The 72,089-nt window shown below is 37.5% G+C and overlaps 1 protein-coding gene across 1 annotated transcript; it reads right to left on the reverse strand.

Moving 5' to 3' along the window:
• Positions 1 to 32,161: 32,161 nt before the first annotated feature.
• On the reverse strand, positions 32,162 to 47,618 carry LOC132623579 (protein NRT1/ PTR FAMILY 8.3). The gene is made up of 5 exons (XM_060338357.1): positions 47,426 to 47,618; positions 43,649 to 43,754; positions 43,302 to 43,519; positions 36,890 to 37,446; positions 32,162 to 33,200 (listed from the first exon to the last, which is right to left on the reverse strand). The coding sequence occupies exons 1-5, from the start codon at positions 47,477 to 47,479 to the stop codon at positions 32,378 to 32,380; spliced, it is 1,758 nt and encodes a 585-aa protein (XP_060194340.1). The 5' UTR covers positions 47,480 to 47,618; the 3' UTR covers positions 32,162 to 32,377.
• Positions 47,619 to 72,089: the final 24,471 nt, after the last annotated feature.

A 72,089-nucleotide genomic window follows, 5' to 3' on the forward strand; every position in this document is an offset into this window, starting at 1 on the left:
CATGCACGGCCACACCCCTATATTCATATTCCTCATGAATTTCATCCATTTTTGTACTCTACAACATGCACCAATATCCATAACATATAAAGAAAGGAGAAAAATGAATTCTTACCTTCTTCCTTAACTTCCCACTTAGTTAAGACTTGTAACTTGCAAGAATATGAATTTCTCTTGTTCCAAGAACCACTCCACCTTGCTAGGAACCCTTCAATTGGTAGAAAATGATTTTTGAAGAAAATGTTTTCCAAGGTTATGTTGAATTTTGCTTTGGCCGAATGGCCTTGGAGATTTATCTTCTTCTTCTCTTCTTGAGACTTCTTGAAGTTTCTAGGAAATATTATGAGGATAAAGATGAATTAGTCATCTTTTAAATCTTGTCCATTAAGCTTTTAATTGGGCCTAAGCCCACCCACTTGGACGGCCAACATGGTCCAATGACCCAAGCCCATTTTTTTTGTTCTATTTTGCACTTCAAGAAAAATATTTTTTTTTCCGAATTCCAAATTTACCCTTCGTCTTCCTCCATATTTCCTCGAGTCATATTGCGAACTTCCCTTTACACCCTTGACCTTTCTTAACATTCCCACTTCAAAAATTTTCATAAACAACTTGTATGCCAAACAAAATAAAAATAAGGCCTTGCTTGTTATCTTCCCGCGATTATCTCGAATTATTCGATTGCCCAAAAATGCGGGATATAACAGTCCCAGTGAATGATGTGCAAGTAACAGAGAAATTGACTTATGAAGAGATACCCATTGCCATACTAGATAGGCAAGTACGGAGATTTAGAAACAAAGAAGTGGCCTCAGTTAAGGTCTTATGGAGGAACAACAATCGAGAGGAAATGACGTGGGAAGCAGAAGAGTATGCGATCCAAATACCCACATCTATTTCAGCCCTTGGAAGAAGTACAAAATGAGACGTCGAGATCATAAGGTATACATGTTTTCCTTTTATGCTTTTGGGTCGTGTGTGGCCAATTTTTATGTTATTATGTAGTGGCCCTGTGTGGCATCGATATTATGGGATGTTGTGGCAGGATGGCAGTGCCATAATGTAGGGGAAACTCTGGCGAAAATTTTCTAGAATCCCTGAACACTTTAACATTCGAGGACGAATGTTCTTAGTGGGGAGAATGTTACACCTCGGAAAATTTTCCATTGGTACGCAAGTGGATGAACTAGTGATGAATATGAGTGCATGATGTCTATGAGCAAGAAACGACGTTTGATGACCTTAGGCAAGATTTCGAAGGTATCCGATGTGAGATGAAAGAGTTGGCCAAGTTAAGATGAGATATAAGGTGAGTGATGCATGTGCATGGACGTGGGTGATTCAAATGAGAAGTCTAAGAAATATGGGAAGTTGCAGAATTGCAACTGCCCAGTGGTCGTATTGCAAAATACGGACCGTAAATTGCTATACGGTCCGTAAACTGGCAGTCGTAAACTGCCATGCAAGGCTTCAACTTTCTGCCCAATCAAGAAATGGTAAAATACGACCAGGTGGACGGACCGTAAAGTGATTTACGACCCGTAAACCATGGTCGTAAACCACCATGAAGGCAGCCCAGCTTCTGGTTCTGGAAATGGTTAATTACGCCCATGGAGGACGAGCCGTATAGTGGAATACGGGCCGTAAACCTCCATGGACGACCACTGTTCACCCAACACAGATTTGTCAATTCATTAAATATGAGGATCAAGACTTGTCTTATTTCATTACAACATTACACCACTTCTCTCTAGAATCATCTCTCTACATTTATTTCATAAGTTTTCAAGGACCATAAGCCACCAATAACATTAAGACAAGTGAATCAAGGATAAGGGAATCATCAAGGATCATCCAAGTCAAGAAATGCTAATGGAGAAAAACTAGGGTTTTGCTCAAAGAGGAGTATTATCAACCAAAGCTTGTTCCTACAACTTCTAAGGTAAGATTCATGATTTTTACATGATGTTTAAGGTATTGGAGAATTAAAATACATGGATTGTAGAAAATGTGGTCAACTAGGTCATGAATGGTGAATAGTGACATTTTGAGGAATAGTTTGAATTGAATTATGAATGTTGTTGTGTACGATATGAATGTATTATAAATGGTACTAAGATCATGAACTAGACACTTTAGACGAAGGGACGAAGTTGGAGGTCATGACCATAAATATGGGAGAATTAGAAGCAAATTGAGAAATCTAGATAATGTGGATGATGTGAATGACTAATGGCCATTGTTATGATATTAATGAAGGTATAGACGCTAGCATTGGAAGGAAACGTGCAAGTGTAGAATAGTCCGACGAAAAGGTATGTAAGGCTAACCCTTCTTTCATAAGGCATGGTTCTTGGCCAAATTTCTAATTCCTCTATATGAGTATGTTGTATTCAAGTGATTGACACTCCGAGCTCATAAGCTCACGATCCTTAACATGTACTACGATTGTACTACGCCCCTCATATGACGAGTAAGCCTAAGATATGGATGTAGCAATAATGACGATGATAGTGATGACGATGATAATAATAATGATGCTAAAGGTGCCTACGGGCTATTATATTCACATGTGCCTATGAAGGGCTATAATGGCACCCCGAGCTTATAATGCCGGGTAGAATATATGTATATGGATGTATATATGTATATGATTATGTATAAAGTATGTATATGACTACGTAACGCGCGCACACCTCTGCAGATGGTACGGATAACCCTGAAGCCTTAGTAGGGCCAGGTAGAAATAACATTGAGCCTTTGTTGGCTAAGTACGTATGAAACACCGAACCTTATGGTCGGGCACGCTATGTATGTATATAAGTGTATGGCTATGTATATAATATGAATATGAATGTGAAAAGACTATGTATACGGATACGAATAAGGACATGTATGCGAATATGAGCACAAGTAGGGTACGAGTACTATTATGACATACGCATGAGAAATGGAAAGTTCCTATGAAAGGCAGGTAAGTGCCATGATGATGATATTATTGTCTTCCCTCCTGTGCCACTTCATATATTGTCTATGATGCTTCTATATTGATGTTAATCACGCTTTACATACTCAGTACATTCTTCGTACTGACGTCCTTTTGTTTGTGGACGCTGCGTCATGCCCGCAGGTGCACAGAGAGACAGACTTGATCCATAGCTGCCTATTCGGAGATTACATAGAGAGCTCCAATTCCTTCGGAGCCATATCTTTTGGGTACTCATTCTTTTGTGTATATAATTATGGGCATAGCGGGGTCCTGTCCCGCTCATACGATATGTCATACTCTTAGAGGCTCGTAGTCATGTGTATGTGGGTAGAGATGTTCGGCCATGTCAGCCCATGTTTTGTATATCTTTTGTTGGCCTCGTCGGCCTTGTACTTATGATGTGGCATAGATTCCTATGATATGTTAAATGATGATGGTCGTCTAATGGGATCAATATGATTAACGATAAGAAGAGCACAAATTGACTTATGGTTCACCTAGATGTTATGTTATGTACGATAAGGGGGTGCCCGGGTGGGGTAGCACCGGGTGCTCGTCGTGGCCCCCTAGCCGGGTCGTGACAGTTAACCTCATGTTTTCGGGTCTTACTTTAATTATTTTGGAAGTCCTTGGTAAAAATATCTAACTGTAGTTCTTAGGCACTGATAACAGAACATTCCAATCCGAAATATCCAATTACACTTATGTTGGTTGCTTAAGATATTGTTAAATGTGATTTCTTATGGATTAATTGACGTTGTGATTAAGAATTTATACGCCTGATCTGCAATCATATCTGGAACGGAATAGAGTGATTGAAATTTGAAAATGATTTTTTTTTTGGGCAAAACCACCATAATTGGTGAAAACTTATTAAACAAAAAATAATTAGGTACAGATCAAAGTGAGGGGGTTGATTAAAGCAACAAAAGAAAACAAGAAAAGAAAACATAAAGTGGAAATGAAAGCTAGTAATCTACAGAATCCTAACAACTCAGCAAGATTGTATCAACTAAAGTCCAAGGGCCTTGACTTGAATTTATCTTTCACACCTACAAGTCTCACAGATGGAATGGATCAAGATCTCATGAAGTTTTCTTCAGTCAGGCTTGGATGTAATTGAATTTTCCTGTTGTCTGTGCTAGAATTTGTACTAACCAGCTTGAATAGCTTTGGACCATTGACATATAGAGCTAGTTTATAAAAATGCAGTTTTCATGTTCAGGAAGGAGCATGCAAATCACACTAATACCGCCCTTTCACAGATTTTGCATTGTACTGAATAGCTCAAAGCTTGAAACCATGGTCTTGAAGTACTTCTGCAACAACTATTGAGACAGTTGATGCATAATTGTGTACATTTGATCAGCATTTGCAGGAACAATACCTGAATACCTGAATTCCCAACCAAGAATAGTATTTCCTTCACCAGATTGAACTATCAGGTTAATACCACACACTGAAGAGTGAAGACAATACTATTCTCAGTTCAGTCCCTTCCCATAAGTCTTGCCATGAACTGCAACTTACTGATCTGTGTTGAACTGTCTAGCTGTAGATCTGATTCTAGTGTTTCGTGTTTGAGCTTTTTCCAAGTTGATTATCCTTTTTCCAGAAGATGGAATTTCCTGAAAGTGATTATGTTGTATTGTACGTGCAAAATCAAAAACCAAGTTAGTGAAAAAATCTGCCAAACAGTTCCCTTCCCTCATTACATGCTCCACCTGAAGCTTTCCATTTATCTAGTTCTTAATCCTCTTTACCATCAGTGAAATACTCCAAGGTACCTACCATATTCCATTTAAGATCTTCTTCATTGTTAATGAGTTTGTTTTGAATATTAATGATAATAAATGATGATCAATGCAGTATTTTACACCTTCTTCTATGGCCACAACTTCTGCGAAAAGATTTAAAGTATATGGTAACCTTCTTGCCCTTGCATAAATAAAATCACCAGTGTAATTTCTTACACAAAATGCTGCAGAACTTGGCCCTGATTGCCTCTTGATGCACCATCTGTATTACACTTATAACCTCCTTCATTGGGAGGCTTCCATACTACTTGTTTGCATGACAGTGACACTATAATTTTCCAAAGATTGAACCATAAAAGGCCAGAGTTTTGGAAAATTCTGCATCCAAGGATATTTCTGCTGTGCAAACAAGTAAATATTTCTATTGATCTCATGAATCACCTTGTTTAAAGAAACTGTCCCTCTATGCCTAATAGTGTTCCTACTTTTCTAGATTTGCTACATTGTCAATGCCGGAGCAGCTTGGTACAAAGATTTTAATCTTGCAACACATTTTGCACTCCACCACACCAAGACTGTTTGTTTAACCTGAATAAATGGTCCTGAAATTCCTGCTGCTGCAGAAAATACATCTATACTTTGTTGGAAAATGGACTAGTTATAAAGATATGGTTTATTGTTTCTTGCTGAGATAGGCAACACCAACATCTTAAGACAATGGAAATCTTCATTTTCATCAGCACTTTATTGATTGGTATCTTAAAAAACCATACTCTCCATAGATAAAATGACACTTTGAATGACAGTCCTTTCATCCAAAATTTAGCACAATATTGTGATACCTGAGATTTTTTCCTAAGGCATTTCCATGCACTACTTACTGTAAATCTTCCTGAACTTGTAAGCGGATATCAAGGCTTATCTCTTTCCTGTATTCTCACTAGCTGACCCAAGTTACTTCTGATATGATCCACGATGTCATCAGGCAATAAGTTTTGAATTCTTGATATATTCCATTGTTCTCCATCCATTAACTCCTCAAGATCTTCCACAGACTCATCTATCTGAAATTGTGATGGAAGGAAATCATACAATGCTCCAAGTTTTGTCCAGTTATCGAACCATACTGAAGACGAACCATTATTAGGTTCCCACAAGATATTTTGTTCCATTTCATCCCTTGCATCTAACATCATCTTCCAAGTTTGGGAGCCTCTTTTCCACTGTACTAGTATGGGCCTAAATTTCTTACAATATTTATTCCACATGAAATTTGACCATATGGTATTGCTATTTCTAAATATCCACCAGAGTTCGGCAAAAAGAGAGTTGGAAACATCAAATAAAGATCTGAAACTGTCACGACCCGAATTCCAAAGCCGTGAAGGCACCTACCCCCACTCGGTAAGAGAACCATCCAAAACAGATGAAGCCAAATTTAAAAAAGTATATTATGTGGAAAGAAATAAATAATGTCATTCAAGGGTCATAAACTAAACCTGATAATCATAAATATGCAGAATAAATACTACCACCCAAAACTTGGTGTCACTAGTACAAGAACCACAAAGAAACTGATACTGTAGCGGTTCTATTTTTTCCGATTCGCATTTGCACTTGCCTCATTTAAAAAGGAAAGTGTCCCAGGGAAGTACGGTTGTCAATCGTACCGGAAAAAAGGAAAAAATATACTTCTACGTGGATGGTGCTCTAAATTGACTTAATTTAGAGTTGCCACCTAATTTTTAGGAAATTAGGAAAACCAGTTCGAAAAGGGTTCATTCAAAACGGTTAAATTTTAAAAGAATCCTAATCTAACCAAAGTATGGGTAAGGGTTTTGGTGATCCCCGGGGAAGGTGTTAGGCACCCCGGTATAAGGATCCGTAAAATGCGGTTGACCTATGAGTTCTAATAGTATGTCTATGTAGATATAAATTGGTTGTGATAAAAATAGTTTTGCTTTATATTCCTGCCAATAGAAATTAATCATTCATGCAAAAATGCCACTTTTCAAGAATCAAAAGTGGTGAAATTTTGCCCAAAATTGGGCGTTTAGGGTATCGGACTAGAACACTTAGGCTAATACCCGAAGACTCTTAGCCTAAGTAGTACTCTACGTAAGTCCACCCAAAAATAGTTTTTAAGAAAACAATTTATTTACACTATTACAGTCCATATAATATACGCATATGTGGTCCCTTTCCATGCTTTTCTAAGTTTTAGTCACTTTTTATTTTTTTAGCCTAAGACTAAATAATCATATTAGTCCCACAAGTTTTGAATATTGGTCCAAATCAGTTCATATGTCATAAGTCCACAGGTTTCATAAATGTTCAAATCAGTCCCAAATTTCATAAAAATCGGTAGTTTTGGTCCTTTTATTCGAATCAGTCCCAATTTGCATTAATGCCCCAAAATTAGTGTCGACTTTTATAATAAATTCCTTTTGGCGACTTTAAAATACGATAATCTCATTGACATAATAATTGCACAAATAATAATTTAAAGTACATAATTAAAGGAGATAGAGAATTTGGGCCGACTAAGCCCAAAAGGAAAATGTTTATGCAATCGGATTTGTCTTAATTCCAACGTATGCTCCATTTCGCTCCAATTTGGGTTGACTCGATCTAGATTCGTTAGTGAGCCCCATTGGGCCCACCAACAGATTTTAGGTGGACAAAGACATAGAAGGGTATACTCAACATTAGAATACATTAATGGATTAAACTAGGTACAAGAATTAAAAGGCTACAATAACTATTACAATGGCAAAAAATTAATTACAATTTATTGGGCCTAGCCCACTTAATACTTTGTGACGGCAAATAACGAAAATGGCCCAGTTATGAAATAGGCCCAGAGATAATAGTAATAATAAGCCATACAGGCGACAGGCCAAATGACAAGCCCAGGCTGAAGAAAATTTCCTAAGTATTAAGGGGTGATATACCACAGGTATACTACTCCATTTTTTCAATTTTTTCTAAGTGTCAAGTTGTAATATACACTTGATATACACACAGTATACGTCTAATGGAGAGCAAAACCATAATGGCATACCCTCCATGTATACTCAGTATATGCCTTACTTAAACACTTCAGTTTCAGAATCAAAACTAGAATGGATCCTCTAAGAACTTCGTTTTCTAGCCAAGAACTTTAGACTACTAATTGGTTCTAAAGCATAGTAAATTTCTGCTAATCAGTGATCTACAACACCCAAAAGGACTGATATATTCACTTATATTCAACTTAAGGGCTAAGGACTTAACACTGATGCACATATAGGTCTAGAGGGGTGTTAAGTTACCAAGTTAAGCAAAGCAGTGTATTTGAAAATTGCAAATAACACCGCAGCCACAACAGCAAGAACATAGTCACAAATAGAGGGCAAAGTCATGTCAAACCAGAGCCAAAGAAATAAACAAGGCAAGGCCTGAATCCTATGCTAGTTCCCAGTTCTTCTTATTTTAATTTTGAAACAAAAGCCAAGTTCTTTACAACTTTTTTATCCTCTATCTTTTCCTCACAGTTTTCAGAAAGAAAATCAACAAATGCACATAAGATTCAAGGCATTTAAACTCTTCAAAGATTAATCAGGTAAGCTACAAATCTTTCAGGTTCTCATTTTAAACAAATTCTCAACCTAGACAGTCTCATAACTTACCAACAGGTTCAAGAGGCTCATTTTTATCTTCATGTACTTAGCAGGATTCAGAAATCTTGGGTCACAAGGGTCTTAACTAATCACAAGGATCATTTTAGTAAATAGCCAATCTCATAAAGCATTAACAGGATTCTCAAATGATGGTTTATGCTCAGTCTTATTCAGAATATAAACACAGAATTCCAACACAAAAGGTAGAAATCAAGTAGGGGTCACACTAGGGTACAAAAAGTAGTCAAGATAGGATCAACAAGTTCACAGAGATCAGGAGGGAGCATGAATATATCCTAGGTGTAGATATGAGTCAATTAAAGTCACAGCAAGTCACAGATAATGGGAGGCTTGCATAGAACAAATACAAGTTCAAAGAAGCTTTAAACTGTGACCATAAAGGGTCATAATAATACCCCAAGCACAAAACATCACACTTAGTTTGAACAAAGCAAGAAGGAGCAGGAATCACATACATCTATGTCTGTGGAATTCCCAAACAAGTAACAAAGCAGGTATAAGCAAACAAGTATTCTATTTGTTTTTAGAGCAATTTTTAGTCTCAGTTTTAGCATGATACTAAGCTCAACAAAGTTCAAATCTCAATCAGACTCATGGCACAGTTTCAGAAGGGAAGTTTTAATCAGAGATCAAGTTCCAAGACTCAAACACATAGAGGGAAGGAATAGGGAAATGAGCTACTACTAAGCTCTGTTTTTTTTTTTTTTTACTTTCCAGGTTTAGTTTAACCCCTTTTATACTCCTACTTATTCAACAATGAGAATATGTAAAGTCTGCCCATTTAGCACTTCAAAATCCAAACTAGAATCATAACAACTTCCATGATAGTCTAGGTAACTGGCTTAACAAAAGAAAAAGAGGCTTATTGTCACAAAATGAGATCCACACACAATAGTTTAAGAAAAACACCTCCTTTTTTCCCTTTTTGCTATTTTAAGACATCACATTTTCAAAGAATATCATCCAACTAGTACTAACTAGGTTTCTTATTTTTAAAGAGTAGACTTAAACAAACTTCAAATTCTATAGAACAGTAAACTTAGGCCAAATGTGCACTTATCTCATTTTTTAAACCATTTAGAACTCAGACTACTAAAATAGCATTATAACACAACCAACATAGAATTTTAGGACTTAAAGGAAACCAAACACAACTTTTAAAACCCAGACAACATTCAATGGAATAGTGAACCATAATTAAAAAGACAAGTATCATCCTTCATTTTTAAACATCACATCTAGATTAGATTATCAAATAACTATAGAAATGACATCATAACAGCACAAAACAAGCTATTTGGTCAATAATCAACAACAGGAAAGCATTTTAGCAATATCTAACATACAAAGTATAGAAATGGCGTATTTAAGAAATTAAATGGAATAAGTAAGGTTGGAATAGGTTGTTACCTTTCTTGGGGGCAACCAAAAGATCAAATTGGAGAGTAATAAGTCAACTTCCAAACACCAACACTTGAAAACCCTTAGAATAACCCTTTCTTTTTAGGACTTTTGTATAATAGAGGTATATTCGAGTAGTATAGATAGGATGTTCTTCTAAAATTTTAAAAGTAGTAGTATATTTGTGGTATATAATTAGTATGTATATGTATTTACATATATTCTGATTTTTTTTTTTATATAGATAGTATTAAGAGTATATATTGCTAGCTACTAAGGATTTTTTTGGCTCCAAAGTTGGATCCTTAAGAATGGCATAGGTGCCTTCTATTTATAGTAGATCATTAGGGTTCTAGGGACAAAATAGGGAATAGATTCTCATCCAAAACCGAAATTCCCCCCAAAATACCCTAAATTCAATCTTGAATTTCAAAATCAAGTAAGGACAAAAACAAAATTCTAACTGAATTGTATTATCAGTACTAATATTATCCATTCTCAGCAATTTTAAACAAATTCAGATAATATTCCCAACGTATAGTACTCATTTCACATAAAAATCCCCACAGTCTAGGAATAGTACAATGACTCACACAAACAGCCAAAATTAGTACAATACAACTTTCACATAGTACATTAAAAGATAAAATCCCCAAAATTCTCTAACCGATTCGAATTTTTGGGATTTCCCCCTTTAATTTTCTCCATTTGTGTGTCATGGTGCCAAGATAACAGCAGGCTCAAAGGCCCCTGTCCATGGCCCCCATGACACGGAGAAAATAACAGTAAATTCCCAAATTAGGGTTTCGAATTGAACATGAAAACGTGATTAAAACTTAAAATAAAACCTGCTATTAGTATTAGGAGGACAAAGGGAGCAAAACCCCTCAAGAATTTGCTTGAAAGCAGCCATGAAATGGCCACGACAAAGATCGCAAAACCTCAAACCCTAAATCGCCATTGTTAGCTCAGAGAGAAAGAGAAAGACGACTCAGTTTGTAACAAATCAAATGAGAGGGCCAAAGTTATCTCTTGATAACTTTGGTCCCCTTTTAAAGTACCTCCCCCCCGCCCCCCCCCCCCCCCCCCCCCCCCACCCCACCCAAAATGTTTAAAAAAAATATAAAGAGGCCCCTCATGTTTAGAAAGTATTTTTTAAAGGACCCCTGTACACAATTTTAAAAATAAATACTCAATTTCGTTAAACTACATATTCATCTAAAACTCTTTCGTAGACCCGTTTTTTATAAAATCCAAATTTGGAATATGTCGTTTTAAAATACAAGCTTTAATATAAACCCAATATTGACATAGTTCTAGATAATTTTTAAGGATGTGAAAAATGCAGTAAAAAATGAACCGTAATTCGTACGTTGTTTTAATTGCTGAATTTCCCGAATTTAGATGGAGCGGGATACGCATCTCGCTTTAATTTTCACTTATAAAGTAAATAACTCGTAATTTTCTTAAAATTTGTCAAATTTCGCAATTTTCTCGGGATTTCAAAATTTCAAAATTTCAAAAGCGTATCCTTATTCCGTCTTGGCTCGAGAATCTTAAAAATTAAAACACACATATTACAGGGTGAAAATTAGGTGTCAACAGATACAATTCTGAGATAATAGTTAATCCACTGTCTGAAACAAGGAGACATGAATATGTAAATGAAGAAGAAGAATACGGTGCCACGGATCAGCTAGCAGCTCACCCCGAATCCTCCAAGACAGGCTCCTCAATGATCGACGAAGCCTCAAGCCACATTAGTGCTAGGGACAGAATCTGCACACAAAAAGGTGCAACCAGTGTAGCGTAAGCACAGGAAACAACGTGTACTCAACAATATCGTCGACCGACCCTAATGAAAACGGAGACGAGGGTTGGCCTACGATTGCTATTCCCACACTTAACCACTATTAATCCACAATAATTCTAATCACAATAATCTCAACAATATCAGGTTATAAGCCCAGGTGGAAGCTTCTAATCCATAAGTCCGTTAAGTTTCCAAGTAGGCATTTAAGGTAAATCAGGCAACAACTCAAGAATCACAACCAAAGTAATAAATGAAGTCATATGATATGTAATGATATGAAATGAAATGCAATGCAAGGCCTTTCCATCACCCGGTATACACACGTTCGGACATTAGCGAACAGTGACCCATGGGGGACTTGCAAGGTCCATATACCACCTGAAATCATTTCCTATTGGGTTCCTTAGCCATATTTAGGCTTCCAATCACAATACTTAGCCCCGTAGGCTCCAAATTACAATACTCGGCCCTTAGGCGCACATTACCTGTCATTTAGCCAATCTGGCTCAAAATACCATCATCACTCCGTCCGGAATCAGTTCCCCTCGGACCTTTCACAAGTATCCTCAAATGCACATGAGATACTATAATAAGCATAAATATGACATGAAACACAATAATCAATCAAGCTAAGCAATAAAGACTCAATCGTTAGCTTTTATCCACTTTTAACGAGTCTTTCAGGAGTGATGAGAATATATAATCACAAACAAGACAAGTATATGCATACAAGCAATAAATAAGGGACCTCATATCCCAATCAGAGACACAAATCAATCTATGCTATCGGTTAATACCCAAAGCATGGCATTCAGACCGGACTATATAATGGAAATTACGCAAATACCCTTATCATGGCACCTGTAGGATACAAGTGCTCGTTGTTGACACCTAAGTTTGTCCCTCCTTTATTTAATTTTATTTACTCAAGCTTCTAAATTTATTAACGAGCTAAACACTTTATTTTCACTATTATTTTTATTGCTACTATTCTTAATATCGACATTACTAGCATTACTTTATTACAAATTTCAAAATGGTCCGCCATCATTATTTTCGGATTTTTATACTCGTTAAATTAATTATAAGCCAACACTTTATTAAACCGTTATTTTTTCTACATACTAATCACTAATTGTCATCGCATAATATATAATTTAATCACGTAGAAGTTATAGAAGTTAACTGCTGAGAAGCCCAAAAAGGAATTAAATTGAGGGAGGAAAAGGGCAGGCAATTCGGAACAAATTGAGCCAATTAGTGGCCCAAACGTCCAGCCCATACTCTAATCAAATCATCAGCCCACACCCACTCTTTATAGTAAACCAGCCCAACCCCAAACAACCCATTACCCAACTACCGGTCCAGCCCAACATCTCTACCCGACCCGACCCAATCTTCTATTTTCCTCCCCTAAACCTAAGTTGAACAGATCAGTCCCTCTCTTCCCTTCAAACTTCAACCAGCCGCACACCCTATCCTCTTCACTTTCTCTTTCATCCGCTCCCTCTCACGCTCCTCTCCACTTCCCCTTGTCCCCCGCTCCTCATCTCTCTCAAACACTCCTCTTCATCCTCACTCTATAAATGAAGAAGATTTATTCAGTTGAAAGGAAAAAAGGATTCAGTTTTGGAGAGACCCAACTATCTTCACACTTGATTTTTCCTTTTCCGGTGAACTTTATCCGCGACCAACAATTACTCTATTTTTCATTTTTTCGTTTTGAAACTTTAGTTACTTTAATCGGGTTCGGGTTCGTTCGAGTTCGAGCATAAATCCGAGACCTCGATGCCCAGTTCACTGCGCCAACAAAAGGTCAGTGAATTCTCTTTATTTCGGATCTAAGTTTCCGATGTGTTCGCGTCCTATTATGTGTTTGAGGCTGTTGGATTCTCTTCAGATTTTTATGTGTTAAGTACCATGAATTTGGAATGTTTGTTGTGTGTTGTTGATGACGTTTAGATATAAAATATGAGTTGTATCTAGTAGCTTGATTTATACGATCGATCGACGTTATTCGGTTTATGATACCAATCCAGTGTTTTTGACTAAAATACGATTAGGCTAAAATTGCTAGAGAAGAAATCGATAAAAACATTTTTTGATTATGATCAAACAGTACCTTGTTTGTTAGTATAAGTGGTGTCGGAACGGGCTCATATTGTCAAATTGTCGAGATAAAAAATGTGTGTTCCATGAGTTGCTGTCGCCACAAAAAATGTATAGTTTATATGTTTAGGTAATTTGAGTCCTGTCCCTTTGTTCAAACATGAACGACCATATGCCTAACTTAAAAAGGGAAGATCTGTTTGATTCATTCTGTTAAAGTATATATTTGTCCAGAACTGTGTATGCCCACCGAATTGAATCAGAATGTTGTTTTACTCTCTTAATTGAAGTCATAAGTTTGTGTTTGTGGAATGTACATTTGTGTCAAAGATTTACTGTTCTGTTTATGCTGGATAGAGGAAGAGGTGGCTTTAAATCATTGTGTCGTTTCTCTTGTTTTCATACTCTGCCTGTTTGACCAAAAGCGTGAATCAACATTTAGTCCCTTATGCTGTAATGGGTATGTGATAGCAGCAAGAATCTTTATGCAGATTAAGTTGTTTGGCTGGCTATTGTTGTTTTTTTTTTAGTTGGTTTAGTTTACCTCTTGTGCCAAAACTGTTCAGTTCATTGTAGAAGCCATGCCCCTTTAGGTGTTCGATAAGTTTTTGGTGGAAACACAATGCCCACAGCATGCCATATTTTGAAGTGTCCATATCAGTCTATCTGATTCCTTTCTAGTTCGAACTATTTATGTGTCGGTTTCGTAAGCATGTTCATGTTCAACCAGTCAAACACATTCATGCATTATTTAGTTTGTTAATGCTTTGACTAAGGTTTAAGCAGTTGAGTCAAAATGATAGCATGGTCTTTGCTGTCACACATGTGCAATCTGTTAGAATGTCTCATAGTATATTAGGTGTTGTATTCTAAGTGGCGCCTCATGTCGATTAGAACTGAATTACTATCCCTGGGTTGAAAAATCTGTTTTTCTTGAAAATGGAAGGGACAATCATTTTCTTTCATTTTTCTGTCTTGTCTCACGCGTGAAATTTATTATATGACAAGCAATGGAAGTGGGAATTATCATTGGAGTCCATGATTCCTCACTTACACTAAAATACAATTTATAAAGTCTGCCTAACATTCTCCCAGTATTTATAGCTATATAGCTTTACTTTGGGAATAGAAAAATAAAATTAAAATAAAACCAACATTCTTTCTTGCCTACCTAATCCCAAATTTTGGGGTTTTGTCTTTAAGTAATTGGATGATAGTGGCATGCAGAGATGAAAGCTGCAGATGCTAATGTTGATGATATGATGCTTTTGATTAGTTATATATATAATATATATACTCTTAGAATGTTTTGCTTTGGAGAAAGGGTAAAAAGTATGTTTTTTGAGAGTAGACAACGCATGCACTTTCATCTATGTTCTTACATATGTAAACATACAAAAACAATTCAAAGTTACATGCATTCATAATACAAAAAAATAATTACATTGTGGCTGTAACTTTAAGCCAATTTGTGCAACATCGGGAAAACGGGGCAAAGGCTTTCCAATATTAACCTTTTATACATCCTTATGAATGCATATACGTGAGATATATCTTAATATACACAGTATATACATAATCTACCGATTTGTTTTGAGTGTATATTTTACATGTTTAGTCTTATTTATTAATCACATACTAATCTTTTTCTTTCATTTTTGTGCATAACTATCGTATACGAGTCCCTCGGACTTGTCGTCTCCCTCTGCATTTGGCGTTGGGTCAAAGCCCAACAAAAATCTTCTTCTCGAGTCAGCCCTGTCCGCAGCCAAAAAATAGAAAACAAATTTCTGGGCCAAAGCTCAATAGACAGGAACAACATTCAACAGCAGTATACAAAATTGATTCCGGGCCGAGGCCCAATAGCAACAGTAACGCGGCGGCAGCAGCAGTCCTTAAAATGGGCTGAGCTCATTTAACTTATTTGCTCCTCTAGTTTATTTTATTTTCTTTTCGTGCATTTAATTTGTGTTGTGTGACTAACACTTTTGTGTGGTTTAATTTAGATGAACTTTAATAAATTAGTGGGTTTTAGTTTTAGTAATGGGTAATTAATTCAAAGAGAAACTAACAATTAGCTCCATGGGTTTCATTTCCCTTTTATGTTAAAATTATTTACGGTATCTATAATTTTTTTTTTAGAATAATTGATTTTCAAAATAGCATGACTACATCTCTTGGCAAAAGGAATCATAATTTATGCTTACTATCTTAGAAGTTTAAAACGTCACAAATTTTACACTTATGTTTAGCTTATTCTAAGAAATAAAAGGCAAACTAGTTTCAACGGATAATTTTTCCACTTTAGTTCCCTTCCAACGCTTGAAATACATATTTGTTTAAAACAACTTTCGCACAATATACGTTGAACTAATAGTCTTTCTATAAAACTTTTAAATTTTACTAAATAACTCTTTTAAATTTGTTAGTCATTTTCTCCAAATACATATAAACGTTACACATTCAGTTTCTTTTAGTTTATTATTCTACAAGTTTTATTTTAAATAACATTCTATTACTATCTATAACTTTAGCAATACTTACAAGATATTTTCCTAAATATTTAAATATTACATCTATATATTTAGCCTTAATTAATTAACCTAAGTCCGGTCGGTTAACCATTGTTAATGGGTCTTCAAGGATGCCTAATACCTTCCCTTTAGACTAATTAAACCCTTACCTAGAATCTTAAGTTTCGCAGACCTTAAACAGAATTAACTTTAAACATAACTTTAATAAACTTTAGGTGTCCTAATTCACCATAAATAATTAGGTGGCGACTCCTTAACATAAACAAAAAATAGGAATCACCAATATGTTGTACTCTACTTTAACCCGGTTAAAATGGGGTATGACACTCGTCACCACACAAGTATCGAGACCCCCTTAGTTACCCCGTTAACCCCTATCCATTAGACCAATTAAACCAACCGTGACGCTTAAGTTAAGGTTCATAGTCTCAACATGCCTGATTCGAAGTTCGAAGCTCAAGCGATCACCACACGGCCTTGTCTTTCTTCAAAGCCTCCGAATGATCCCAAACTGTTCAAATACAAAATCTACGTAAGTATAAGAGTCCGTAGACACCCATATTGCTAGGATAATAATTCAGGTCCGAAAAAAGTCACCCAAAAAGCCTATTCTGAGCCCCAAAGGGTAAAATTGTAATTTCATTGAAACATCGGGTCCACGATAGTCAACATAGTACTCTACGAGTTTATATGAGTCCAATGATACCCATATTGATATACTTTGATTAGGAACCCAAAAATGAACCCAAAAAGGTAACCCGAGCCTGAATGGGCAAAACTGAAATTTTATTTCAAAATTCGTTTACTCATAGTTTAATTAGTCTAAACCGGGAAAACCCAATAAAAAAGCCTTCATCTTGATCCTCAAATTCATGATTTACCACTTTTCAACTTTTGGGTTAAAAACCCCAATTTTAACAAAACACTGGTAAAACAATAGCCAACGAAAATAATTATGGGAAAACACCAAAATAAAGGTTAGATACTTACCCCCTCATTTAGATAAGAACAACGCCGGAGCTCTAGAACTCAAAATATGGTAAACAATTTATACACTATCCAAACATTTTCTTTCTTCGCGATTGCGATGCCATGTGTCGCGATAGCGAAGGCCAATATTTTTTATTATTTATTTATTTTATATTTTCTTTTACAAAATACACTAGAAAACCAGAACTAGCAAAATTTAGAAAAATGGTCATATTTCCCTCATACGATGGCGAAACGCGACGATTTTTGTTGCTATATTTTTGAAATTACGATACAGATCTAATGGTTCACCGAAACACAAATCAAAGGTCGTTTGCTCAATATGGCACCTTTTTTGCTCAAAACGACGTCGAAACCGAAAACAAACATCATAGAACCCAAACCCATCCAAAACTCATCGGAATCTAACAAAATTTGTGGACAAGTCCAAAATCATCATACGAAGCTGGTCGAACTCTCAAAACATCCAAACGGGACCGTTTTGACCCGATCTTGACCGAGGTCAACTCCAAATTATCTCAAAAGCTAGTTTCTCAACCAACCACCTAAATCACACCTGGACCTCTCGTGAACCGAACCAACGGCTCGACTCAGTCATAAATCACATTCCGAACCTAATGGAATCGACGGAACTTTGAAAAAGACTCATTTACCTGGGGTGTTGACTTTGGTCAAACTTTTTCATTTCTTAACTTAAGGATTTCCAAAATGTCCTTTTCTTTACCCAAAACTCACCCGAAAGCTTCGGGAATCGAGTCATGAACATCAATACGAAGCTAACGGAACCAACAATTTTTGAATCTGGGTCTTATTTCTTCCCTTGACTATCTTTTCACCATAAATAAGCATATTTAATGCTAAAACCTATTTAATTGTCAAAAACCAACCAAATGAACTCTAAAATTAGCTCTGTCAATTTCTACAGGTCATAAATAATATTTCAAATCTAACTGAATCTTCAAATTGACAATCAGAGCACTTTTTCTCTAAACAAATACTTTATCGAAATAATTGAGTATCAGAATTTCCAAAGTAGAACCTTCTCCCAAAGTGAATCAAATGATATCCGTTCGAATTCAAATTTTGCAAGCAAGTCAAAATAATTATTACCGAGCTTCAGAAATTGACGACATGAAAAATAGAGCATCGGTCCTCAAAATGACCGATCGGGTCGTTACAGAAACCCAAGCCTCCCTCATGTTTTGGAAAGCACATCTTTAACCATTCAGACCAATGTTTGATTCTCCCTTCCTCCATGTTCTGTAAGAAAAATTTGTTGAACAACTTATGCAGCTCCTTAATAACACACTTTGGTGGAGCCATTACAGATAGAAGATATATAGGTATGCTTTGTAGTACACTAGATATTAATACAACTTTTCCTCCAAATGAAAGTAATTTGCCTTTCCAAACCTGTACTTTATCTCTTGCTTTCGTCATCATACCTTTGTATAACAAATTTTGTTTTATTGCATGAAATATAGGACATCCCAAGTAAGTAAATGGGAATTCTCCCCTAGAAAGACCTGTAACCTGCTACACCTCCTGACTTAATTCATTTCCCACCTTTTTATGCATACAAAATGAGCTCTTATCTGCATTGGTTTTCTGGCCTAAAACACTTTCATATTCATAAAGCGCATCCATAATCCTTTGCAGTGATTCCTTCTCATCAGAAGCAAAAACTATAGTATCACCAGTATAAGAAAGCTGATTCAAATTTGAACTCCACTTTGGCATCCCATATCCTCTAAACATACCCTCCTCAGATAAGGAATTAAGAGCTCTGGAAAGTACCTCAACAACCAATATGAAAAATGTAGGTGATAGGGGATCACCTTATTTTACTCCTCTTGTGGAATATAAAATACCATGAGATTGTCCATTAATTAGTATAAAATACCAATTATTGGCTAAATCTCTCCAAATCATATCAACAAACACTCCTGCAAATCCCATTTTTCTCATTACTTGTGCAAGATACCTCCAAGATACTCTATCATATGCCTTTGCCATGTCTAGTTTTATAACCACATTAGCTGGTTTTCCTCTCTTTCTAATGTCAGTCACCAGTTCTTGTGTAAGTAAAATATTTTCAATGATGGTTCTGCCTTTTACAAAACCAGACTGGTTGGAAGATATCAATGAAGGAAGAATGGATTCCAACTAAAAAGGAACAACTGCTGAAATTTCTGGAGAGAACCCTAGGTATGGATTCCCAAAATATGGGATGGGAAGTGATTAGAAAAAATGCTCTCAGGCACACTTCCCAAGAACCTTCTTTCTCCTACTTCTTAGGGGAGTAGATCACCTTTTTCGGTGACTTTTCAGCCGGAAATCTTTCTCTTTTGTTCTTCTCAGCCTCAACTATCACTTTCTATGATAGTTCTCTCCTTTCTTTTCAGCACCCTCTCTTCTTCAGTTTTCACAGTTTTTCATCACGGGGGATGATAGGATTTATTACCATGTAGGTTTTAAGTCTTATGACATTTCTAAGTCCAGTTCCAGATCAGAAACTTGGTTCAAATGGACTGAGAGCAGCAATAATTTAATGCGGAAAGTAACTTTAAGTCTTAAAGTTATGAAATGGTTGGTTCAGGTATTTATTGCAGCATCGTAGGAGCAAGGAATGTCAGTCAGAAGGTGGAAAACTAGGGACCATTTCGCTGAATTCTTTTGCAATCTTAAATACAATGAACATGGTAGGTACATCAGTTTTATTTTATTGCAATACAAGGGGGGATTAGATCAGTGATTATAACTCCGGAGATCACATTAAATGCTGGATGGAGTGCAATAGCTTAGAAAATCTCAACATTTATTGTGGTCCCCGAAAGGGGTGAGAGAACAACAACTAGTAGACAACATCCACTCAAGTCCTCTTTTGCTGAAGCCATTAGAAGTAACAAATAGACAACAAAAGTAACAAAAGAAGCGACACCACAAACCATTTATTCCAAAATCATCATCCCTGGTGGCTCTAGGGTTTCAGAAGACGATGTACTTGGCAGATGCATTGTGGGAAAATTCTTGCCTTCAAACCAAGAAACTCCAACTTTGAATGACATCCGGAGATGGGAGTGCAGTGTTTGGAACTCCTCTCATGGAATCAATGCATATGTAATGAATGATTCACAATTTCTCTTCAAACTTCCGTCTAGAAAAAAGGCAGAACATGTTATGAAAAGGGAATGGAGATGGAAGAAGTCCAAGTTGAATCTGGAATGATGGTCACCTACTGCTGGTTGTTGGCCAGAAAAAGAGGCAAAAAGTTGGGTATGGATTCGTGTCTATGGATTACCTTTGAATTTGCGGTCGCAAACATTCAAGCATATAGAAGCTACCTATGGCGGATGGATATAGGAGCTACCTCTCTCTAAAATCATCTTAGCTGGGCACGGATTAAAGTTAAAGGAGATGGAGCAGAATTTCCAAGAGATGTGGAGATGGAAAGCTATGGCTTAATCTTCGTAAACCCATTTGGTGCGAATTTCCAACTACCGTGAGAAGGAAAATGATGATCGGAGAAGAAGAAGCCTTAAATCCGCTTGCTAATAGAAGTTGTGTGCTTTTTGAGGGGCACAGTGCTGTATCGATAGATTTATTGGTTGTGCGAGTTTTTGGGCACGTGGGCACCTCGAAAGCTGGTGCAATATTTAAAAATAATGCACATGACAGGCACGTGGGAATCCCCGTGGTCTTTAAGTTAAAACACCTTATTCAGAAGAAAGAATTGGGCCTCAAGAATTTGGGCCCTGACCTAACTCATTTTTTGAGAAACAATGCTGTATACTTTAAACCCACAAATGCAGACCCAATGCTAATTGAAGCCCGGACAATTACGATTAGAGAAAGCCATTCTCAGTCAATAATCGCAGTCTCCACCAGAGAAACAGTCAGTCATCAGCCAGAAGCTGTTCACAATATCAGTGGGATGGGGCCGGAAAGTTTGAAATTGGAAGAACTCGCTCTAACAATCGAAGAAACAGACCAATAGTTTAATTCTTCTTCAATTTCTACCATGAATCCGATAGAAGTTTCTGAAGAAGTCCTTTTATTGTAGAAGATGTTAAACCAGTTGATACCAATTCTCCAGATTATGGTATGGATATATCCTTAAGGATGTTAAAAAACATCAGCAAAATTTGCAAACGATTGGGGGTCAAGTATAGAGATTGTGAGCAGGATACTCAAGCTTTATTTTCAAAGATTGATAGCTTGAGAATGATCAAGATACCACCTTCAATTCTAGAAAGCTGTGGAACACGAAGGTGGAAAGGTATTCAGGAACTCAAAGGCATAATTTTTGACATGAATTTTAAATCCAATGGTAGCAAAACTAGAGGGAGATTGGCGATTGAAGGTGGATCATGAAGATAAATATCATCTCATGGAATGTGAGGGGTATTAATGAAGGGGGGAAGATAAATACCATAAAAATCTTGATTCACCAGTGGGGAGCAGACATCTATTGTTTGCAACAGATAAATTCTGAAGGGGATTTAACTATTTTTATGAAAGAAATTTGGGGTAATAGATGAGTCAACTTCGAATGTTTACAAGCAAGTGGCACTAGAGGGGGAATTCTAATGATGTGGCATAGTAGAGTTTGGAAGGGAGAATCATTTGCACTGGATTTCATTCTTTGACGTGTAGGTTCAAGGCAGTAAATCAAAATCGAGTGGTGCTTGACTGGATACAACCCAAATTCCCGGAAAGAAAGGTTAGATTTATGGGAAGAGATTGTTGGAGCCTGGGGTTTATGTGAAGATCTTTGGGGAGCTTGTGGAGATTTCAACACAACTAGGTTCATCTTTGAAAAGAAGAATGCAACCTCTTTGTGTAGAAATATGAAAGATTTTTCCAATTTCATTGAAGACACAGAATTGGTAGATCCACCTCTCAGTGGTGGGCAATACACTTGGGCTAGGGGCGGAACCCAGGACTCCACCTCCAGGATAGACATATTTCTCTACACTTCGAAATGGGATGAGGAATTTAGAAACATCAAACAAACAATCTTGCCTAAGGTCATCTCAGACCACTGGCCTTTATCTTTGAGATGTGGGAATTGGGATAACTCAAAGTCTTACTTCAAGTTTGAGAGATGATGGTTTCAAAGACCATGTCAAGATTTGGTGGGACTCTTTTAAAGTTGTAGGCAGGACAGACTTCATACTACCAAGTAAATTGAAAGCACTAAAGTTCAAGCTTAAGTAATGGAATTTGACCACTCATGGTAATATAGGAAGGAAGAAAATCAACATTCTTAACCAAATTGCGGACCTGGATAAGGTGCAGTAGCAGAGAGGCCTGGACAGTGATGAAATGGCATTAAAAGACAATTTATCTATTGAATTTGAAGAGTTAGCAGTGAATGAAGAAATTCATCAGAGACAAAGATCTAGAGTACAATGGCTAAAACATGGGGACAGGAACATAATATTTGTTTCATAGATATAACAACATTGATCTTTTAGTGGTTGGAGGAGTGGAAACAAAAGAACCCAGAGCTATGAAGGAGGAAATGATCGAATTCTATGAGCATTTTTTCTCAGAAACAGAAAGTTGGAGGCCAGAATTTAATCGAATAGATGGTCCTGAGATAACTAGACAAGAAAGGGAATGGCTTTAGAGGCCTTTTGAGGAATATGAGTTCTTGACGGTATCAAGCTTTGTGCTTTTGATAAAGCACCAGGGCCAGACGGTTTCAACATGGGATTCTACATCCACTATTAGGAGGTGATCAAAGCAGACATTATGTTGGCACCTGGAACGTGAAACATCAAATGCAGCGTCCGCAGTCAGTGGACATCAGTACAAAAAGATTACACCGAGTACGTAAGGTAGACATGAAACATATATAATAAATTGAAGCTCATAAAGGAGACAACTGAAATGTAATCAAGTAGATATAAATGAAAGTTCTTAAACATCTATAGGAACACTTACTGAACCTTACTGTACTTCTATCTTTCTGAATCTTCTGTAGAGTCTTTCTGATGATGTCTTTGGGTCGCTATGTGGAGGACGTTTTGGGATCGTTCACTGGAAACTTGGGATCATATACTTTGATTACTGTTTCTTGACTTCTTTTCTTTCATCTTTTCTTTAGAATACATAAATCATATGAAGACATAACTAATAATCTGGGAGTATACTTAACTGTCTCTGACTCATCTCTAATATATATATATATATATATATATCTGTCCGGCGACATATAGGGCTTGGTATATCTCTGTGTGGCCATATAAGGTCAATATATCTTTGTGGCGCCATATAAGACTCAATATATCTCCGTGGAGCCATATAAGGCTCAATATATCTCTGTATAATAGTAGTACTTTATATCTTTCGATATATATATATATATATATATATATATATATATATATATATATATAGGTTTTGCTAACCTACAACATGAAGTTTGTAAGTTAGCACCCTATCCATCTTTTGATTCATTTAAATATCCTTACTATCTTCTACCACAACATCAAAAAATTAGGGATATTTTTTTCATTTCTCAAAACTCCCAATTCTCTCTCTTGTATCAGGTTTTCCAGAACTCCAGACACTGTAAAATTTATAGCAGAAATTTCTACTTTCCACGTTTCCGGCGAACTCCCCTCTCAATTTCATTTTCCAACATCATCTCTTCAATCCTTTCTTTGAAGAACTTTCCTTTGCAATGGGAGCTGACACATTTTCCTTCACCCAATTCCCATAAAAAAAGGACCAACAATGGAGGAATAAAAAATCTTTCTAAAAATTTGCAATAATTGCAATAGGATAAGTATTATTTGATTCATAATAATGTGAATTAAAGATCTTGGTTTTATTATGTTAAAATAAGCAACTGGATTTTGGTTCCTCTCTCAAATTGACTGATAGAGAGTAGCAATCGAAGTCTAACACCCCCACCGGAGATACCCATGGTGATTATTTTTACTGTCCCCATGCTTTTCTGAAGCCCCTTTCTTTCTACACCACTTTTAAAGTATAGGTTGTTATTGACTTTGAATGGAGGAGGAAGAGAAGTACTACAGCAACAAAAAAAAAAAAAATCACAACAGAAAAGTTCAGTGATCAAATGGAAGGATAAAAGAAGAGAACGGAAAAATTAAGTAGATGGGCTTGGCAAAGAATTGTGAACAGATCAAAGTTGTAAGGAATGAAGGAGAAGATCTGCAAGGAACAGAGAATACTAAAATTACTTAAAAGCCCTTCCTTAAATGTGTCTTTAAAGAATTGACATGGTCATTTTCGTGAATCAAAAGATGGGTAGGGTGCTAACCTACAACCTTCATGTTGTAGGTTAGCAAAACCATATGTGTGTGTGTGTGTGTGTGTCACAGGGCAAGCAAGAATACAATATGAAGTCCCGACAAAAGGGGTGGTGGCAGGGGGGGGGGACTATAGTACAACTGAAACATGATAACAGAATTGCAAATTCTATGAATAACTCTTTCTTGAACATCTCTTTCGAAGGTCACCCCGATTATGGATTCATGCCAAACAAAGAATAGGGTATAGTCATTACATACTTAGTCCACATAGCTAACTCTTTTCATGTCACTATAATGATCTGGGGGAAGTCTTACAAATGATTCAATTACTTAGACGATACTGTAACTTTGCAAATAATACAATGAAGGCATCTTGTTACTCTCAAGGATCACTCAAGTATTATTCGATCAAATACCGACTTTATAGATCATGACTTACCGAATGCATAAACTAGCCAATTATCAAGTAGACCAATGGAGCTCTGGAGACAACTTATATTTAACCAACCGTGGTTCATGAGGGAGGACAAGTAGTATAGATCTATGCCCAGAAGGACAGACAAGTAGTCGTTATTTACGACTTTACCGAGGTTGCTTGTATGCAACTGATTCAAATAGTACTCAACTTTCACATCGTCTTCCTCAATAACCTCTATCCCATTATCCATCACTTCTTGTAGACTCCCTTTTGATATCATGGTTTATCACTGGTCACTTTTATCACCACTGGTTCTATTCTTTCTTCTTGTGCTCCCATTTGCATGTTGTTACCTTCTAAGTAGTGGCAGACTCAGGATTCAATGGTCCTGGGCGCTCACCTTAAAATTAACAAAAACTATATTGCTTTGAGTAGGTTTCGAGCTTCGCTCCTTCATGGCATAGCCTAAAGCCTACCACCTTTTAACCAAAACACCAAGATCATTCATCGCTTCCTAGGTGCTATTTAATATTTTGTATCAAAATTTTAATATTTTTTATATGTCTACATAGGGTATCTGCCACGGTTAATGGGTGCTCGAGCACCAAAGAATAATACATGGGTCCTCCCCTGCTTCTAAGCCCATATTTGTTGAAGCATCTTGTTGTAATGACTTTTCCGCACTGTTCTCCATTTGAATGTTCTGGATCAACAATGATCTCATCAGCTTTATCCCTTGCATTTATGATCTCGCCTTCTTCACCATTGATCAAATCACTATCCTTTTCATTGATACTGGGAATTTCAGGCTGAGCTTGTGAACACCCTACTTGCAAATTGTCATCTTCTTTTTCCCTATCCTTTGAATCATCTTGTTGTATTGACTCCTCTTCATTGATTTACTTTGAATGTCCTGTAGAAACAATTACTATTTCTTCTTTTTCTCCCACTTGCATATTGTTGCCTTCTTTGGCCATGTCTTTTGAAGCATCGTGTTGCATTGAAACTTCTTCACTGTTCTCCACTGAAAGTCCAGGGGAAAAAATGATCTCTCCAGCTTTTTCCTCTGCATTCATGTTCTTGCCCTCTTCAACATTGATCAAATAAGTATTCATGTCTTTACTACTGGAACCTTCATGCTGTATTTGACAACGCCCTTCTGGATTCACACTTATATTCCCCTTTTGTGCTATTGTGTTATCCTTTGCACATTCTGGTGTCACCAGGATTTCTTTAGAATTTCCATCTGCATTTAATTTCACCCCTTCACTAAAACTGATATTATCTTTGTCCTCAAGATTACTGTTAGAATATTCACTCTGCATATGACACCTCCTTGCTGAAGTTGTAGAGCTTTGTTCTTCATTTCGTTTATCCCCTTCACCATCAATGCTCTTCTCTATCTCCACTGCTTTTAAACTTCTCTTAAAAACATCCCTTTCCTCATGTACACTGTCAGTTCTACTATCTACATATTCTGAAGATTCATTTTGCAAGGAATCCTCCGCACTGTTATCCTTTACGTTACCTGAAACAGCTACAAAATTGTCATCTGTATTTTTGTTCTCGTCTTCCATATCAATAATCACTTCTTTGTCCTTGTCACTACATATATCAGGTTTTTTAACAACTTCCACTACTTCACCACCTTCCACCTTGTTAGCAGTACTTTCCTCCACCATTGTATCATGTGATGGAGAGGGTTGTGGCCTCCCATTATGAGTCTCCTTCTGTCCTGAATCAAATATCTCCTTCACCCAGGCCTTTGTGTTTTAGACCGAATCTTCAGCATTATGTGCCATAACCTTACTAGCAATGAGTTTTTCAACTGGTTGAGGGAGAACCCCCAATGATTAATCTTTGTTATCAATCTTTACTGCCTCAGTCACCTTGTTCACCTTATTCTCTTCTGATTTTGCATTATCCTGACATATCTCATTTTCCTCAATAATATTAGATATAACACATCAAACTTGTTCTGATTAATCACTCTCTAGTCTTGCCCTTTGTTAGCATTATTATTGACAAAACTACTATGATCCTTGTTTTCTTTGACTCCTGGGCATGACACCACCTTTCCACTAGACAACACTTTTAGTACAAAAATTCTGTACTGGAAATTGTCTTCCCTGAAATCTCCTGAATGTGCTTGTCCTTCTTCTCTACAAGTATGTCAGCAACCTCTTCGACAAGAGGAATCTTCTCTGGAGGAAGTACTCTACATTTATCATTAGAATTGCCTTGTAACATACACTCAGTACAATACTTAGGCAGATAATCATATTGTATTTTCACTTTGACATCTCTTATCTCATTTGTAGTTTCATCTTCTATCTCCATCATAATATACTTTGGAAATTCAGAGAGCAAATCAACTTGAACTTTTACTCTAGCACAATTTGGCCTTGTCTTGCTAATGGTGGCTAGATCAAATTGTAAAGGCTTCCCAACTGCATAAGCTAGAGTAAAAAGCGATTCCTTCACAAAGAAAGTCGGGAGAAGGTTTAGAAAAGAAATCCAAGCCATTGCTATAGACGTTTCCTCATCAATCTTAAAGTTGGAATCATAAATAAGAGGTCTCATTTGGTAGGTATATCCATCCTTAGACTTCAACCAATAATCACTTCTAGATGAAATATTAATGAAATCCTCCATTAATGTACACCGTATTAAAACGTGTTTATTTTTGAATAATACGACATGACATTCCCCCTCCGCACCACACTATTGATGAATAGTTTTCATCATTTCAGGCCAACCATATGAAAACTTACCTACAATAGCATATTGTAAGTTTTCAATCATCTCCATTCTAGACACTTCTGTCGACATCCACTTCACATATGGGATCCCATCAACGTATGTCACATTGTAAAAGGGAGGGTGCCAAAGGCTGCGACGGCTGGCCACTAGCCGGAGTGGCCATTAACAGCTAAGTTAGGTTTAGGTTTGCATGGGAAGGGAGGAGAGAGAAGAGAGCGTATGTTCGGTAATAGTCATTTTTGGGGGAAAAAAATGAATTATCTTCTTGTTTTATTTAGTTTATTTTATTTTGAAAAAAATGGTCACTAGTTCGATGTTGATATTTTGGGTACGCTTGGACATGATTTTAAATCATAATTTGAAATCAGGTTGATTTAAAGTTGAAATTTTATTTGGAATACAATTTGGATTTCTTATGTCATATTTTTTTCTCATAAACATGAAAACCCCACTATTTGTGGAAACTATTAAAACTTCCTCAATTCTTATACAATCTTACCAAAAGAGCAAACCATTTTTTATAAATAAGGTATCAGAATGTCATAAGGAGCTACATTAATAAATCACAAAACTTCTGTCACACCCCTAACCATGGCCTGAGCGTAACACGACACTCGGTGCTTGACTGTGTGACCGAGCGAACCTAATGGCTTGCTGAATCAACATGGGATATGTATTGATGCGGAATATGATTTCAAAACATGAAAGTAAAAGTAAAACATGTGATATCATAATAATACTGAAAAATACTGTTTTAATCATGAGTGCGGAAAACAGTCTGTAAGCATGATAATACAACCCACAAGGCTGAACAAAACTGAATACTCAACATGACATACTGACTAGTCTATGAAACCTCTAACATGAGTTTGAAATACTGAACTGGTGCTGGGACAAGGCCCCAGAATACATGAATGTCTAACATGACATAACTGCTGAAAGTAAAGACAACGCCCCGATGTAAACGGGGCTCACCAACAACTGATACGATGAAGTCTTAACGAGCAAATCCGTCATCATGAAAATATGTACCGGCATTGTGAAATGCAGGCCCCGGGCAAAAGGGACGTAAGTACACTGGAATTGTACTTGTATGTAAAACAACTGAATGAAAGAACTGTAAGTGGGGTGCTCGGGGAATGGGCAGCCCAAGTCAATAACATGGATACATGAAGTAATCTAAAACTAAAACTGTAACTGTATACTGAATCTGTAACTGAAGCTGTAAACAGTAAGTTGTGACTGAAGCTTGGACATGACCATGATCTGCAAGATCAAGCTGTAAACTAAGTAAAATATTTTAGGTATATTTATCTGTGGGAGAGCCTTAGTAAAATCGACATGTAACCACCACGTAAGAATGTGGCGTCTGATCTCTGCCCGATTAGCTAAGCTATCTCATACCTTGCCGGGGTATGAGACATGAACATGACATGAATGGATTCATAAAATATCCCGCAATGGGAAACATGAAGGAATCATCCTAACTGGGCGAAGCGATCCTTATCCTACGTTGGTATACATAGTTTCAGGTATTGAACCTTCTCGGTAGTCTATGCAACTCTTAAAAACATGAACATGAATATAAACGGCATCTGAGCTCATGATTTTCCATAACATGATTCATAACATGTGTACATAATATAGTTTTCATGAGACATGATATTCATGAAGGATTCGTAGAATATAACAATAATAATTCATATACTTATTCATAGTACATGCTTGAAACTCATGGAAATCAAGGTATGAGTATTCATGGATTACATGATGAGTTCTTGATGCTCCAAATGATGTGCATGAACGAAATACTAAGTTTCGTTATTTAGACTATAAGAAATTTTAAGCTTTTCATGAAACTAGGGTTTAATACTCATAAAGATGAGAAATTCGTGGAAGACATGAACAAACATGTCGTGAGGAGAATCATTAACATTCCCACACATGGAGAGTTAGCCTTACATACCTCAATTCCGGCCTTTAAGCGTACTACAATGTTCGTCACCCCTTTTGACTTTAATCTATAGCAACACATGTCAAATGAATCGATATTAGTGATAATACTCATGTTTTTATCATCTAAGCATTTTATCAAACACTTGGTGGGAATGAAACTCCACAAACCCTTATCAATGGTGTTTCTACACCCAACAACCCATCATTTCGCTTCTAGATGATTCTACAATCTCATAATGATTTAATTATCATCATTTCTCATCACTCATAAGATAAACAACACCCTTAATGAACAATCAACAATCAACGACCCAAATATATAATATTTTCTATTAAACCCATCAACTCATATCTCATGAACTTATGGTCTATAATCAACAATACAAAGCTATAATCGATTGGAATAGGAAAGTCTTACATACCTTATTAGCTTCAAAACCCAAAGGAAAATCCAAACTTTTGATGAAGAACTCCAATTCCTTCACTTGAACTCTTGAGAAGTATTTTCTTGAAAACCCTACGTTTTTAGCATAAGATTTCGCTTAGAATTCATGTGTAATAGTTAGAATTACAACCTTACCTTGATGTGGGAGGATGAGGAGAGAAAAAATTCGTGCTAGGGTTTGAAGAAGTGAAGAATGGAGTGAAACATCAGGAAAAACACAGTTAAAAAGGTTGCAAGGGTCGCACGTCAAGGAGGACGCTTTGCGTGCCTAGCAACATGCGTTGCCTGTGCACGCACGCGCTCGTGCATGCAATAGGCCTCGCTTCGCTGCTCGGCTGCGCACGACATGGCCTTGGATGCCTGTCTGATGGCGTTGCTTGCCCGTGGACGAACACCACTGATAGCTCTTTAGTAAAATGTGCATAACTTTTTGTACATAACTCTGAATGACCTGATCCTTATATGGATGGAAAGGTATTTCAAAACACTTCCTACTCCTCCCATCTTGGTTCCGTTATATCCCCATATTACGGGTCAAATCTTAGCCGAAAGTAAGGGGTATTACAACTTCATGTTTCTTTTGTAAATAAATGATTGCAATTACATGCTATTACAAACTTTCAAATGCACATAATTTTACAAAGACCCACTGGTTCAAAGTCAACAATGATAGTACTAGCTATTCTTTGATATAATCTTTCCACATGGTATGGACAATTTCTTCACGTTGAGCATGGTTCGTTTTTGCAAAATTAAATTGATGGATCTTTTCTTTATAAAATATAAACTTATCGGTCAAGTGTTACATTAAAAAAAAAAATTGAAATCACAACTTGAAATTTGAAATCCTACTACTTGGAGAATTTGAGATTTGAAATCATGATTTGAAATTGAAGTTGAAGTTTGTATAGATTTCATAAACAAATACTGATTTCAAATCAAAACTTGAAATTGGGATCCACAATCCTATGGCCAAACGCATGCTTTAAATCATGTACTTTTGTTTGCAGTCTGGCAAAAAATGTACTTTCAACAACACTATTAAATTTAGAAGAGGTGTGTTGCTGCAAAATATGCAGAGAGAGTGAAGTTGATTATAGAAGAATGTGAATGCAATTCAATTGTTAATCATGTTGTGAATAACTTTTATCATGACTAAAATGGTCATTTGGTAGCTCATAACCAGATATCAAATAGGATATTACTTATGTACGATTTAATATATAAATAACTTAGCTCGTAATCAGGTACCAAGCGTCTCTAAGTGCCTCAATCAGCCTATGTATGTCTTGATGCATAGAGGGAGCAAAGTGTTAGGGCATGTCCTGAATTTTCTACCTTATTTGGATTCTACCAGAATTGTGTTTTACTTCGAAAAGATTTTCTTGGTGGAAAAGGACTCTTCCATAGCTATCATTTTCTTGTAGGAGAATTTTTGGACTTCTATATATAGAAGATCTTTCCTTCCCACACATTAACATGACTGCATCAACAATGTAGTCCTTCAGGGTTATAGAGTCTTGTTCAGGGAGAGACTATTCCCTCAATAGTTTGATACTTCTTTTATATTAATTTTCTCATATGTAGGGCTTTGACCAAATTATATTAAATATTATGCCTCTTTTAATATAATTTTCTTTGTCTTCTGATTTATTATTGTTTAAAGTTTGCAATTATTAGCTTTCACATGACTACTTATTATTTCGATCCCACCACCTAATGGCATGCTGAGCATCTATGGTAGACAAACTCCGTGCACTAAAAAGCGGTGTAACATTTTAAATGTTAAAATACTTCACAACAAATTCAAATATTCTGAGTCGAGCTGTCCCGAAAACGAGCTAAGAGCACTAGAAAACCACACCAACACAAAGGGGCCTAGCCCGTCCATTTGCTCTAGCGTGAATGCGATTTGATGAATAAATGGTAAATAGGAATCACCTCGTTCAAGTGAGAATCTAACTCAGAGAATGCAGATTGCCATAATTTGAATAGTGGAAGCGTCAAGAGATAGATGAAGCAAGCAACTTTCAAAGAACAATAAGACGTTACACCAATAATTGAACTCCGAACATAACACCGTTGGATATTTACATTAAAGACGAGAGGGTTTCTTTTGAAAGTTTGGTACCTCACAACGTACAGAAGTTCTAAGCTTGTGACTTGCACAGAGATTTCGCAACGTCACGTTTTCTTTCATTTTGAAGCATAGACGATCAACTTCGAGTTAGGATGCCTTCTTGGATTTATACATTTTGGCACAGAACACATAGATTATTAAGTTGGAGAAGCTAAGTGCAGCCAGGAGCCAGAAGAAATAATCAAGATGCCCACCGTTCAAGTTGTTTGGAATCCATCCAGGTTTGCCACCTCGAGTAGTAATGGACGTTACTACAGTCAGTATGAAAGAGCTCAAGTAATTACCCAAAGCGGTCGTCATCAGTGACAACGCGCTGCATAAGCTACGCATTGCATCGGGTGATTGATCATAAAAGAACTCAAGCTGCCCAATGAAAGTAAATATCTCGGCTGCTCCCAGTATAAAATATTGCGGAATCTGCCAAAATATACTGAGAGGTACTGCAACGGCTTCATCCACCAAACCAAGCTCTCTTGCGAGTTGTAGACGCTTGATCTCAACGATAGCAGCAGCAGACATGCACAACACTGAAAGGAAAAGTCCAATTCCCATTCGCTGTAACTCGGAAAATCCCCTCTCCTTTCCGGTAAACCTCCTTGCAATTGGAACAAGGATCCTATCATACACTGGGACCCACACAATAACACTAACGGTATCGAAAGTTGAAAGAGATGCTGCAGGAATTTTGAAGGAACCAATGGCAGTGTCCATCACCGTCCCTTGCTCCACAAACATTGTAGACATTTGTGCATAAACAGCAGAAAACACAATTCCAGTTGCCCATATCGGGAACATGCGGATCAAAATTTTCAGTTCCTCAACCTGCGTAACAGTACACAGCCTCCAAACATTGGAATAGTCCCCAGTTTTCAATTCGGTGTCTGAAACTACAGCAGCTTTGTCAAAGCACCTGGGGAAGATGGTAAATGTTATGCAGAAGACCCTAAAGCACACTAATTGAGGGTTGATAATTTGAAAAGCTAACATAAACAGTGGTACTTCTTGAGATAGCAAGAGAAGTATAATTCTGACAAGTTGCAGCCAAGTTCAAAATAAGTTGTATCAGATGCATTGAGGATTGTGGAAAAAATTAAGTGGTGCTTTACTCACGCATTTTTCAGAGAACTAGATTTTTTTTTTTCCACGTATTATCCTGTGTAAATCATTAAAACAATCGTATGTGAAGATGATGAACTCACCACCAACAAAAATAAGCTATAATTCCTTAGAAATCATATTAATGACTAACAATTGTTCAAATTAAGTATTATCCAAAGCATCGAAATAAAAAATTAGACAGTAACACTACTTTGAAAAAAATAGTAACACTACTTGTATAGAAAAAGGATAATCTTAGAACAAGATGATTTCCCTAAAAGATAAGTACCAGTTATTAAAGGCGTTAAAGCATAAATATAACAACACCAAGTACCTAAATGCCATGTTTTCATAATTGTTATGTTTCTGTTTTACTTGAGCCGAGGGTCTACCGGAAACAGTCTCTCTTCCTGCCAAGGTTAGGGTAAGGTCTGCATACACTCAACCCTCCCTAGACCCCACTTGTGGGAGTACACTGGGTTTGTTGTTGTTTTACTGACAGAATAAAGAGGACAGAATTGTCTCAAAGTGAAAATAAACCAAGTAAACAATAACAGGAAATTTCGGTCCTTAGAATCATTGCAAACTTAGTTTCCGAGAAATATAACTATAAAGAAGGGAAAAGGGCCATATTACCCATCTATTAGTGAAAAAGCTTTAATATTGCCCTCTATTATACTCGGTCCATACATACCCTTAACGTTATAAAAATAGCTCAAACTTTCCCTTCTTCCGTTAATACCATCCATCAGCCAAAATGGCATGACAACTCACCGCACCAACCCTTCTTCTTCCACCACTACCCAAAGTCACCAACACTTTCACCATATGTACCATCACCACCAACATAAAACATCTACGCATCTTCCATTCAAAGGGTCACAAAATATAGGAAATGTCATGAAATCTAGGAGAGTAAAAGCAGAAAATGTATCAAAGTTCTATTTTTTTTTTTGAAATGGTAATTCAAAGTTCTAATATTGCCTCTTTACCTCCCAAGGTAGGGTAATCTATGCACACTCTACCCTCTCCAGACCCCACTTTGTGGGATTATACTTAGTATGTTGTTGATTCAAAGTTCTAATATTAGTTGAATCAAAATTTAAGTTTTTTGTTTAATATCCAAAATTCAAAAATAATTGTATCCGGAACTCTATCCAACATGAGATGTATTTTGTAAGGATAATTTTTTTTTAAAACTTTCGAAGCTCTATGCTTTTATAAAAATATAGATTTTTTCCTTTTCATGATAGCGGTGTCTGGGCTAGCTTGCCCGCACTTCGACTAATTCTAATGGGTACTTCCTACCTCTTATCAGCACATGCATCATGCAACCTTGCCCAATAAAACTTAAGCAGATGAGAAGACATTACCTACTGTTCTTGCCTCCGTTGAGATTTGAACCTGGGATCTCATAGTTCTCCTACCACTCCATATATCACTAGGCTACTATAAATCCCCGTAGATTTTAAACTCTGATACGTCAACTACATGTCAAATTACGTGATTATAGTACCCCAAATACATTAACAAGGCCACAAGACACAAGTGAGGTGCTTGGAAATGAATAGGTGTTTGTGGAAGTTAGAATAACAAAAGAACTAAAAAGTACCAAATTGGGAGTTGGAAAATGAGGACAGCCTACAAGAAGTTCTCGGGATGCTCTCGCACTGCAAGGATGGTTGATATGATCAAGTGCAATAGCCTAACGGTTCGTTGGTTGCTGGTTGGAGTTATGCATGTATCAGTAATACATCTATTAGTTATGCAGGGTTTAGCTAATATATAAATTGACTCATAACTTATTCATGTTTTAGTTATGTGGGATTGTAAAATGATAACCAAACACCGTATTCAGTGTGCTGGATTTTATACAGAGCAACTAAAAACTACCAAACATGGTACTAACTATGGTAGTTAATACATGAATAATTCCACTCCTAACCAGCAACCAGACGACCGCTAAGTGCACTATGAGCCAAGACAACAACAAAGCTAGACCTGAAGCATCTAGGGATTGCGCATTACTATGCTGCTCGGACTCTTAAAAAATGTAGTGGGGTGCGTGTCGGATCGTCCAAAAGTAGTGTATTTTTAGAGGATCCCACACGGGTGCGGCAACATTTCTAGAGAGTCCGAGCGAGAAAAGGTGTCATAGTTAAGGTTGGACAAAGGACATTAACTAGTGCATTCAAGCCCCATCGCCGTGAGCGTACCGGACAGCTACCTGCGGTTCTGTTTATTATAAGATTACGGTGGGAGAAAAAAATTGTGAATTGGAGAAGAGTTTTAGAGCATTGGAAGGGACACCTACAAAGGCATTTAATATACTAAAAAAAAAAAAAAAAAAAAAAAAAAAAAAAAAAAGGTGAGTCATTCATCATGTTTTTGGATTGATTAAATGCTAGCACTAACAACACAGTCACATTGGATACGTTAGAATTCTTCAAATAGGCCAGAATCACCAAAAATTGGATTTTTCAGGGTGGTTTGACTTCAAAGACCCAATTCCACTAGCCATACTTTGTTTCTGATGCTTAAATAAGTATACAACAACAACAACAACAACAACATACCCAGTAAATTCCCACAATGTGGGGTCTGGGGAGGGTAGAGTGTACGCAGACCTTACCCTCACCTTTCAAAGTGAGGAGGCTGTTTCCGAAAGACCCTTGCCTCAAGAGAGAACGAGACAACAGGTCAGATAAGGACAAGCATAACAAAACAATATGAAAACGAGAAGCAACAAAAGCGAGAGAGTCATGATAAACAGTAGCTACCATAAATAAATAAGATACTCGAAGTACAAGACCCAACAATATATGCTTAAATAAGTATGTAGAAGCTAATTTTGGGTAGCAACCGTGGTTGAATTGAAGTGTCGGATGAACCTTAGGAATGGGTATCAATGAAGGTTGTCGTGTTGGCTGGGGAAGAAGGTGAATAGTAATATGCGAATATGAATTGGTTATTGTAGAGATCCAAACAGCTTCAATAGTCTATTTAATCAAGGGGATTGATTGGTGAATCAAGATTTCACCATTAAAGAACAATTAGGAACTTGGATGACTTGAAGCCTAAATCCAAAGCCCAGATTGGCTTATGTTGAGTTGTAATGGGTATGAATTGAGATTTGAACTATATTCATGTAGATACTGTTGAGCTTTTGAAGCGTCAATTTTTTGAATAGCTAAAATTACGTCCATGATAAGTTGAGATATACCTTCCTTGAGTCCTTTGCCAAAAAGCATGATTCTAAAGATGTATGTTTCAAGGGGGCAAGCGAGCGCGAATTTTCCATATTTCATGCAAGTTATGCTTTAAAGTGCAATTTTTAGTATACAATGATATGATATGAAAGATATTGTGATTTTGACTTTGAAGTATGAATGCTTTGGCATCATTATAACGTCATGACTTTCATACAAGCCTTACGAGAACATAGAGGAGAAGAGAGTGTAAAATAAAAATGTAATACTTGGAAAGAAAAAATATTATCACCTGAGTTCATCAGTGTGCAACAGCTTTCGGCTTCCTTCAATTGCAGAGCTTTTGTCAGGGGTTTCATAAAGTAGTGTACTATCATCGGGGAGAGACAAGTTCCATTTGTGGAATGCTGCAACCAAAACCTGGCACATTCTTGTGAGAGGACTTCCCCCAGGCTTCTGAAATCTGTAGAGTGGTGTCCCGAAAAAGAAGCTTCCAATGGCAATGCCCATGAAAACTGCAGGGATGCCAAACCCAAGGCCCCATCCAGCATTCTCTTGAATCCACACAATCAAACTGCTTGATATCAAAGCTCCAATGTTGATAGAAAAATAGAACCAATTGAAGAAGGATCCCTTTTTTACCCTCTCTTTTGGATCTGTGTCATCAAATTGATCAGCACCAAATGACGAAACACATGGCTTAATCCCACCAGTTCCAAGAGCAATCAGATAAAGACCAACAAAGAATATGGCATACTGGGCAGGAGTTGCTGAAGGGCACACGGAACCCACACATTCAGGGGGGATAAAAGCAGGAATTGAAGCTGATAGCGTCAATGTGCACATGCCCTATACAACCAAAAAACATGAAATAAGAAGTGCCAGCAAGCAGATGTAAGAAAAAGAAATGCTGCAAGAACAGGATCTGCTTCGTAATTAATTGCTGCACTAGAGGCTCAAGCAAAGTTAAAATCCTAGTTGCAAAAGGGAGATAAGGCACTAGAAAGTTAGGGTTCCGGTTCACACGACATGTATTTACTGTCTCACTTTAACTCGCTGTATCAGTTGCAAAGATGAGACCTTTAATCATAAAGAGTTCTAAAGAGGAAAGGCACTGAGCAGATAGTGACTATCTTTCTTCCTTATAACATTCTTATGTTGAAATTGGCACTTAAGCAGTTTGCTGGGAAATAGGCTCTACCTTCCTCAAAGTTGCAACAACAATACATAAACCTAGAACCAAGGTCCCATCATTTGGTACCACAGTTGCACCCACCAATTATAAAAGAAATGAAAAAGGTTAAATATTTATCACTTATTTTTAGAGAGGCGCCGATGCTCCCATGAGGAGGTATGAGAGGTTGGCCATGGTGGGTCGGAGGAGGGGGAGAGGTAGGCCTAAGAAATCTTGGGGAGAGGCGATTAGGCAGGACATGGCACATTTTCAGCTTACCGAGAACATGACCCTTGATAGGAGGGTGTGGAGGTCGAGGGATAGGATAGTAGGTTTTTTCTGCAACAGGAGTATTAATATCGTTCTATGTTTGCCTATTCGTATAGCTCTAGTAATACCTGATTGTTTCCTTCACTTCGTTTATCTTATTATCTTGCTACTTTTACTGCTTGTTATTACTACCTCCTTTTTATATCTCCTTGAGCCGAGGGTCTATCGGAAACAACCTCCCTACCCTCCAAGGCCGGGGGGTGGGAGGGTGGGTGGGTAAGGTCTGAGTACACTCTACCCTTCCCAGACCCCACCTTGTGGGATTATATTGGGTATGTTGTTGTTATTTTTACAGTTAATATGTCACTAGGCAGTGTGCCGGAAGACGAAGCGACTAATTTATTCCAAACCAATAGAATAGGGAGGACTTCTACCTTTTACATCATATCTAAATATCGAACTGGCAAAATTAAGCAGAGCAAAACAACAATAACAAACAACTGTAATACCACAAGTGGGATCTAGGGAGGGTGGTGTATACGCAGCTCTTACCCCTACCTGGAAGGTAGAAAGTAGAGCAAAAGCATCTTAAAATTTATACAGGATACTAAGATGCAAATACACCATGAAAGAATAGCAGAAATGCTCATGTAGAATAATAAAAAAACTGATAGAGAGCAGCATTGCACATCCCTTAACCATGAAATTGCTCATTTCTATCATCTTCATGAAGCCATATGTTTTGCAGGTACGTAAATTCACTTAAATTGGCCCACAACTTCAACAAATAGTCAGCACCTCGGCAGTCACTCATCACTGCCTGATAGTTCTTATACGTAGGAATGGGCGTTGAACATTGTCCACATTAAAGAATCCTACTATCTTTGGGAACAACCTCTTCAAATGAGGTGAAACTGAAACATACCTCACCGTCGTCATCAAATGCAAGATTTTCCAAATATATCAACAAACTTAGGGAGCTGAATTTCATGAATAATCTGGGAAGCAATATCCTCTGATAACCAATGGGGGTGTTTTGCAGCATCACATAAAACATCGTCCAGGACCTCCAGCACATTCATGATATCTTCATCAATAGGAAAATCATCTAGCACTATAAAGTAAACTGCACAAATCTAGTCCAATTATCAACCAAAAGTTAGAGGATCCTATTTTAATTTGCCACCAAATTTAATGCACAGTCAACTCTCTTGCGTCTAACATTTTAGGCCACACATAAAACAAGCATGTAAACCCATCAGGACAACGGGCACTTTAACCATTTAAACCAAAAGCCGTTTGCTTAACTTTTTTTTTTTTTTTTTGATTGGTAAACACTTGCTGAACTTCTTTGTAGATGGCAAAGCTAGGGAGTTATTTTGTATAAGAAATCAAATTAGGTACACACCTCAAGATGACAGGCACTCTTTATTCCTTGATTTGTTCTTGAAAGAATCTGATAGCTTCACTGAGAACTGAGAAGCTCTTCAATAGTGTCCCTTCATATACCATCAGCATCTTAAAGTCCTCTCACATGAAGCTTTTTCCTTCTTCCTTTCACATGAAGCTTTTTCCTTCTTCCTTTCGTATTACAATCTCCTTCCTCAAACCATGTGGTATCTGTTTTTTGCTTCCAAAATTCCTCCTCCAAGTGTAGATATTTATTTAACTCTGCTTGTGCATTATGCAATTTTTCTGATTGAGCTAAGAAGGATGCAATTCAAATTGAATCTCATGTACCTTAATGCCATCAGAGTAACTACAAGCTGGAATACATCACCATAAGTGGTTTTGCTCCACTGCACAAAGGCCTTTTTTACGTTCTTCAACTTGTATTGGAGAATAAAGAATGAATCTCAGAAAAATATCTGCAGTGCAATTACTCCTAACCACCTCCAGGAATTCCCCATGATTAATCCAAAAATTCAAGAACTTGTATGGCTTTTTAATAGGAGAATACCTCCACAGTACCACTAAATAATAAAGGAGCATGATCTAAGTCACTTCGGACAGGATGTTCAACCTCAAGGTTGGGAAAATAAGTCTTGCAATCCTTGATTGCCAATACATCTATCTAACTTTTTAAAAATACAAGCTTTATCTTCTCCCATTTCACCAAGTATAGACGCTCCCCTTGAGACCCTAATTAGTTAAACCACAGTTTGACATACAATGTGTAAATCCTCAACTTCGGTAGCTAATACAGGCAGCCCTCCAAATTTTTCATGCTCTGATAGAACCACATTGAAGTGACCCATTACCAATTAAGGGGTATTTATGTCCACTTTTTTTTGATGAAGTAAGATGATAAGGGGTATTAATGTCCCTAGTAAGATGACATAATGAATCCCATAGTTCAATTTTTTCACGCATATCACATTTAGCATACACACACACACACACACACACACACACATATATATATATGAGAGTCAGTGAACTTTGTATTTAGACCTTGATGATACGATTTGAGACTTGAGTTGTTGCTCCATATCCCCAAGAACCATAACTTTGAAATTTTCGTCAATAAAAGCAGAAATCTTCTGTGAAGAATTTACCAAAGCAGCATAAAGTCCCAATTTCCTCATGTACCTTTTTTGCTTGAATTTTGAAAACGTTCCATAAGACCAATAAGCATAAATTGGTGCATTCCATGCATGGTAAGCAATCGTCAAAATGTTATTTTTGGTATTAACAGACTTGATATTCAAATTAGAACCTTATTCATCATTAATTGTTTTTCTTGGAAACTGTCCTCTTTGGTTGCATCCTAGAAGGAAAATTATCATGTTTTAAATTTCTTTCTGCCAGGCTCCTTTTTGTAACTTCAGCAATTTGTCTTGGAGATAGATCACCAGCTGTAGCAACATTTGAAAATTCTTTGCCATCGATTCATCATCCTCTTCATAAAATCTTAACAGACTTCTCAAAGTTTTCATATTCCAGTGGATCATCATTGCTATCAACAAACCTCGGCCATTAACATTTTTAGTGACAAGTTGAGCTGCTACTTTTTCTTGCATCATGTGACCTACATTCTAGTTACTAACTCCAATAGGTGCATCAGCATCTGCCTTGTCCAATTCTACTTGATCACCCCACTTTAAATTGGCTTCAGTCTTATTCCTGAAAGGAGGAGACAAGTGAAGACTCATCAAAGGTTTGTGAAGGAATGTGTTGACACGACTGGTTCGTGGTAACTATAGGCAATTCTTTGATTTGAGGGAAATAATTTTCAACCCACTCCTGTGTTGATTGCACAAGCCTTTCCCATGTTCCTCGGTCAACAAAACTTCGCCTCCACCCAATTCCTTATTCTTTGACTTAATTAAAGCTATTAATGCCTCCTCTCCAATATCCTCCATCCTAGATTGATCAGGAATATCTAAATTGGCATGGAAGTTTAGGAGTATTAGCTTCCTTTGTTCCTTCTTTTGGGGATTCATCAGGTACAATCGCCACATTATTATTAGCATCACCTTAGTTTTCTTTCTCCTCTGTATCAGCTGTGGAGCAAAAATATTATTTGTTAGTAAAATAGAAAGCTTTTGAACCATCAGATATATGAGCAACGATCCGTTGATCAGTTACACCATCAACCTTCTTATTACTCTCAGCCTTTCCTAAACCTGTTTCCTTTTAGGATCGCCCACAACTTTACCACTCTTCAACACTTCAATTGGTTCAGAAGTATCATTAGAAGGTACCTCATCTAACCTACCAGTTTGGTCTTCATTCTTCTCCACATTCAATTTTGGATGTAACACATGGCATTCCTCACCATTATGACCTTGACGACGGTAGTGTTTGCAGCATTTGGGAAAATAATCATAATGTACTTCTGTCCATTTTGAACTGACTTCACCTTTAACAATGTCACACCAGTCAGTCTGCACATTTTTGGAAAATCTCCAAGAAAATCGACCTCAACCTTCACCCTAGCACAGCTAGGTCGAGTTGATTATTTGTACCCCTGTCCACTGTCAAAGTTTCCCAACAGCTGATTCAAGAGAAAATACTGACTCTTTAGCAAATAAATCAGGAGGTAGGCCTGAAAACGAAATATATGCAACTGCAATCGACATTTCTTCATCTGGATCAAACCAAGGATCCCACTTTAACATTGGTAAAAATATCCTTAAACTTGAGATAGAATGCTGGCTTGGTTAGCACATTAACATAGTCCTCAGAAGTGTTGGCCGATTAACACAAAACGATTTCTTAAGAACCCTATTTTGCAGTTAACCTTGATCTCACATTAAGTTGGAATGTTCTTAAATCTTTGAGTTCCAGCCGTTCATATGAAATTTACCAATAACAGCATATTGTAAATTCTCCTTGATGATAAGTCAATCAAACTCTGTCTGAATCCCAAGTCACAGTAGGTCCCCTGTTGTGATACACAACAGGTTTGAGTAGAATAGGTTGCATGGGGCTGTAGCAGTGGAGGATTTAAGAGAAGCATTGGAAGTAGGGTTAGGAGGCTGTCCAGCGGCAACAGCCTCCAAGGCTACTAGTCGCCTCAAGATCCCCCGAAATTCGTCAGGGAAGGGCTGCCAGCCCTAGCATTTATTCTTTTTCCTTTTTCGAAATGGAAAACATGTTGTCAAAGCCCTAGAGTTTTCTAAAATATGAATCACTTGATTCTGTAATTTCAACTGTTTTCTTTCCTTTTCTTCTTCTCTCTCTTCCGTTTTTATTTTGGAGATGAAATACTCTCTGCTGTTACAGATAGGAATGACAAAAAACATCTCCAGATATGCAAAGTTCCCTTCGAATATCTTTCTATTGTCTCTTCTAATGTTCCAGATATGAATGATAAACTAGCTGAAGCACAATAAATTTCAAAAGTGTAAATTCTTTTTGTTGTCATCTGAATGTCTATATAAGATTCAGTTAAAGGTTGATGACGGACAAGCACCACTACTTCTGTTACACCAAATTATACAAGAATAAGATTCACCAAGATCAAGCACTATGGGAAAGGTGCAGGCCCACAACGCCATTAGCCATACCTGCTTACTGAGCTTCCTATTTCATCTAAAGATGACCAATACGATTTCAGTTATTTATGGGAAAACATCACAGTTATGTTTTGGCATTCTCCATGGTGGAAACAAAACAAGTATCAGTAGGTTGAAGTTAGTTATGTTAAGTGCAGCTCCCCAGTAGGAAAGGAAAATGGACAAAGAAGAAATTTTACAATCATCTCACACACCATAAGCTAGTATTTTGTGTAAAATGAAGGTGAGATATTTACGATGAAGTAGATAGTGGAGAAGGTAGCAATCGTCCAATATCTTCCCCAGTATGCGTCTGCCAGCACAGCCCCAATAAGGGGCGTTAGGTAACAAGTGCCTTGCCAAGTTGTGACATTTCTAGCAGCTGAGACATTTCCCTCATGTAATTTCGTGGTAAGATAGGTAACAAGATTAGCCGCAATGCCATAGTATGCCAAGCGTTCACAACATTCATTACCTGAGTCCAATGTCAGCAACCAAATCAATTATTACCATAAAACAGGGTGAACAAATAAATATGCCAAAACAGGGAAAAAAGAGAAAAAAGAAGAGAAGAACAGAAAAGGGAAATCTGAGTCTGACATACCAAGAATAAATGGGCAAGCTCTCCAGTTCCCTGTCTCACTCTTTAAAACAGGATTACCCTTGATATCAACGGAACCATCTCCAGTGTAGAGTCCACTATTCTCATTCTGTAAAGAGGAACTTTTTTAAGAATGCCTCAACAAAAGTACCTTGCAGGGAATCACATTTTTTTAATGGTAAAATAACTTGCAAGGAATTATCATCTTCTACAATAAATAAGAATGACAGTCTCTATGCTTTAAGATGTGGAATAGCCAGAGTAGTTACACATACCCAACTTAATTTTGTAAAGCAAAGATCCTTATAAAAAAGAGTAAAGGATAAAAATTGTCCCTCGACTATGCAAATAGAATAATTTTGCCCTCTGTTAAAAAAGTGTTTTAACTCCTACCCCAGTCGTCACCAAAGTCTAAGGGCATTTTTTACCCTTTTTTCTTTTATCAGCCAACCTCTTTTACCCCCTTCTCTTTTACTACTCCACCCTCTCCAAGGAAAAAGTATTGAAAATCCTCCATCACCGATCCTTCTTCCAGTAGTAGGTCAGGGGTTTTATGGTACAGTTCAGTCTATAAATCAGGTATCTACTTCTTTTATTAGTATTTGAACAACTCTCAAATATAGTTGTAGTGCAAATAATTTGCTATATGTGAGAGGAATTGAACTCAACTATATAGGTCATTGCATTATTATATTTACCAAAAAAAAAAAAAAAAAATGGAAATGATCATAGCAATCTCGGATTTAGCAAATGGAGGTCAATTTAGAAATTCATATAGTTCCAACTAACTAATCTTGAATGAGAAGGTGCTTTTTACTTTTTCATAAACATTAAATTTGGATACAACAAGGTTGTTGTTCTGTTTTCATGTTATCAAATGACACTTGTTATGAAAGTTAACGTGTTGTAGTCGATCCATTTAACATGCTGGTATAAAAATTCAATGCATTATCAGTGCATAGAGTTTAAGCTAATTTTAAAAGTTATCATTGTTTAGATCAAGGTTCAAAACTTTTCACCAAACCATTTTACTTCTCTCCTTTACCTGAAAGCAAATAATGTTCGGTTGTTCCAACTTAAAGATTTCCTACAATTTGAGATAGCAACTATTCCAAAATTTGGTATGGATAAATCAAGTAAAGAACGTCATACGAGAATAAAAATCATGATTAAGTTAGGATTAAAGTTTTATCCACTAGTGGCATACGATGGAGCCAAGACCTGGGTGAGGACCGCGTGAGGGGATTCAGAGCACTTTCCAGTTGTGATGGAGTTGCATTAGGGATCAGCTCTCAGCCCGTTTTTATTTGCCTTAGTATGGATGAACTGACGCAGAATATTCAAGGTGAGGTGCAATGGTGTATGTTATTTGCGGACGACATAGTTTTGATTGGACAGACTTGCGACGGAGTTGATACTAAGCAGGAAGTATGGAGACAGACCCTGGAGTCCAAAGGGTTCAAGTTGAGCAGAACCAAGACGGAATATTTGGAGTGCAAGTTCAGTGATGTAGCACATGACGAGGGCGTGGAAGTGAGATTTGAGACATAGGCCATCCAAAAGCGAGGAAGTTTTAAGTATTTTGGGTCCACTTTCCAAGAAAATGAGGAGATTGATGATGATGTCACACATCGTATTGGGGCAAGATGGATGAAATGGAGGCTCGCCTCCGGAGTCTTGTGTGATAAGAAGGTGCCACCAAAGCTTAAAGGCAAATTCTACAGAGCAGTTGTTAGACCTACTTTGTTGTATGGGGCGGAGTGTTGGCCAGTCGAGAAATCTCACATCCAGAAGATGAAAGTGGCGGAAATGAGGAAGTTGGGGAGAAGTGATTAGGCAAAACATGACGCAGTTACAGCTTACCGAGGGCGTGACCTTAGATAGGAGGTTGTGGAGGACACGGATTAGGGTAGAAGGTTAGTAGGTAGTAGAGCGTGTCTTGTGTGTCCTTCCATACAAGTGGGTGTAGTATTACCTTTGTAGTTTCTTGTCCTTCGGTTTCCAGTTACTATCTGCTATCTCTTGTACTTAGATTATCGTATTAGTTTGCTACATTTGCTGTTACTTTTCTTTATAGTGCTTATCTATACTCCCTCCGACCCATATTACTTGGCCACATTACTAAAAATATATGTCTCAAATTACTTGTTCATTTACAAAATCAAAATGAAATTAATTAAATCTTTCCCATCTTACCCTTAGTATTAAATGTTCTTGAAAATAGCCAATATTGATTAGAATGTATTTATTGGATAGAGATAGGGGTAAGATAGTAAAATACATCTTTTATTTTTGATTTCTTAAGGAGCGTGCAAAAGGGAAAGTGGCCAAGTAATATGGGACGGAGGGAGTACTATTCTTGTCATGGCTTCTTTACTTTCTTCAATCCTTGTCTAACTTTTTTGTCATGCTTTCTCTTGAGCCGAGCATCTTTCAGAAACAACCTCCCTATCTCTCAAGGTAAGGGTAAGGTCTGCATACACTCTACCCTCCCCAGACCCCACTTGTGGGATTACACTGGTGTTGTTGTTGGCATACAGCGGAAAAAAAGGAATTCACACGTTCAATGTACTTTGACATGTATTCATCCTCTTTTATAAGTTATTCATACTTAGTGACGCTTAATTACCTTCAGTCAAATTTAGATGACCTGTTTGTAAAGGAAAAAGGGGTCGGATTTATAACTACGGTCTAAATTTTTCTTTTAGAAACTGTAGGTAACCCATAAGGGTAAAATCGAGCCACTCTAGTAGCCACTGGGTTAGGAACGAGACACTGGTTTAACGGAGGGCAAAATAGTTAAATTTTGGGCATTTTTGACCCTTTACCCAAAAATTGAAGATCAATGAATCAATGAAACTAACGGGACCTTTCTCAACAGTTTTCACTTCTTTTTTTTAAAACAACCCTCCCTTCTCCCGCCCATTCCTCATTTCATATTTTGTACATTTTGCAAACCTTCATAGACAAACCACTAACCAAATTTGGAGAAAAGACACGATAGATTATTTTTCATGATAAAGGATCACAGAGACTCGGGTTTGAATATTGTAGATTCCAGCTATATTTAAGAACATTTAGTGCTTTTCCTTGGAAATGGTTAGATGAAGCTGGTGTGAACATATCAATGTCATATACAAATATTTTTCTTTCAGTATCGACTTTTATCAACTATGGGTCCTATTTTACATTTTCTTTCCTGGGGAGTAGTGCTTTTCACTGTTTGAGTGAAGACACTTACTTGTTAATGATTAATTACAAGTATAAAATCATCTCTGTTGGTTCAACTGCACTTCAATTCAGCTGAATAGATCAAGACTTTCACTTGTTTCCAATTTAAGCATTAGAAAGTAATGAGCTTTCGTTCTAGTTAATTATCTACTCAATTCCACCTTTTCACTTTTCCACTTTCCCTAATAGTAGGATCATCCTTCTCAAAGCCTTTGCACATTTTGGCCTCCTTTCATAACAAGCTACAATAATCCTTAAAAGTCTAACTAGCAAAATTATTATATTAACAAATACCCAGCAGAGTTAGCTTAATACAACGTGATATTTCTTAGCTTAAGTTTGACCAAAGAGGGAAACAAGATGTGGGGGAAAAAGATCAATCAAACACAAATCTTGCGTTCAAATTAGCCCCAAATGGATTGATTATAGCAACAGAGAAAAAGCACTTAACCCCAAAAATGGATTTCCAAGAATCCAATATTTATTTCAAATAATATAAAGTGTGAATAAAAATTCGATAGAGAAGTAAGACAAAGAGCAAATGAGAACCTCAAGAAGGGCACCATCTTCAAGAAGAGGTATTGCATCAGTTTGAGTACCCATAGGCACAGCTTCAAGTTGATGGATCTCACACTTACCTTATCTCCAACTATAAATTTAGATTTTTCTTCTTCAGATACAAAGGGAAATGGCACATGACCAAAAACGGGTAAACCGGTAGAGACGTGGAATATTTATTGGTAAACTTGTGGAGACGTGGAATGTTGGGCAAAAGATACTCCTCCCTTCATACTTGTTTTTTTTTTTTTTTTTTTTTTGACATAATTGTCAAAAAGGACATCTGAATTTTTCTTTTTTCCACGATTTATCAGTTGTTTTCTTTTTTTATTTAAACTATCATAATTTATTATTAAAAAACACACTTAGTCGTGCAAATAATGATAGTTAATATAGGAAAGGAAATAACTTATAATTGGCCTAATCAGCATGATTTAACTTATAATTAACGTAATCAGTTCCGTTTAGAGAGTGCGAAACTTGCAAAAAAGTCATAGTTCACTGTGTGTTTGACCATTTACTCTTTCTTTTTATATGTAATAATAGGGAAAATTTCAAAGACCTTCCCTCACGTTTTGATTCGTTTCACTGATCTTCCCTCACGTTTCCAATATTACGGCTACCTTCCTTATTTTAAATTTTTTTGTAACAACTATTTTATTCTATTTATTACTAATTAAAAAAATAGTATATCTGAACTGATTTGCCCTCCCTAAGATCATACTCTTTTAATTAATTCTTATTTTGTCAATATCTCCTTTCTGCTAAATTAAAAATAAAATAAGTCAAACTGCTCTTTAGTCTTCTCAGCAACCAGGGTTCTCTTTTCGTATACCTCTTCTATGTACAAAATAAGAATTAATTAAAAGAGCATGATCTTAGGAGGAAAAATCAGTCTAGATATATTATTTTTTTATTAATAATAAATAGAATAAAATAGTTATTACAAAAACGTTAAAATAGGAGAGGTAGCCGTAATATTAGAAACATGAGGGGAGATCTGTGAGGGAGGTCTCTGAAATTTTCCCTCAATAATAAAAAGTTAATTTTAAAAAGAATAATTTATAACTTCAGAAGAGTTTCAAAATTATTTAATAATAACAAGTTAATTTTAAAAAGAATAATTTATAACTTCAGAGAAGTTTCAAAGTTATTTTTAATTATAAACTTTTTAACAAAATTCACTTAACAAATTACCAAATTAAATACATTGGGATAGAGGAATTATTTAAAGGAAAAATTAGGTAAGGCTGTAGTGGGCAATTATCGGGAGACGTGCCCTCTAAACTAAAATTTTGGTCCGTAGTGGCAGGCGAGACTTGCAGTTTACAATCCCCCTCCAACTTGTCTTATTTAAAAAGCAAGCCCTCTCCTTTGTATTTGCCTCTTCTTTTCTTTGGACTGAAGCTTCCTTTTTCTTTTGTTGTCTATTCAGTTCTTATTCCCGGTCATCAATTTCCCGAGGTAAGGCGACATTATTCAGATATGATGATTTATCGAGTTTTTAGTTAAAATTATGGTAAAAGACACTCTTAAATTATATCCGAAATTTCAATATTACACTCAAATTATTAATTCAACCTATTACACCCGTGACAATTTTAAAAGTAAATTTAATATCACCCTATAAGCTAATGAGGCACAAAAAATTATTAATTAAATAATATGAGAGTGAAGTCAAAATTAAAGTAAAAATAACTTTTAATTTTAATAAAAAACTGATTTCACCATCCCATTTTCTCCTCCACCTTCACGCCACCCCATCCCCCAAACCCTTTTGTTGTGGGAAAACATGCATCTCAGCCACACATTAACACTGGGCAAAATGCAAGAAAATCTGAGCTCATTGAGATGGCGTGAAATCAGTGGTGGCGGATATGGTGGTGAAAATCAACTAGAACAACTTGCATCATGGATCTAAGCTCATCGAGCTTTGAGTTGAACCTTCAATGGCGGGTTAGAGCCAGGACTTCCGGTGAAATGATGTTGGTGAAATTGGCTGCGGATATGGTGGTTCCGATGAGATGGGGTGGTGGTGATGAAGAATATATAATTATTGGAGGATTTTAATGGTTAATTAGAGATTAATTAGTGTAAATATTCTTAATAAAAGAAAATCAAATGAATAAAGAAAAGGAAAAGAACATAAAATTAAAATTTAGGGAATTTCCAACGTGACACTGATGTAGCGCGAGAGTGTGTCCCCCCCCCCCCCCCCCCCCCAACTCTTGTCAACTGATTATATGTGTATCAGGGTGGTATTAAATTCACTTTTAAGATTGTCAAAGATGTAATAGGTCGTCTTAATAGTTTGAGTGTGATATCGAGATTTCGGGTATAGTTTAGGGGTCAATCTATGTCTTTTGCCTAAAATTATTTCTTATTTATAAAAGTAAGTCTATTTTTGTCCCTTAAATATAGAGATAATTTCATAGACCTCTCCTCACGTTTGTCCTAATCACAGTAACTTTCCTTGTGATCTAAGATATTACGCTTACCTTTCTTATTTTGATTTTTTTTGTAACAATTCTTTTAACCTATTTATTTTTAAATAACATTATTATAATATAACTAACTTGCCCTTTCTAACATACTCTTTATTATATTAATTTTTTAATAAAACTTTTAAAAATTATGATAAAATATCCGTCCATCTTCGATTAAAATTTACAAATTCTTTGATCCATTTTGTTTTTTCCCGAAAAGATCCATTCGGTTAGAAGGTACATTTCCCTTTCTTACCTTTGATTTGGTGCCTAACTGCTAACAATAGACTAACGCAAGTTAAGGTGTACATGATGTCCCCACAAGTAAGAAGGGATACTTAATGATTCTAATTAAGATTCCAAAGACATTTGAGGCAAGAGAAGAAAGTTCGTCGAAGGAAGTAAAGTATAAGTCGTGTTTGGGGAGGCTTTTGCAAGTATTGAGTTAACAATTATTTAGTAATACCTTGGGAGGAAGTTATAGGGCTCCTTAGATGGTTAATAAAGTATTGAACAGGTGTTAAGAAGGTTCCATAAAGATTGGAGATCAAACGAATCGACGAGAATAATTTCGGAAAAGTGGAGTTATATGACCACTTATACGGTCCATATAACTTTATACGGTCTGCATAAGGGTCCGTATAACCTTAACAGAGAAGGCAGATTCCTGATGGTATTATACGGTCACTTATACGGACCGTATAAAGTTATACGGACCGTATAACTCTATCGGGTCACTTTTTCCAGATTTTTCTATTTATATATATATATATATATGACCCATGACCATTTAATTCATTTCTCACACTCTCCATAACTCTTGAAATCTCTAGAATATTCCATGCACCTTATTAACATATATCCAAGAGAAATCAAAGATTAAACACCACTAATCAAGTGAACCAAGTGTATGGGTGCTCACTAGGGTTTGTAGAAGTCAAGGATCTCTTTTGTGTTGATGTTGGGGTTTTCTCGAGTGGAGTATCTTCATCCAAAGATCATTCCTACATAATCAAAGGTGATTTTTACATTCATTTCATGCTATTAAGAGTATTGAGGGGTTGAAAGACTTGAGTTAGAGAAGAATAAAGAACATGGGCTCAAATATGGAGAAAATGGTATTTGGAGTAGTAAATTAATTTGAGTCATTATTCTTGATATGAGATGAGTATAATATCGTTATGAATGATACAAATGACATTAAAGAAGTATCATACGAGAATGAATATGGTGTTGTGTTGTAGCTATGGTTGTGGATGATTTGAAAGGGAATTGTGAGGATTGAATAATGTTTAATTTGAAGAAGTTTATTGATTATGATATTATGGGTGTTTTTATTGATGCTTGGGAGTTGTTTATTATTATGGAGGAAGTTGTTGAAACAAAGGAAATGCTGCCCAATTCTGATTATCTCTTAGTCGCCTTAGCTTAGCCTTAAGCATGTTTCTAATGATCTAATGTAATATGAATTCTCTTGAATGTAGAGTTGTGAGCTTGGAAGGAGAACTCTTAGTCGTAAGGAGATGTAAAGGTATGTAAGGCTAGTCCCTTCTTTCAAAGGTATGACTTCTATATTATGTTTCCTTTTTATATTCCCATGATCTTCTTACATCCCAAAAGCTGAAAGTTAAATATTCTTAAGAGCTTCTTATGTGAAAGAGATGAGATATGTTCTATGGTAATGATGATGATAATGATGCTATCATGAGCTTTATAATCCTCTCTTTATGATTTCATTGATGTTATTTCTTGTTGTTGTCTCACCTCATGATATTAGTTCCTTTAAGGTGAGGCATAGCTATGATGATTAGTCCATAATGTAATCGGAGGTTCCCAACCTTACGTCACTCCGATAGGGTTACAGCTTTTACTTGAGATCTCATGCATGCTTCATCTTATGTATATGTAAGATTACACCGCGCCTATTTGGCTTGGCAGTCACCACTACGATAGGTGTAGTGGGCAGCTATGATGATGATTACACCATGCCTAATTGGCCCGGCAGACACCACTAGTGGGCGGCTTGAGATGTTTACCCGGAGGGAGGCCCGGACGTGGGCTAATGATGATCACACCGCACCTATATGGTCGGGCAGCATATATATATATATATATATATATATATATATATATATATATATATATATATACATGATATGATGTTTTCTTTGTTTAGCATGCATGACTCCTCCTTAAGAGGCAATCAATCACAGGTTATCCCTTCACTTTATGTTCTCTCATTTCTTTATTATGTTTGATATGCATGCCTTACATACTCAGTACATTGTTCGTACTGATGTCCTTTCTTTTATAGATGCTGTGTTCATGCCCACAGGTAGATAGGGAGATGGACCGGATACCTAGGAGCCTTATCAGCAGCTGTACAGGAGCACCCCACTACTCCGGAGGTGCAGCCTATTGGTATATTCTTTTGTGTACACATTTGGGGCATGGCGGGGTCCTGTCCCGTCCTTATGATCTCAGTACTCCAGTTAGAGGCTAGTAGATACATATGTGTGGGTAGTAGATGTCTCATGCTCTTCTTAGTGTATATATTGTACATCATTTTGTAGCCTTAAGGGCCTATGTATATATGCATGTTTTGGGAGATATTTGGAGATTGTTTCATGATAAGCCTTGTGTTGAGAATGATGTATGTCCAGGTTGAGTATGATAGATAACATAATGAGTGGTGCTCGGTAGTCAATTTCGGGTACCCGTCATGGCCCGCTAGTTGGGTTGTGACAGTACATCTATCTACGAGCCTCTATATAAAGTATGTAATATCATAAAGACGGGATAGGACCCCATCATGCCCAAGTATGTACACAAAAGAATAATACCAACTAAATTGCAGCTCGGGATCAAATGGAACACTTCTATACAATCACTGAGGAAGCAATCTAGGGGTGTGGTCCGTCTCCTTGTCTACCTGCGGGCATGAAGCAGCGTCCACAAACAAAAGGATGTCAGTACGAACAACGTACTGAGTATGTAAGGCATGAATAGCAACATGATGAAAGCATAAAGATAACATAAGATAAAGAGATCAATTTATACCTCATAATACCTCTTAAGACGACTGACATGCATACTTAACCTTTCTCTAGAGGAGATATTTCATACGTATACATATAATGATATCGTACCCGACCATATAGGCTCGGTGTGATGCGTACCCGACCATAACAAGGCTCGGTGTAATGCGTACCCAGCCATAACAAGGCTCGGTGTTATTCGTACCCAACTGCAGTGGTATGCACAATAGGTGTTGTACCCGACCGACTATAGTGCGACTCGGTGTGAGAAAATAGCTACATATATATATAAAGCATGCATGAGAGCCCAAAGAAAAGCTATAACTCTATCGGAGTGACGTAAGGTTGGTAAACCTCCAATTATCATTATGGAACTATTCATCATCATCATATCTGACCTTGAAGGAACAATAACCATAAGATCAGACCAACATCAATGAATAAGATCAATAACCATATGATAACAATCAATAATCATGAGACAATTGTCATTCAATATCCTAAGAACATCATGAACCATAAGCATCTAGTATTTCTAGGAATGGAGTCATTATGAATGTTATTTGTGTGGGTTTGTATCAATATGATCATGCCATAAGAAAAGAAAGGGATAGCCTATGTAAAACTAAGACATGCCAAAAAGAAGGGAGGTTGCTTTACATACCTCGTACGCACTCCAAGATGGCCAATCTAAAGTAAATTCCAATCTACGCCTCGGGCTCCCCAAGGTCTACAAATATGCCAACGAATATCCAATATTAAACATAGGCACTTAAGCCATTTATTCCAACTAACATTAAATTCTACAGAAAATTCGGCAGCATTTCCCCTGTAAATAGGCCATCCCGAGAATTTAACTCGCTCAAAATCAACAACAACAACCACAATAACCAACCTAGCAACATCGATAATCAATTCGAAAGGCAAAATAATAATAGTAGCTCTCTTTTACACCATTCGACAACTTTCCAATTATTCAATTCAATGGCTTACTTTCAAGCCACAATATCGTTCGTACATTCGATTATTAACCCAAACTCATACTAACAACATTCGAGAACATTCTAAACAATTCACATAATTTTTCCAACAATCCACAATTTCTCCAAATTTTTGGCCGAAAACAGCCCCTACCCGTGAGCAGCCCACTGGGCACACTTCCGACTTTCAATTCATGTTTTGTATCACAATTCACAATATAACGATACCATTTTCATAAAATATACAAATTACATCAACGCACAATAACCCTCAAATCAGCCCGTACAATCTCAACATCAATCTTAAGTCATTAAATGCTCAATTCCAAACTAGAATTCGTAACGACGACACGAAAGCGCTTAAGCGATAATAATGCGATATTCGGCATAATCTATGACTCACATTCGTTCACACTACACATATTCATATGTTAATGGTTCTCATATATAAGGATTGCATTAAATGCACAAAGTTCTCCAAATCAGTCCGCAACGCTTACTATATCAATTCGGGACATTTAACTCTCATTTCCAACATACAAATCATCACAACAACCATTACGACGCTAAGCGATATTAATTCATTCTTTGCTACCATTTGGAGGCTATATACACGGCTACACTACACATATACATGTATCGATGATTTTTATTCTCTTCTCCACTCTACGACAATCAATATGCTACAAGCAATTAATTCATCAACCCAATACCACACCACACACATATACTTCACACGGTCAACACACCCAACACAAGACCCAACTTCAACATTTCATATTTCATGATTTTTATCCATTTTAGCATACTACAATATGCATACAACATTTATAACTCCAAAAACAAGATTAGAACTCACCTTTATTCTCCAATCCACCAATAGGCTAGGGTTTGCAAATGGGCAAAATGAGTGGTTGAATGACCCAAACAATACTTCCACGCTACTTTGGGACCTCCAAATAGTGGGTTTATACCAAAGAAATAATTTTAGAGAGGCAAAAATGGGACTTGATTTTTCTTGGTTGTGGCCGAGAACCATGGGGGAGTGGAGGCTCTCCAAGTCTTGTTATTTTTCTTTAAGTGTAGAAGTGGGAAATGAGAAAGATGACTTAGTATTCTTTTTTTTTAAGTATCCACAAATATCTCCCTTTGTTTATGGCCCACACATGTGTTGGACCAATTAAAATTGGCCACACAATGTGTGGGACCATTTCAAGTCCACACGGCCACCATGACTTTTGGTGCAAGATTTTTAAATTCCAATTTTATGAATTGTGGTCCCAATTTTTCCTAAGTGTCCAATGCCCTCAATTTCATATTCAACTTATATCTCAAAATAAAATCAAATGGTCAAAAGTCCCGACTTCAAATCCCGGAATAGTCTTAGCCCTTAATTGTCATAGTTAATCCGGGTTGTCCCAATGTATAAAAATACGGGACGTAACATCCTCTCCCCCTTAGGAACATTCGTCCTCGAATGTTGGATTAATGCTACTAATCTTACTCAAATTCGGGGGAGTTTCTTTTATAGCCATCATATACAAATCAATCACAAATCAACATAATCAAACAAAGAATTTGGATTACCTAAAGGTGCCGAAAATAGGTGAGGATATTTGTTTTTTCATCATCTGCTCCTCAGCCTTCCAGGTTAATTCCTCGCGGTTATTATTATTCCGCCACAGTACTTTAACAGAAGCCACATCTTTATTCCGCAACTTTCTTACCTGACGATCCAATATGGCTATAGGTTGCTCTTCATAAAATAGCTCCTCGGTGACCTGTATATCGTCTGTAGGAAAAATTCTGGAAGGGTCACCAATATATTTACGAAGCATAGGAACATGGGATACCGGGTGTACCGCTCCCAAATCAGCTAGCAAATCCAACTCATAGGCCACCTTGCCTATTTTGCGAACAATCTGATAAGGCCCAATATATCTCGGACTGAGCTTTCCTTTCTTGCCAAATCTCATAACGCCTTTCATAGGTGACTCTTTCAGAAACACCCAATCGCCAATCTGGAACTCTAACGGTCGACGTCGTTTATCAGCATAAGATTTCTGTCGACTCGGGGCCGCTAATAGTCGCTCTCGAATCAGTTTCACTTTATCGACTGCTTGCTGGATCACATCTGGACCAATTAACTGAATCTCACCCACGACAAACCAACCAATCGGAGATCTGCTTTTCCTGCCATACAAAGCCTCATATGGTGCCATCTGAATACTAGAGTGATAACGATTTTTATTATAAACAAATTCACTTAGCGACAATGATCACCCCAAAAACCTCTAAAATCAATAACACAGGCCCATAGAATATCTTCCGGTATCTGAATAGCACACTCGGCCTGTCCGTCGGACTGAGGATGAAATATTGTGCTATGACCCATCTGAGTCTCCAGTCCTTCCTGGGACGATCTTCAGAAGTTAGCCGTAAACTGAGCACCTCAGTCGGTTATAATAGATATAGGAATCCCGTGAAGTCTTATTATCTCATTAATATACACTCTGTCATAACCTTCAGCCGAACAAGTAGTCCTGACTGGACGAAAATGGGCTGATTTCATTAATCTATCAACAATACTCCGAATAGAATCGTATCCGCGTTGAGTGCGCGGTAAGCCTATAATGAAGTTCATGCGAATCGTTGCTCGTTCCCAAACTAAAGTTTCTAATTCCTGAAGCAACCAGTCGGGCCCTTGATACTCGATCTTGACTTACTGACAATTTGGACATTGGCCAGCGAACTCTGCAGTGTCCCTTTTTCATACCATCCCATCAGCATAAATATTTTAGATCATGATACATTTTTGTGGATTCAGAATGAACAGAATGTCGAACATTAAGTGCTTCGCCCATAATTGATCATCACATCCCTGCAACGTCAGGCACACATAATCTGCCTCCGTATAATAATATCCCTTTCAGAAGAAATTTCAAACTAAGTCTTTTCTTTATCAAAGGTCGTATCTTTGTACTGTACAAGGATAGGATCCTCAAACTGATGCTGTTTTACCTCTTCTATAATCGACGATTCAGCAACTTCTCGAACAAAATCCCAATATCTCCAGAATCGACCAAACGGACTCCAAGGCTAGCTAACTGATAAATTTCCACGAACCAATTCTTTCTCATCAAACTGTACATCAGTCAAACTACCCATGGACTTACGGCTAAGTGCATTAGCTACCACATTGGCTTTTCCGGGATGATATAGAATATCGACATCATAATCTTTCAATAATTCAAGCCATTTATGCCGCAGATTTAGCTCCCTTTTGCTTAAAAATATACTGGGGCTCTTATGGTCCGTATAAATACCAACGTAGACCCCATGTAAGTAATGCCGCCACATTCTCAAAACATGAATCGCCGCGGCTAATTCCAGATTATGTATGGGATAATTTCCTTCGTGCGATTTGAACTGCCGGGGAGCTTAGGCCATAACTTGACTGTGCTGCACTAATTCATAATATATCCCAATACCAAAAGCACCATAATAAGTAACATACCCGGCTGACCCTTCAGGAAGAGCTAGACTGGAGTTGAAATTAATTTTTCCTCCGGTACTGGAAACTGTATTCACACGTACCGGTTCACTGAAATTTCACGGCCTTCTGAGTTAACTTCGTTAATAGTGCCGTAATAGAAGCAAAGTCCTTCACCACTTTTCTGTAATACCTGGCTAATCCCCAAAAACCGCGTATTTCGGTCTATGTCGAAGACCTAGGCCAACTTTTGATCGCTTTAATCTTCTGTGTGTCAATTGTTTCTATTTCTACTTATTTTACTTCACTTTCCTCCGCTCCCCCTCTTTTGGGGTTGTGCTTATACCGTATCCATGTTTTTCCTTTATAATCTATAACTTGATTACCTTCGTACGAGATCTTGACAAAATTACGAAGTGATGAAATTCTCATTCATAAAGTACAAATCTTATCTGATAGCTGGCACTCGAATAATTTAATTAATATAGCAATTTATCCTTTAATAATCATATCCTTCCTTCATACCCGTTCCTTATCCGTCGTTCTATTTTCTCGATAGTCAAATTACTTAATATTCGCATGATTCATCATTCCATGCCATAGGTTTTTTTTTCTTTTGCCCTGCATTATTACATTCCAGTTCGTTTTTCGCAAGTAATTTCGTGCTTTGCCCGTCGACTCTTTTAGAAGCTCTGCTTAATTACGTTTCTTACGGTTCACTTTTGCTAACACTTTGATCTCTTTACCTTCCACTCAATTATTCTCTTTTCCTTCCAAAATATCATCGTATTAGCATCTTCCAATCTCAACCCATAGCAAAACCAATATCTGTTTATCTCGTAACATCTGTATCATACCTTTCACTTTGTTTCATAAATTCTATTCTGTTAGTGTCTCCCATATATTATAACGCTGACTATTAAGGTTCACTAAGCGATCGACATAGTCATAAATGGGGAGTCCTATACATATATATATATATATATATATATATATATATATATATATCACTAGCATTTCTTTTACAAAGCGTCTTCAATCATCTGTTCAAACTCATTCTAATTCTGGAGCTGCGTTGCTCTTTCTCCCTTTTTCACTAATCTAATCCGTCTCAGCCCACGCGACCTTTATAAAGTTTCTAATCACTCCACATACTCTAATTTCCTTTTTAGTTACTCCAAATTTCCTATTTGTCTCTTATGTCCATATTTGCGAAAATTTTTGTACATTTCCCAGGGGGTCACCCATCCCAGAATTGCTCTGGCCCTGGCACGCTTAACCTTACAACTTTAATGCATTTAGACACGTTAAGGCCGGTATAATTGCATCAATTTCCTCGCACGACTTTTATCACGTAATTTAAGGCAAATCGGGGTCTTAACAACTTTCAAAACGTTCTCGTAGCGGGTCCCACCCCGATCTAGAGAGAATTCTTTTACTTTTCTGACTATATAGTCACCGTGTCGCCCCCTGCAAATCCTCAATATTTTTCTCCTCATGCATATACATATATAATTTTAAACAACCCACAAATTTAAGTTTTTATTCTACAAATTCCATCTCCAATTAGTCGATGAAGGCTGATAAAATATTACTGTAAGGCATTCTCCAACCACCAGCAAAAGAACACTAAAATCCGACGAACATCGCGAAATCCGTTGGTACTTAATTCACATAATTACCTCCATATTTATACATATATATATATATATATATATATATATATATATATATATATATATATATATATATATATATATATATATATATATATATATATTTGAGTCGTAAGCGAATCATTCAATTCCCAACTGCCTGTTATACATTTAGTATTCTTCAAATGAATCGAAACTTAATCGTTGGACATTTTTGCCTTTCACATAAGCTTTTCTGAAGCAACATGTGGTTGGAACATATTCTGATTCATTTAGATAAATTACGAATTTTCTACTCATATATGCTTTCTCGGAATAAAATTTCCCAATCAAGGATAATGCTTCTTACGAATGCCATGGAGGGTACCTCTTAACTTTAATCCAACATAACAGATTCACCCTATCGGTATCGACTTTGAAAACATGTTAAGAACTTATATCTCATTTTCTCTCTTTATATTTGTGGCAAAATTTGGGCAGAGGTTCCTCTGTATTTCTTACTATCCCAAAACCTGTACACAGGAAATACCAACCATGCCTCACAGGGCCAACACATATACGTATTTATATATCATATCGTAGCCACACAGGGCTAACAATTGCAAACAAAAGTACACAGATGTCGAGACTTACCTCACGTGCCCAACTCAAACGGCACCGGTGACATCTTCCTGTTTATTTTCTTTTCAATCTTAAACTTTATATTTCCGTCATACTTCAAATAGCTTCCCCGACATACATCTTTCATACCATTTCTTACCTGTGTACGGTATAGCTTCCAATATCATCGGTCACTTTCTTACGTCGATACCGTCCTCAGCTGAAATTAAAGGTTAGCAGAAAAAGATTCATTTCCTACGGCTGGCTCTATCGCACGATCTAAGATTCAAAGAAAGGAAACATCCTAAATGCCCTGTAGCCTCATGTTTATCGATGTGGTGCACAACACACCGATAAACAAGACTCTGCTAGACACGGCCTGTAGACATCCCAAGGACAAACCGCTCTGATACCACTTCTGTCACGACCCAGCCCCGTGGGCCGCGACTGGTGCCCTACTTGGGCACCCAAACGGACATACAAACTAAATCATCATTTTTAAACAGAGTTGAGAACGAATATTATCTTGCGCGATTGCGCGTACAAAACATTATATCAGAATCAGAAGAGGCAGCGGAATATACATCGCCGAACATATGCACATATATCAAAAAGCCGGAAAGGCTATCAAATATGTCAAAAGCCGACAAGGCTGTCAAATGGCACAACGGCCCAAAACGCATATACAAATGCACGCCGACAAGGCTGCCACAAACATATACAAAATGCACGCCGACGAGGCTGCCATAACGAATAGAGTCGTGCAAACACATCCATACAGAAGTAGGCACACACACCCACAAATACGTCTACAGACCTCTAAACAGACAAACCGAATCATATGGCGGGACAGGGCCCCGCCGTGCCCCTGAACAAATACATATATACATAGCGAACGAATATATACCAAAATGTGTGCTCTGAAATGAGAAGAGCACTCCAAACAGCAGAAGAGGGTGTCCTAAATGGGTAGATCACCAAACTGTGCATCTGTACCTGCGGGCATGAAACGCAGCCCCCGAAGAAAGGGGGTCAGTACGAAATATGTACTGAGTATGCAAAGCAGAATATACAGAAAGCAAATCTGAGACATAAACGAAATGGAAGTACCAAACATAAGTGCAAATCCAACATATCAAAATTTGCTTACTTTCAAAAATATGTAAGTAATGCATAGGGTACAGAAGAATATGGTCGCCCACCCGTCGATGGCGCCATAACACAGCATAACACCAGAAAGTTTCAAATCTCCGTATCCCCGTCACATATCACATCACAACATAACGCCATACATAGCATAACACCAAATATAGGTGGAACCCGACCCTCTTTTGCGAGTAGCTCGGTGAACCATAAACACAGCATAACTCCGGAGTATATCAAAATGCGCACGACAACAGAACCGGCCCGGGACTCGGCGAAAGGAATAACAGAATGCACGAGTAGATTCGTGAGTAGTCATATGCATAAAATCATTATCATAAATTCAAACATAAGTAAAATAATCATATTTGAAATCGGAATAATAATCATACCAAATTCTTTCAAAGATTCTCTCAATTACATAAAGGAAAGTCGCGGGACCCACGGACGGGTATTTACCCAAGTCGGTCCCGCCTATGGAAAACATACGTATCATACATAATGCAAACTTTTATAAAAATATTGGAGCAATCCGAGCATTTATGTGAAATGTATGGCATTCAGAAATTTCGAAGTTCTTTAAAGTGAAACATTTTTGCGCAAAGTTCGGAAAGCGATTATTTCAAATACATAAAGGTTCATATTTCATCAAATCATACATAAGAGTGCCAAGGAACATATATAGATCATATCATGCTCGGATTTCGGATTTGGAATTTCCTTAAGGCTCTAATCTAGCCTATGTAAAACTAAGACATGCCAAAAAGAAGGGAGGTTGCTTTACATACCTCGTACGCACTCCAAGATGGCCAATCTAAAGTAAATTCCAATCTACGCCTCGGGCTCCCCAAGGTCTACAAATATGCCAACGAATATCCAATATTAAACATAGGCACTTAAGCCATTTATTCCAACTAACATTAAATTCTACAGAAAATTCGGCAGCATTTCCCCTGTAAATAGGCCATCCCGAGAATTTAACTCGCTCAAAATCAACAACAACAACCACAATAACCAACCTAGCAACATCGATAATCAATTCGAAAGGCAAAATAATAATAGTAGCTCTCTTTTACACCATTCGACAACTTTCCAATTATTCAATTCAATGGCTTACTTTCAAGCCACAATATCGTTCGTACATTCGATTATTAACCCAAACTCATACTAACAACATTCGAGAACATTCTAAACAATTCACATAATTTTTCCAACAATCCACAATTTCTCCAAATTTTTGGCCGAAAACAGCCCCTACCCGTGAGCAGCCCACTGGGCACACTTCCGACTTTCAATTCATGTTTTGTATCACAATTCACAATATAACGATACCATTTTCATAAAATATACAAATTACATCAACGCACAATAACCCTCAAATCAGCCCGTACAATCTCAACATCAATCTTAAGTCATTAAATGCTCAATTCCAAACTAGAATTCGTAACGACGACACGAAAGCGCTTAAGCGATAATAATGCGATATTCGGCATAATCTATGACTCACATTCGTTCACACTACACATATTCATATGTTAATGGTTCTCATATATAAGGATTGCATTAAATGCACAAAGTTCTCCAAATCAGTCCGCAACGCTTACTATATCAATTCGGGACATTTAACTCTCATTTCCAACATACAAATCATCACAACAACCATTACGACGCTAAGCGATATTAATTCATTCTTTGCTACCATTTGGAGGCTATATACACGGCTACACTACACATATACATGTATCGATGATTTTTATTCTCTTCTCCACTCTACGACAATCAATATGCTACAAGCAATTAATTCATCAACCCAATACCACACCACACACATATACTTCACACGGTCAACACACCCAACACAAGACCCAACTTCAACATTTCATATTTCATGATTTTTATCCATTTTAGCATACTACAATATGCATACAACATTTATAACTCCAAAAACAAGATTAGAACTCACCTTTATTCTCCAATCCACCAATAGGCTAGGGTTTGCAAATGGGCAAAATGAGTGGTTGAATGACCCAAACAATACTTCCACGCTACTTTGGGACCTCCAAATAGTGGGTTTATACCAAAGAAATAATTTTAGAGAGGCAAAAATGGGACTTGATTTTTCTTGGTTGTGGCCGAGAACCATGGGGGAGTGGAGGCTCTCCAAGTCTTGTTATTTTTCTTTAAGTGTAGAAGTGGGAAATGAGAAAGATGACTTAGTATTCTTTTTTTTTAAGTATCCACAAATATCTCCCTTTGTTTATGGCCCACACATGTGTTGGACCAATTAAAATTGGCCACACAATGTGTGGGACCATTTCAAGTCCACACGGCCACCATGGCTTTTGGTGCAAGATTTTTAAATTCCAATTTTATGAATTGTGGTCCCAATTTTTCCTAAGTGTCCAATGCCCTCAATTTCATATTCAACTTATGTCTCAAAATAAAATCAAATGGTCAAAAGTCCCGACTTCAAATCCCGGAATAGTCTTGGCCCTTAATTGTCATAGTTAATCCGGGTTGTCCCAATGTATAAAAATACGGGACGTAACAACTACCATCCTGTCATAACAACCTAAAATATACAACGGCTCACAGGGCTTCAACAACAATAACAATAATGGCCACACACGACCAAGAAATCATCAAAAGAAAGAATCACGTACCTGAAGACAATGGTGGCTCTGCCTGAACCTCCTCTGGAAGTGGAAATAGATGTGGATACTTGGACTTCATATCTTCTTCAGCTTCCCAATTCATTTCTTCTCTATTAGTGTTTCTCCATAGAACTTTAATTGAAACTACATCTTTAGTTCTGAGTCTCCGAACTTGTCTAACTAAAATCGCAATGGGAACGTCTTCGTAAGATAATTGCTCGGTGACCTGGACATCATCCACAGGTACAATTCTGGAAGGATCTCCAATGCACTTGCGAAGCATTGATACATGGAAAACTAGGTGGATTTAATGTTACACCTCGGAAAATTTTTCGTTGGTACGCAAGTAAATGGACTAATGATGTGTGCGAGGAGTGCGAGTGTATAATGTTTCATGGGAAATGTATGTGAAGGGATGTGGATGATTAGAATGAAAAGTTGAGAAATGAGAAAAATTGAAAGTTGGCAAAGCTACCCAGTGGTCGTATATTGCAAAATACGGACCGTAAAGTGCAATGACCGTAAACTGGCAGTCGTAAACTGCCATGCAAAAGCTTCAGCCTTCTGCCCAATGGTCGTATAGTGCAAAATACGGACCGTAAAGTGCAATACGGTCCGTAAACTTGAAGTCGTAAACTGGCATGCCCAACTTCAACTTTCTGCCAGCTGAAGAAGAGGTATAATACGACCTGGTGGACGGACCGTAAAGTGATTTACGGCCCGTAAACCATGGTCGTAAATCCCATGCATGCAGGCCAAAGTCTCTGGTCCTGCTTAAGCTTAAAGACGACCACGAGGGACGGTCCGTAAAGTGGAATACGGACCGTAAACCTCCATGGACGACCACTGTTCACCCAACACAGATTTTCCAATTCATTAAATATGAGGATCAAGACTTATTTTATTTCATTACAACATTACACCACTTCTCTCTACATTTATTATATGAGTTTTCAAGGATTATAAGCCATCAATAACATTAAGACAAGTGAATCAAGGATAAGGGAATCATCAAGGATCATCCAAGTCAAGAAATCCAAATGGAGAAAAACTAGGGTTTTGCTCAAAGAAGAGTATTATCAACCAAAGCTTGTTCCTACAACTTCTAAGGTAAGATTCATGATTTTACAAGATGTTTAAGGTATTGGAGAATTAAAATACATGGATTGTAGAAAATGTGGTCAACTAGGTCATGAATGATGAATAGTGACATTTTGAGAAATAGTTTGAATTGAGTTATGAATGTTGTTGTGTTGTGATATGAATGGGTTATAAATGGTATTAAGATCATGAACTAAACACTTTAGACTAATGGACGAAGATGGGTGTTATAACCATGAATGTGGGTGAATTAGAGGCAAATTGAGGAATCTAGATAATGTGGATAATGTGAATAACTAATGGCCATTGTTATGATATTAATGAAGGTATAAACGCTAGCATTGGAAGGGAACGTGCAAGTGTAGAATAGTTCGACGGAAAGGTATGTAAGGCTAACCCTTCTTTCATAAGGCATGGTTCTTGGCCAAACTCCTAATTCCTCTATATAAGTAAGTTGTCTTCACATGGTTGACATTCTGAGCTCATAAGCTCACGACCCTTGATATGTACTATGATTATACTATGTTCCTCGTATGACGAGTAAGTCCATAATGTAGATGTAACGATAATGATGAGGATAGTAATAATGATGAGAGTAAAATGAGATTAGAGATGCTTACGAGCTATGATATATGTATATGTATGCCTATGAAGGGCTATGATAAGACCCCGAGCTTATGATGCCGGGTAAGACTATATGTATATGACTATGTATAAAGTATGTATATGATTACGTAACGCGCGCACACATCTGCAGATGGTACGGATAACCCTGAATCCTTGGTAGGGCCAGGTAGAAATAACATTGAGCCTTGGTTGGCCAAGTACGTATGAAACACCGACCCTTATGGTCGGGCACGCTATGTATGTATGTATATAAGTGTATGGCTATGTATATAATATGAATATGAATGTGATAAGACTATGTATGAGAATACGAATAAGGACATGTATACGAATATGAGCACAAGTATGGTACGAGTATTATTATGGGATACGAACGACGATGTATGCAAGTAAGCGACATGATGATGATGATGATATTACTGTCTCCCCTCCTATGCCATTTTCATATGATATCTATTATGCTTCTATATTGATGTTGATCATTCTTTACATACTCAGTACATTCTTCGTACTGACGTTCTTTTGTTTGTGGACGCTGCGTCATGCCCGCAGGTGCACAGGGAGACAGACTTGATCCATAGCTGCTTATTCAGAGATTGCATAGAAGAGCTCCATTTCTTTCGGAGCTGTAGCTTTTGGGTACTTATTCTTTTGTGTATATAATTATGGGCATAGCGGGGTCCTGTCCCGCTCATACGATATGTCATACTCTTAGAGGCTCGTAGTCATGTGTATGTGGGTAGAGATGCTCGGCCATGTCGGCCCATGTTTTGTATATCTTTTGTTAGCCACGTCGGCCTTGTACTTATGATGTGGCGTAGATGCCTATGATATGTTAAATGATGATGGTCGTCTAATGGGATCAATATGATTAACGATAAGAAAAGCACGAATTGACTTATGGTTCACCTAGATGATATGTTATGTACGATAAGGGGGTGCCCGGGTGGGGTAGCACCGGGTGCTCGTCGCGGCCCCCTAGCCAGGTCGTGACATTGACTCCAAGTCCGAAGGTAGATCTAACTCATAAGCTACCTGGCCTACTATGCGTACAATCTTGTAAGGCCCAATATACCGAGGACCAAGCTTACCCTTCCTATGAAATATCATCACACCTTTCATAGGTGACACCTTCAAGAATACCCAATCATTAATTTAGAATTCTAAGTCCCGTCGGCGATTATCTGCATAAGATTTCTGACAAGTCTGAGCTGCCAATAATCGATCCTAAATAAGCTTGACCTTTTCCATGGGTTTCTGGATCAAATCTGGCCCTATTAACTTAGTTTCTCCCATTTCAAACCACCCAATTAGTTATCTACACTTGCGCCCGTATAAAGCCTCATACGGGGCCATTTGAATACTGGAATTATAACTGTTGTTATAAGAGAACTCAATAAGCAGTAAGTGATCATCAAAATACCTCCAAAATCTAACACACATGCCTGTAGCATATCCTTGAGAGTCTGAATGGTGCGTTCAACTTGTCTATCAGTCTGTGGATGAAATGTTGTGCTAAGACTCACCTGAGTCCCCAAACCTTCTTGGAAGGACTTCCAGAAGATTGAAGTTGTAAAGACTTGGCCGAGACCTACAACACCTATAGAGGTTCATAGTTTTCTGGGCTTGGTAGGTTATTACAGAAGATTCTTAGAGGGCTTTTCTTCTAATTCTGCACCATTGACGAAGCTGACTGTCACGACCCGTCTAGAGGGCCGTGACAAGCGCCCGGTGCTAGCCCACCCCGGGCACCCCTTGGCTTACACTTCACTTACATTTAGGTGCGCCATATAATTAAACATACATTTCTAATCACCATTCATGCTAGTCCCATTGGATGACAATGCTTTCATATCATGGTTGGCATCTATACCACGTCAATGTACATGAGCTGTCAAGGATATCAAAATAATATACAAAATATAGGCCAACAAGGCCAGACATACCTAACCATATACACGTGACTACGAGCCTCTAAGGAGAGTATAACACATCACATACGCGGGACAGGATCCCGCTATGCCCGTAATTATATACACAAAAGAATAAGTACCCAAAAGCTATGACTCCGAATGAAGTGGAGCTCTGCTTTGTAGTCTCTGAGAATGTAGCTACGGATCAAGTCTGTCTACCTGTGCACCTGCGGGCATGACGCAGCGTCCCCAAACAAAAGGACGTCAGTACGAAGAATGTACTGAGTATGTAAAGCATGATCAATATCAATATAGAAGCATAATAAGCAACATGAGAAATAGCACAAGATGGGAGATGGTAATATCATCGTCATAGGCACTTACTTGCCTTTCGTAGAACTTTCCATTCTAATGCGTATTTTTGTTCATACATCAATATCTATATCTATACTAGTACTCATATTCGTATACATACTTTTATTCGCATCCATATCATATCATGTTCGTATTCATACTTATATCCATATCATGTACATAATCATATCATATACATAGCATACCCGACCATGCAGGATCAGTGTTTCATACATACTTGGCCAACCAAGGCTCAAGGTTGCACATACCTGGCCCTACCAAGGCTTCATGGTTATATCTACCTGGCCCTACCAAGGAATCAATGTTATCCGTACCATCTGCAGAGATGTGCGCGCATTACGTAATCATATACATACTTATTTACATATCTTACCCGGCCTCATAAGCTCGGGGTTCCATAATAGTCATACATAGACACATATACACAATAGCTCATAAGCATCCTTACTATTTACATTATTATCATAATTGTTATCAACATCATTGTTACTATTATTGTCATTCGTCACCCTTATCTTTATAGGCTTACTCGTCATACGAGGGAATTAGTACAATCGTGGCATATCAAGAATCATGAGCTTACTAGCTCGGGAGATCAAGTCATTTGAAGGACATCATAGTCTCATAGAAGAGTTAGATATTTGGCGAAAGAACCATGCCCTATGAAAGAAGGGTTAGCCTTACATACCTTTCCGTTGAACTATTCTACACTTGCGTGTTCTCCTCCAATGCTAGCGTTTCTACCTTCATTAAAGTCATACTATCATTAGAATCGATAGCTAGCATACATTACTAAACTAGAGAAAATCGGGCAACGTCTCCTCTATTTATACGACATTCCTCTATAGTGTACTTCAACTCTCAAACGTCAACAATACATTCACAATAGTACAACAATAGTCATTATTCATCCACATTATCCATATTCTAGACTCACTTTTCAATCATCCATATCCATGGCCATAACGCACGACTATGTCCATTCTCGTACATTGCTCATCTCATGTTCTCTACATCATTTATAACACATTTAAATTACAATACATCAAGACTCATAACTCAATTCAAACTATTTCTCAAAATGGCACTATTCCACATTCATGACCCATTTTGCCATACCTCTCTACAATCCAAGTATTTCAACTCTTAAATACCTTAAACAACATAGAAACATCATAAATATTACCTTAGATGTCGTAGGAACAAGCCTTGGTTGATAATACTCCACTTGAGCAAAACCCTAGTTTGTCTCCAATGAGATTTCTTGACTTGTATGATCCTTAATGGGTTTTCTTATACGTGATTCACTTAGTTTATGTTGTTGTTCACTAATAATCCTTGAATCCTTGTGGAATAAATGTAGAGAGAGGTTTTAGAGAGAAGGGGATGTCATGTGGAAATGAAATAATGAACTTGGTCTCTTATTAATAATCCAAAATCTGATCTTAAATGAACAGTCGTCGAAGGTGCACAGTGGTCGTAAACACAGTTTACGGTCCGTATTCCAGTTTACGGACTGTATTTCATGGTCGTATTTAAGGATGACAGAAACAGAAAGTCAGGCTGAGGACATGGTGGTTTACGACTCAGTTTACGGGCCGTATTTCAGTTTACGGTTCGTATTCCAAGTCGTCTTTAACCATTCTAGCATTTGACAGAAAGTTGAAGTTTTTGGAAGCTGAAATACGACATGGCAGTTTACGGACCGTATACCACTTTACTGTCCGTATTTCATTTTACGACCAACTGGCCAGAATGCAAACCTGCAACTTTTCACATTTCCAAAACCTATAATTAGTCATTGTGGAGCATAACCTACCTTTCATTGCAATTGCCTTTGAAATGTTACTTAGGGTCGTCAAACGTTGTTCCCTTCTTATTAAAACATCATATACTCATATTATTCGTTAGTCTATTCACTGTACGTTCACGGGGGAATACCCGAGGTGTAACATTCCCCCCTCCCCTAAGAACATTCGTCCTCGAATGTTAAAGTCTTCGGGGATTCTATAGAAATTTCGCTAGAGTTTCCCCTATAATATGGCACTACCAACCTGTCACAACAACCCAAAATATCATCGCCTCACAGGGCTACGTCACAATATCAACATATCTATGGCCACACACGACTAAAAGCATGAAAAAGAAATCATACATACCTCATACCGCTGATGTTTCATCTTGAATCTCTCCCAAGGGCTGAAATAAATGAGGGTATCTGGATCGCATACTTTCTTCCGCTTCCCATGTCATTTCTTCTCGTTTACTGCTTCTCCATAAAACCTTAACTGAGGCCACTTCTATGTTTCTAAGCCTCCATACTTTCCTATCTAGTATGGCAATGGGCACTTCTTCATAAGTCAACTTTTCTGTCACTTGCACATCACTTATTGGCACGATCGTAGTAGGATCTCCATCACATTTTCGAAGCATCGAAACATGAAAAACTGGATGGATTGACTCCAAATCTGGGGGTAGATCTAACTCATAGGCCACTTTGCCCACTTTACGCACAATCTCATAAGGCCCAATGTATCGGGGACTAAGTTTTCCCTTTTTGCCAAATCTCATTACACCTTTCATCGGTGACACTTTCAAGAATACCCAATCTTTCACTTGGAACTCTAAGTCTCTTCGGCGATTATCCGTATAGGACTTTTGATGACTTTGGGCTGCTAATAACCGATCTTGTATGAGCTTGACTTTATCTATGGCTTGTCTGGCCCTATCAATCTAGTCTCTCCTGTTTCAAACCACCCAATTGGGGATCTACATTTTCGCCCATACAAAGCTTCATACGGTGCCATTTGGATGCTAGAATGATAACTGTTATTGTAAGCAAATTCGATGAGTGGAAAATGGTCATCCCAATTTCCTCCAAAATCTATCATACATGCCCGCAACATATCTTTAAGAGTCTGAATGGTACGCTCAGCTTGTCCATCAGTCTGCGGGTGAAATGTCGTACTAAGGCTCACTTGGGTCCCTAGACCCTCTTGGAAAGACTTCCAAAAATTTGCTGTAAACTGAGTCCCTCTATCAGAGATAATAGATACTGGAACACCATGGAGTCTCACTATCTCTTTAAGATAAAGCTTTGCATAATCTTCTGCCACATACGTCATTCTGACTGATAAGAAATGAGTTGACTTGGTGAGTCTATCCACAATCACCCATATGGAATCATACTTACGCCGAGAACGGGGTAACCCTGTAATGAAATCCATGTTAATTACTTCCCACTTCCAAGTTGGGATTTCTATAGCTTGCAACAATCCACCCGACTTTTGGTGCTCGATTTTCACTTGTTGACAATTGGGACATTGAGTTACGAATTCTGCTATATCTTTCTTCATTCCATTCCACCAATATATCGACTTAAGGTCATGATACATTTTCGTCGCTCCGGGGTGAACGGAATAACAGGAACAATGAGCTTCCCTCAATATCTGGTGGCGTAATCCTGCCACATTAGGAACGCATACTCTGCCTCGGCATCGGAGAACTCCATCTCGTCTGATATCAAATGATGACTCCTTTTTCTGAGGGAGTGTATCTCTGTAATGCATTAGCATGGGATCTTCATATTGTCGCTCTTTCACTTCTGCCACTAGCGATGAGGCTGCTGAATTCTGGATAGTAGTCCCCCTGCTACCTGAGTCCATTACTCGAACTCCTAGGCTAGCTAACTGCTGGAGCTCACGAGTCATTTCTCTCATCTCGGGTCGTACATCGCACAAACTTCCCATTGATCTACGGCTAAGAGCATCAGCTACAACATTTGCCTTTCCGGGGTGATACAAGATATCAACATCATAATCCTTTAGCAATTCCAACCAGCGTCATTGCCGTAAATTCAGTTCTTTCTTCTTGAAGATATACTATAGACTCTTATGATCTGTATAAATATCCACATGGACACCATATAAATAATGTCAACATATCTTTAACGCATGAACCACTGCGGCCAATTCTGAATCATGGGTTGGATAATTCCGCTCATGTTTCCGTAATTGCCTTGAAGCATACGCAATCACCTTACCATGTTGCATCAATCTCAACCTAGCCCAACACCTGAAGCATCGCAATAAACAACATATCCTTCCAATCCCTCTGGAAGTGTCAAGACTGGGGAGAAAGTCAATCTACTTTTCAACTCTTGGAAGCTACGCTCACAAGCATCTGTCCATTGAAACTTTGCTGATTTCTGGGTCAACTTTGTGAGTGGTGTAGAAATAGAAGAAAAATCTTCAACAAATCTCTCCTGTAATAACCTGCTAAGCCCAGAAAGCTACGAAGCTCCGTAGGAGTTGTGGGCCTTGGCCAAGTCTTCACGGCCTCAATCTTTTGACTATCCACTCGAATACCATCGGCTGCCACAATATGCCCCAGAAATGCCACTGAGTTCAACCAAAACTCGCATTTGAAAAACTTTGCGAACAACTCACGAGTTCGAAGGACTCCGAGGACAGTACGCAAATGATCCACATGTTCTGCCTCGGATCTAGAATATACCAAGATGTCGTTGATAAATACGATCACAAATAAATCCAGAAAAGGCCTGAACACATTATTCATCAGATCCATAAA

Source organism: Lycium barbarum, chromosome 12, assembly GCF_019175385.1.
Source record: "Lycium barbarum isolate Lr01 chromosome 12, ASM1917538v2, whole genome shotgun sequence".
Classification (NCBI taxonomy): Eukaryota; Viridiplantae; Streptophyta; class Magnoliopsida; order Solanales; family Solanaceae; genus Lycium; species Lycium barbarum.

Excerpts from the sequence above, each read along its gene's own strand:
- LOC132623579 (XM_060338357.1), bottom strand. The coding sequence starts at position 47,479 with ATGGGTACTCAAACTGATGCAATACCTCTTCTTGAAGATGGTGCCCTT. Across the intron at positions 43,520-43,648 it reads AGCTTGCCCATTTATTCTTG|GTAATGAATGTTGTGAACGC; the intron begins GTATGTCAGACT and ends CATTGGACTCAG. Across the intron at positions 33,201-36,889 it reads TTGCACACTGATGAACTCAG|GTGCTTTGACAAAGCTGCTG; the intron begins GTGATAATATTT and ends CATCTTCCCCAG.